General features: G+C 39.2%; 3 protein-coding genes and 1 long non-coding RNA gene across 6 annotated transcripts; 2 read left to right on the top strand and 2 right to left on the bottom strand.

Annotated features, from left to right (window-relative positions):
* Positions 1-12,063: 12,063 nt before the first annotated feature.
* LOC103474517 (zinc finger protein 36, C3H1 type-like 1) lies at positions 12,064-20,560 on the top strand. Its single transcript, XM_008425557.2, has 2 exons — positions 12,064-14,755; positions 17,746-20,560. The coding sequence occupies exons 1-2, from the start codon at positions 14,702-14,704 to the stop codon at positions 18,982-18,984; spliced, it is 1,293 nt and encodes a 430-aa protein (XP_008423779.1). The 5' UTR covers positions 12,064-14,701; the 3' UTR covers positions 18,985-20,560.
* A 6,118-nt stretch (positions 20,561-26,678) lies between these two features.
* Positions 26,679-30,720, bottom strand: trappc6bl (trafficking protein particle complex subunit 6B, like). Its single transcript, XM_008425555.1, has 7 exons — positions 30,510-30,720; positions 30,149-30,245; positions 29,745-29,812; positions 29,530-29,647; positions 29,013-29,096; positions 28,764-28,857; positions 26,679-27,876 (listed from the first exon to the last, which is right to left on the bottom strand). Exons 2-7 carry the CDS (start codon positions 30,242-30,244, stop codon positions 27,845-27,847), a joined length of 492 nt encoding a protein of 163 aa, XP_008423777.1. The 5' UTR covers position 30,245; positions 30,510-30,720; the 3' UTR covers positions 26,679-27,844.
* Positions 30,721-30,835: 115 nt separating this feature from the next.
* bloc1s3 (biogenesis of lysosomal organelles complex-1, subunit 3) lies at positions 30,836-33,361 on the top strand. 3 transcript variants are annotated; one of them, XM_017308414.1, is made up of 5 exons: positions 30,836-30,913; positions 31,054-31,172; positions 31,250-31,436; positions 32,204-32,307; positions 33,161-33,361. In XM_017308414.1, the coding sequence occupies exons 2-5, from the start codon at positions 31,056-31,058 to the stop codon at positions 33,341-33,343; spliced, it is 591 nt and encodes a 196-aa protein (XP_017163903.1). In that variant the 5' UTR covers positions 30,836-30,913; positions 31,054-31,055; the 3' UTR covers positions 33,344-33,361. The 3 variants fall into 3 exon arrangements, with proteins under 3 accessions (XP_017163903.1, XP_008423776.1, XP_008423775.1); XM_008425554.1 differs by lacking the exon at positions 30,836-30,913 and having other exon boundaries at positions 30,920-31,172; positions 32,207-32,307; XM_008425553.1 differs by lacking the exon at positions 30,836-30,913 and having other exon boundaries at positions 30,920-31,172.
* Positions 33,362-56,909: 23,548 nt separating this feature from the next.
* LOC103474514 (uncharacterized) lies at positions 56,910-68,586 on the bottom strand. The gene is made up of 2 exons (XR_535196.2): positions 66,959-68,586; positions 56,910-62,028 (listed from the first exon to the last, which is right to left on the bottom strand). It is a non-coding gene; the product is annotated as an uncharacterized LOC103474514 (long non-coding RNA).
* Between the last annotated feature and the right edge of the window lie 3,346 nt (positions 68,587-71,932).

Here is a 71,932-nt window from a genome sequence, read left to right as displayed (position 1 = left end):
AGAGATGGAAAGTGTGCATAGACATGTCACTGCTGCACTGTTAGTCCTTACCAAAATGTTTTCTCTTTGCAGTTTCCAGCATCTCTTTGACATTTTCCAGAGCCCGGACCATAATACATCAGCAGTTTCTTCCCATGTTGATTCTACCATTTATTAGCTGAATAGTGCTCTTATATGTGGTGTTTTGTTTTACTCAGATCTGTCAATACAATGGTGTGAGAATCCAGGATGAGTTGGCAGAAAACAGCAGGTAAAGAATATCTGAATGTTTAATCCTCAAGTGGAAGGCAAACCACAACATGGCTACAGAAACAGGAAAATCCACCATTAACCAAAAGGAAAAACTGCAAAGGCCTGTCCACAGCTTTGATAAATGATATAGACCTGAAAACCAGGAGTAACAGAGGTCTCACAAGCCCAAAGGCCTGGCACTGAGCAAAGGAAACTGGGCTTAATATTTACCAATTGAAATAAAACATTTACCATTTACCAAGGGAATAAAGGGAACACACAGCACAGGTATCGTTGTTGTCAAATCAAAACCAATATTTAAACGAGAGCATAAAGAAAATTTACAACACACAAAGTTACAGAGAGTAATACCTTAAAGATTAATTATTATGAAAGCATCTGTTACTGTTTAACACCCTGAAAGTCATTCCAGTTCTGCTTCCCCCCAACAGGTCAAAGTATCAGTTTTGACTACCTTGTTATGCTGTAGAATCTCACCAAGTTCACTGGATGTAAAAGTCTCACAAATATGCACCACTTGGCAACACATGCCAAGGTCACACTGTCATTTTTAATCTTGTTAAGCATGTCGGTGTATCTAAAAAGCAGCTCTTATATGACCTAAATATGAAGAAATATATTGCAGTCTGTGACACATTAAGTCTTGCCACTGCTGTGAAGCGTGATGTATATTGCTTCTGTGTCGGGATGAAGATTGTGCAGGTCAGAGGTTCAGAGGATTGTGCGGTGCCATCTAAGTGCAGCATATGTGGTGCCTTTGAGTTGGAACATTCCAGTTTGACAAGCCTGAAAAAGTCTGTTGGTGCTCTGAATCATCTTTTCTTAATTATCAGATGTATAAAGACGGTATTTAATTAAAGTAGTGTGCCATCATATCAGCACCATGCAGCTATTGATAATAGTCTTTGAAAAATTATCCAAAGACTGACAGAGTCAGTGACTGCTTACCATCAATAATGATCAATTTGTTAAAGCAAGACTTTCATTTGTAGAATGGAACGTTTGTTCCCTCCAATGGATTAAATTATTTAGTTTTTTTTTACAAACTTATTTCGGCTAAAAAGTGTGGCCCAGCTCAGTTGTAAATACTCACAACAAAGTCCAAATTGTTCATCGTGTTCCTATTCATCAGATTATTTACTTGAAACGTGTCTTGCTTTACACGTAAAAACGAGTGTCATGAAATCCTTTTTTGCACACGCATCTTTTACAGATTAATTGCAAGTTATTCAGCAATTTGTTTTACACGTAAGTGCCAGAAAGTGTCCCTAAGTGGCCACAAACATGATGAGATTATGAGTGCAAGATAAAATCCCATAGCACATAATGAGAAGCACTCTGCAGTCGCCTAATTAGTGCTTGCTGTTTCTTAAATTGATATGCGTATATATCTTAGGAACATCTAAAGCAGCACAGCTGTGAAATATCCACAAAGTATAATTGAGATAGTGGCATGTTTTCTGTGTAGCTGCTATCTATCAATGCATATTTGAAAAGAATTTTTTATTTTCTTTATTTTTGATTTCCAGTATTGTTTCAAACATCCGTCTGCACAACTTCTAAGAAGATCTGTATTGTAAGTCCTTTCTCTAAAAGACACAATGCTGATGGGGCAAAATTTTGACTCAGTTGCCTTTCTGTCCGTGCCTGTGTTATTTTAGGCCCGTATTCCATATTTAGGCTAAAATCAGCAAAGGGCTTGTGGCTGCCGAGTCAATTCATGACACAGCATGGACATCGAAGACCTGAGCACAATAGGCCTCTTTGTGAGCTTGCACGTGTATGAACATATACACAGTGGTGTTTGAACAGGTGGGCTGAAAAAAAAAAGCGAGCGGTGTGTGTATGCGTGTGCATGTGTGTTTCTGGTGGGTTTGGTTATTAAAAAGGAAAGGAATGGATACAGCATGTGTGTATTTAGCCTTGGCTGACCTCCCAGGAATACATACCACAGGGACACTAGCAGCGCCGACACCAGCAGAATTCCTTCCTATAAAAATAAGCATCGTCGAAACAGAGAAGAGAGGAGGGGGAAAAAAATCAGGAACGAATACAAACATAGGGGTTAATGGTGAGCAAACAAAGTAGGCCCGCTACAATGAGTTATTATGCATCTATGCAAAAGTAAAAAAAAAAAAAAAATGATTTACTCGTCTGGATCTCATTGTCATCTTTAGGCAGCAAAGCCACAGTCTGTATTTTTATGAAACCAATTTGCCATCTGATGCTATAAGATCATCACAGATTACTTGATAAGGCCAATTTAGTTAGTTAACAGTCTGCGCAAGACTCATAACTTTCTTCCGCCCCTTTTGTTATCACACTTCACTGATAAAATGCTGTTTCTATTGTTATTACAGTGCCAAACGCCTCACTTACGGCGTTATTGCGCAAGCCATAATGCCCTTCTTGTGAAAGTAAATCTGATAGATTAACTACTCTAATTGGTACACAGTCGGACAATACACGTAAAAGAAAAGTCAAAAAGAGAAAAAAGAAATTTGTTTTATGTGCCTGGTTGTCAATGGAGTGTGGCAGCGATTTCAGGGGCGTGGCTTCACTTTGGAGAGGGGTTGGCATGGGGCTGTGCTGTGCTGGGTGGTGTCAGGGTGGGTGCATTACAGGCATACTTGGATACCTGTGGGTCTGTTGTGTGGGATTGAAGCAGGGTCTGTGTGCGGACAATAATGCTGTGTTAATGTGTTCCCATCGTCTTTTTTGGGGGCAGAGCTCTCCTGTGGGGATGCCTCCTCGGTGGATGGGAGATTCATGGCGTCTGTGTTTGGGGGCATGTGTTCCCCAAACACATGGGGTGGTTCTGTGGGGCAATTCATGTCGAGGTTTGTGGATGGTGGGAGGTACATGGAGTTGAGGTTGGAGTTAAGTAGGGGCGATTGGGGCTGCGTTGGTAACTGCTTGGTAGGGCCTGGTTATGTTTGGCATAAGATTTAGTGATATCTGAGTTGGCCATGAAGTACAGTTGAGTTTGCATTTGGTGAACCGTTTCTGTCTTGAATTGGCCATTTGTTTTGGGTAAATCTAAACACATGACCCATTTTCAGTTTTCTGATAGAATCCAGCAGTTTTCTTACTTTAAAATCTTCTCGTATTTCAAATAGTCCATGATGTTTCACACGTTTCCCAGGACCTCTGGAAAGGATTCTGGCAAACAGCGTCACTTGACCTCCATCATGTCCAACATAAAATATGAGACACATTCATATTTATTAGTTGTTTTATATATTATGTTAGTGTTGGAATGACAAAAACAGTATTTTTGTCATGCCTACCAAACAGCTGGCTGGTATGTGGATTGTGTTGTAATTGTTATGGAAACTTGGACAGTCAGGCTACTCTTTTTTTTCCAGTCTTTATAGAAGTTTTTTTTTACTCATTTGCCATACCTAACTTGTGTTGAGGACAGATTACCAATTATTTGTTCCTGCACATGCTAAAGGGCATATATGTTTTTTTAAACAATGCTACATGCTTCAAAAACTGCAACATAATAAGTTTTTTTGTAGGTGTGACCATAAGTGTTGGACAGGAGATTTTATAAAAATGTTTTTTATAGAGATATTTCTCTCCACTAACAATTGAAATCCTATAACCCTATGTTATAATACAGTTTCATGCAAAACTTAAGTGGTTGTTGCCGGTGCTGACACGACTTGTTTGTGAGCAGTCACAGTCCACATCAGGAACTTTGCATCCACTACTAGACGCACATAGTGTGCACGCACAAATGGGCCGATCTATTGGGAAGTGACTGGCTGAGCGAGGTGGATCACAATTACAGGTAGTGACGGCTGTAAAAAGAGGAAACAAAGGATTTTATGACGCTGGGCAGGGCCCAACCACAATATGGCTGCGCTCTGTTTAACAGCTAAGAAAGCTGATGCCACGAATGGGGCTTTTCCTGCAGTTGTTCCCCGGGTGTACCCATCGTTCTGTTGCCTTTGCGATGGTCTTTGACTGCACATTTTGTCCAGCTTCACAGTTTCACAGCTGTGTGACAATTCATCATGGCTTTGCATTTACTGCTCTCCCTTATAGTTGTTCTAAAACTAACAGACAGACAGACACATCCCACATACAAACTCAGAAATAAGAAAGACGTTTAGTCACTCTGGTCAAAATAGATGTATAAATGACTGCAAGTGTTGCTAAAGAAGTAGGACCTCAGAATGAGCCATCACGCCTACAGTAAAAGAAAACACAAGCAAGTTTTGAAATAAAACATTGGGAAAATCTGATGACCCTTTTTTGTGACTGCATTCGTCATCAAAGCCAGCTAATGATTTTCTGAGTTATACTGTAAGGTTTTGTTGACCAGCGTCTTTGGTCTGGACCTTACTGAAAATAATTACTGATTCCAGAAATCAGACATACAATGGAGTAATTGGGGACAAATCCTGCGCTTAAAGCAGATCCTCTTGTGTGGTTGTGGTGAATGAATCACTTTTGGGATTTCGCATCTGACTTCAAATTACTGTAAGGCCAGTAAAAAAAAAATGTCTGCAAGGTGAAATGTTTTGGTCCAAGCAATATGTAAATTCTGGACGTCTAACATTATATTCAGACTACAAGCAAAAGTGATGATCTGTAAAGTATTAGCAGATTTCTTCTGTATGTTCTTTGGTATCATAATGAAATGTTTCAGATTTTTTTTTAAAAGTTAACAGCAAAGATAATTTTGTTAATACAGTAACCAATTTTCAAACAATGTTTTCATTTCATAAGTAAAGAGAAATGATCCAAACCAATTAACTGTGGTTAAGTTTTTGTTTCCTTTGGTTCAGCTTCATTAGCTTCACCCAGATCTGCTTCAGACCTGTAGAAACAATAAAATTACTCAAACAGCATCTGTCTGACTGCATGAAGTAGGTAAAAAGATTCCTAAAAGTAACACATCACTGAATCCTAATTGGTTAATCACCCAGCCATGTTTTTATTTTGGACAAGAATATAGTCAATATCTCTGAATCAGCTTTGTAGAAACAGGCAAGTTTCTACATTTGCAAGGCTTTAAGACTGACATGAAGAAACAAAGTCATTCCCATAATTTAGGCACACAGTGACAGATTCACAGGGTAGTACAAAGTATGGAAAGCACTGAGGGAGGTAACAGTGTTGCAGTAACACTTCCTATGACACATTCAACACATTCCTCATATAGATTCATTTCCAAGAGAGAGGTCAAGGAAGCTAGATACATTTTCCCCTTAACGCAGATGCAAAACCTGCACGGATGTACACAGCTAATGCATTTTTTGATAAGCTGTCTGGTTACCGGTATACAAAAACAAACAAGCAGATCGCAACCTTTTGCACATGAACCTACCAATATTCTATAACTTAAAAACATAATTTCATCAATATAATTAGTCACCTAGAGACAGCTGGAGGAGTATGAGTGAGAATATACATTCCAGGACTCATCTCTGAAGGGCATGTTTCATGTAGACACTTGAACCTGAAACATGCCCAGGATTACCTGACTTCTAGCATTGGAGACGCAGCATAAATAATCTCCTCACAGTTGACAGCTGTCTCCTCTGCATTTATGGTGCTCCCTTAAAAAACTTTCACAGTTAATAGTTCTAGGAAAACCCTTTGAGGACATTCAAAGAGAAAACTTCTTATCTAGTGAGGTACACCCAAATCCTCAAGTCTCTCTGACTTTAACATTTAGCTTCATAGATGTAAAATCTAAAAAGAGTGCTCTAGCATAACTTGCAGATGTTTAGCTACAGCATTTAAAAAAAGCCACAGTTGCGTCTTTTAACACCACAGTTAAGCATCAGGAAAATTACAAATATACAATAAGAGAATGCCAAATTGATAATTTTATAAAGTGAAAAAAAAGTAATAAACGTCACTTGAAAGCTTTGTTGTGCGTGCTAACTGTCTTCCATATTTGGCAATTTTTCATAACTGTTCTGATTCAGCTTTCGTTTTTTGGGGAGAAAAATATATATTGATGATGTGAGTTTGTGCTTTCCTCATCTCCACCAGTCCTGGCAGGAAGTCAGTAGTCTAGTGGTAAAACGTTTTGGGAAGTTTTCCACATAAAAATGATTGACAGTGCAGATTAGCACAGTGATGTTTTTTTTTTGTGTGTGTTTTTTTTCTCATCTGTGTTCCTCTTTTGCAAATACAAGTGTTGCAACATGTCTCCTCGTGACGCTTGTTCTACATTTGCCCGCCCATCGGAATGCAAACATCTTACATCACTTCTCACTCTTTATACGTTAGTGATCATTTCCTTTCTCAGTCTATGAAAGATGCAAACTACTGATAAAAAAAATGGATATTGGAATTTACAGGGGTGCATTTTGAAAGTCAGCAGCAGAAAGTTCAAGATGTTTCTATGTACATCTGCTAGGCGAGCATAGAGACAAACAGCTCATGCTACATTCCTTTTGTCTTTCATAACACCCTCAAGGTGCTGTCACGCACACAGCCTCATAGTTTTTAAGCTTCCTAACATACACAACTATAATTTAGGAAATTTGAAACCTTTCTCTGTCTTGCATCTCCCCTACCACATTTTCCCTAAATTGAGGACTTCCGCTGTTCTTACACAGATTTCTGATGTATCCCATTTTTATAGTAAAAGCCACTGAAAACAAGCTGAAATTTGAGTTTAGCTCTTTGGTTCCATTTTTTTCTGTCTCCTGAGCAGCATTTGTTACTACACCTTTGTACGCTGAACAGACGACCATGCAAAGTGATAAATCATATTATGTCTGTGTGTTTTGTTGTGGCTTTACTTGGATCACTAAGAACTGCAAACATTTACTGGCTGCCTTCCAGGTATTAAAGTTGCCAAAGGTCCCCCTATCTGTCAGAGTTTCCTCTGCAACTGTGGCTGTCAACCTGAGCCTTAGTTGTGTTGCTACACAAAGTGAGCTAATAAAAGTGTGTTCATTAGGTGGCAAATAGAAGAGTCTAAGTGTGAAAAAGTAATGCATGTGTAGATGGAAGATATTTCTAAAGGGAAAGCAAACTGACCTAATAAGTTTTACACTGTGGGACTCACTAAAGCACTAGAGCAGTCATGGAGCAGCACCTCCCTCTGCTGGAAATTCATTGGAGGAGAAGTTGTCATTTTTATACATATATGTATATGCAGGCGGATTGGGGCAGCGTCTACTGTGAAGCGGGCGCTGTACCGGTCCGTCGTGGTGAAGAGAGAGCTTAGCCAAAAAGCGAAGCTCTCGATTTACCGGTCGATCTACGTTCCCACCCTCATCTATGGTCATGAGCTTTGGGTCATGACCGAAAGAACGAGATCACGGGTACAAGCGGCCGAAATGGGTTTCCTCCGCAGGGTGGCTGGGCTCTCCCTTAGAGATAGGGTGAGAAGCTCGGTCATCCGGGAGGGACTCAGAGTAGAGCCGCTGCTCCTCCACGTCGAGAGGAGCCAGTTGAGGTGGCTCGGGCATCTGGTCAGGATGCCTCCTGGACGCCTCCCTGGTGAGGTGTTCCGGGCACGTCCCACCGGGAGGAGGCCTCGGGGAAGATTCAAGACACGCTGGAGGGATTACGTCTCTCGGCTGGCCTGGGAACGCCTTGGGATTCCCCCGGAGGAGCTGGAAGAAGTGGCTGGGGAGAGGGAAGTCTGGGCCTCCCTTCTGAAGCTGCTGCCCCCGCGACCCGACCCCGGATAAGCGGAAGAAAATGGATGGATGGATGGATGGATGGATATGTATATGCACTGCTCAAAAAAATAAAGGGAACACTTAAACAACACAATATAACTCCAAGTAAATCAAACTTCTGTGAAATCAAACTGTCCACTTAGGAAGCAACACTGATTGACTATGGGGACCCTCGTCGGGTCAATCAGTGTAGCTTCTTAAGTGGACAGTTTGATTTTACAGAAGTTTGATTTACTTGGAGTTATATTGTGTTGTTTAAGTGTTCCCTTTATTTTTTTGAGCAGTATATTTACATATAGCTAGATGTAGCTTTCCAACTCCAAAGATATGTGTATTTGTATTCAGCAGCCTTTACTTTCATACTCCTAAATAATACAAGGCCTTCAGATGTTATTAGTATATACAGTCTATAACAGCGTAATTAAAGGAACACAGCAGGCAGGTCATGAATAGGAGACAAGTTTAGACATCTAATGGAACACTGTTCAGTTCATCTTTCAAAACTTCAAAGTATTGGGCAGAATATCCAGATATGTAAAACAGGCCGAGACTGTAACTAGAATGAAAATTGGTCTTAACAGGTGTTGATGCTGAGGGGCTGAATATAAATGTGTGGCACACATCACAGATTATTCTCCCTGCTGCTGCTGCTGCTCATCTGTGCTGCCTGGATTTTGTGTATTGTTTGTTCATTAAAAGCCATAATTATTGCATCTTTACCTGGGTCCAACCGCGTCCACCCCACCACCTCAAACCACCACTCATGACAATAATCCTGCTTTAGTTTTATCAAACTAATACAATGCAGCCATTGTTTAACATTTCAGAGAAAATGTTTAACCATACGCATGGTTTGACATTAAAAAAATGCATGATTGATCATTAAGGTCTATATAGAAGAAAAGGAAAGTCTGACAACTTTGATAAGAATAATTGTTGCATTTTTATGTCTCATAAATTCCCCCCAAAAAACATACAGTAGTTTGCAGTGATGGCAAACCTTTTTTTACTATCGCTTAAATTGAATTCATGTCATGCTTTAAACATTTTTAGTCAGATCTGATTTGGTGAGTTGCAAATACACTTTAATCCAACAGAGGGCAGAAATACACAGTGAATACCACAGAGCTATTCCACTCCCAATATTCAAGGCAGACATCTTTGTTTTCTTACAAATTTTCAATTTGCATATTTCAACTTAATGACTAAAAACATTCATTCAAACGTATCTTATTGAAGCAACTTATTTCACATGCAATGCAAAATACTATATTTTGTTGCAACTGTTGTCAGACAGATGCAACAACAACAACCCCAGTGAAGAATCTGAAAAAGCAACTCTGCATGTCTTGATTTTAAGAAATTAATGAACTGAGAGATAAAGTAAATGACATGTATCGTTCTGGAAGGGGTTGCAAGCAAATTTCTCCAGCTTTTGGACTACAGTGAGAGTCATTATACACAAATGAAGAAAACAGTGGCAAACTCTCTAACCAGTATGCCAAAATTACTTCAAAAGTGTGCCAACAACTCACTCCAGATGTAAAAAAAAAAAAAAAACAGCCCAAAACAAAGTCGAAAGCATTGCAGGTATTAGTTAAGGTCAGTGATTCAGCAATGAGAAAGACGTTTGACAAACACGGCATTCACGGTTTCGAGGCCAGAAATACTACTGACCAAAAAGATTAAAAAGCCGATTTCATATTTGCAAAAACATTGTGATGATCTCTAAGACTTTGGGGAAATATTCTGTCAGCTAACGAGAGAAAAGTGGAACTTTGTGGAAGGTGCGTATCAGGTTTTATCTATACTCAAACTAGCGCAGCAGTTATTAAACTCTGTCTATGCACACTCAGTCTGCATCAAGTCCCTCATACAGAAAGCTAACTGTAATTGTCTGAGCAGAGTATCCAGAATCAACTGCTTTTCTCTTCTCTACACAAAACATCAACTTGGCCTCAATGGCCTCAGCAGCTTCTTCTTGCAGACATTTGTCACTGTTATCTTGCTTTCTAAGCTATTTGACTTCTCTTGCTTCTTAATTGAATCCACAGGACTGAATTCCAACAGCAGGAGACCAGGAGGGCGAGGAGGTTGTGTCAGAGGTCTAAGGTTGTTTTTTGACCTTCAACCTCTGAGAAGAGGCTTACTGTGTGGGGCTTTTAGAGGTTTGTGTGTATTTGGGTCCAAGTTTTTGACTTCACATACTTTTGAGACATACGTTTGGTGTAAAGGTGTCAGAAATCATTTATTATGCATTAGTTATGCATAGTAACATGCATTCATGTTGTCACACTATTTTTTTTTTATCTAAGTCAAACAGATTATGTCTTTTCCTCCCATGAAACCCACTGCCACTAAACAACCTGATGATCTACAAGACTTTTGGGAAAGGATTCTGTGACCTGAGACAACAAAATGGAAAGTTTATGCCCGGTTACATCTCCCGAAAAACTAACTAAAATCATCATGGTGGTGGGAGTCATGCGTTTCATTCAAACAACACATATCAAATGAAATCAGAAATTCTGTTGGACAAAGTCCAGCCACCATAAGGATAAAGTCAATGTCCGGACGTGTATTTGATTCAGGTGATCTGCTATGACTTTCAACAAGATGTTCATGTTACCACACCATCGAAAGGGGCTGAATTATTTAAAAGATGGGGTCAAAATTTCTCTGATTTCTCCCACTTATTGCAAACACTTGCATGCAGGTGTTCCACCCAGCGCAGCACAACCGGTTATTAGGTTTAGGAGATAATTACATTCCCACCCTGGGCCAGTTCCTTTTCCCTTAGCAATGAGAAAACATCTGAAAATTGTGTTTTCTTGTATTCACATGTGACATCTTCATGTGATATAAAAGTTTGTTAGATGATCTGAAGCATTTAAGTGTGGCAAAAAAAAAAAGTGAAAATGGAAGAAATGGAGACACAGCAACGAGTGAGAGAGCAGTGAAAACTAAATAAAGTAGTGAGGGGCGGGGAGCTAAAAAGCAGATGTTCAAGAGGTCCACCACCCCCTTCTTCATCCTCTTCATTATTTCACTGGTGCTAATAGCCACTTATCTGAAGATGGATGTGCTTGGCTGTGAAGGAATGACTTCACTTGATAAGTATTGTTCCTAAAGGTTCTGACTAATACTTAAGTCAAAACATAGGACATTTCTTCAGTATTATTAAGGTGGTCTAATGTGTTTTAGAAACATATATCTCCACAATGAAACACAGTTTCTTCAAGGTCTGTTTTTTTTTTTTTTTTTACTTTACCCTTGAGGCTTTCCAAACAACAAATAGATGTGTCAGCAAAATACCTTTTCTGATGACTTGGTCTGTTATTTCAGATAAGTAAGTTCATCTGTGCAAAAACTAAATGTGTTCCAGGATACAGAGTTATGCATTTAGTTCATTTATCTGACATAATAGTGGAAACTTTTGCACATCCAGTAAGAAAAAAACTCACTCCTTCCTATACTTTCAACAATCCTTTCTCTTTATCTTCCTCTCATTCTCTTAAATAACCCCAATTTACCCTTCTCTCCCCATGTCTGTTCTCCTAACAAGCCCCACTGTCCCACCCATCTACTGTTTTTTATGCTGTGTGTGTGTGTGTGGGGGTGCGTGGGTGTGTGTGTGTGTGTGTGTGTGTGTGTGTGTGTGCGTGTGTGTGTGTGTGTGTGTGCGTGTGCGTGGGTGTGTGTGTGTGTGTGTGTGCATGGAGAAGGAGTCTTAGAAGGCGGGCCATTGATTTGTTAGTTGATTCAGCAGCTCATGGAGCTCATTGTACTCAAAAGGCCCTACAGCCCAGCTGGACTCAACAAGAAGCAAGAACTCTCTTTCAAATCTCTCAACTCCTCTCTCGTCCCCTCCCCCCTTTTCGTTGCACTCCACTCCCCAACCCACTCACACATAATCCTCCAACTCTTACCCAGAGTAATCCCCAACTCACCAAACTTTATTTTTCTTTTACGAACATAAACCCACTTAGTTTGTTTACAGCCAAGACTTGTTGATTTACCAAATGAACGCATGGAACGGGGTTATTTTTTTAAGGCGCAAATGTCCTGTTGCCCTCGTTTCTAATGTTGGTAAGCCAACAAACATTACATGTGGTATTACTAATATACAGTGGGTATGGAAAGTATTCAGATCCCTTTAAAGTTTTCACTCAGTGTTTCATTGCAGGCATTTGCTAAAATAAAAAAAGTTTACATTATTCCCCCTGAATGTACACTCAGCATCCCATCTTGGCAGAAAAAAACAGAAATGTGAAAATGTTTGCAAATTTATTAAAAAAGAAAAACTGAAATATCACATGGTCACAAGTATTTTTGACCATGTGACATGCATGTTACACCAGGGGTCAGAAACAACCCAAGTAATTCACATATACAAGTAAAATTAAAGCAAATTAGTCCATAAGTGAAGTGTTGGGCATACTAAGATATTCTTTAATTTGTGACACTCTTTCCATTTCAAAAGGAAATCAGAGCAGAAAGATGGCTGACCACATACTTTAGGGTATATAGATCTGACCAATGGGACACACACTCATGTCTGGGACGGTTTAACACACACTTTCAGGCATTAACAAACACAAGTATGCCCACGCATATGCACACAGAGACACACACTCTTAATGGGGACCAGTTGGCTGGGGTAAAACAAAGCTTTTTGGATGGCTTTGTTCTCAGCTGATCACATCTTTTCGAGGCGGCTTAGAGGTCTGAGTTGAAGTATTAGAGACGTTTTTAGTAGAAAGAACATTTAAAGACACAGCAGAATGCTTTTCAAATGTTACATTCATTTTTCTTTGACAATTTTAATGTGCTGACTGAAAAAAAAAATATATTGAATAGCCTCATACTTTGAAATGTTGTCACAATCATAACATTGTTTATTTAATTGTAAAGTGAGTTCCCATTTTCTCCCATGATGCCTATGCTCCTTAGTATGAGTTGTTGCAAACTGAAATAGTCCTCACAACGTTTGAGACAACTGTTTGTGAGCATGAAGCTTGTGAGCACGCTCCTGTAAATTCCCTGTAATGCCAGAGATCTGATAGTTTCCCTCCTAGTGAACCTGTCTGGATGTGTCTGTTCTGCCTTTGTAAAAACAAGCCTTCTCGCCTCTGATGGTGGTGAGATTAGGTTTTCTGTGGCTTCTAGTTAGCCACAGGGCTAACTAGAAGTCCTGTGGTGTTTTTCCAAGTCTGGATTGCAGGTTTATAGCCAGTGGAAGCTCCTAGGTACACTGATGTCAAATTTTAACCTGTGATAATATGTATTTCCTTTGCCAAAGTTCCAAGACAGAAAAACAAACACGTCTGTGTGTGAAAGTGTGACTTATATTTTCATGGCTCTGCTCAGCTGCAGTGGAAATTTTCACACATCTGCCTTTGCCTTTGAAATCAAAGACGTTGCTTCCTTTCATCTGTCTCAGACTGTTAGGCTGTCTCCAGAGGCAGTCGTTCCTAACCATATGTCCAGGTGTCTTCTTATCTGCCTGTTTTCTTCTGTTTCTGTCTGGTGTGAGACTACACACTTCTACATTTCTTCAGTCTATTTAATGTAGCTCTTTGTTTTCAGGTTTCTTGGTGTGGCAATGCTGTTATATGCATGGGACACCTTCTTTGAGACAAAAAAGCTCAAAAATATACAGTCATATATTGGCTTATCTCAAAATCAGTAAAAAAAAAAGCATATGCAGTAATATTTTTTTTTTCTGTGGCTACAATGTAGCTTAACACCATCAGGGTGTAAATGTGGGAATGTATAGGATAATTAACTACAGACTTGATAAAGCACTATACAAATACAGGTCACCATTGTTTTGGCAACGCTATGCTAACTCAATTATAGGAAGAACTACTAACTTGGCAGTCGATGACACTCGAGAAAGACGGTAAGCTACAAATGATCATTAATAAAAAAAAAACATCTGGTTGTTTATGAATATTAATTGAAAGTTGGGTGGAAGGAAAAAGTGTGGCAGAAAAGGAACACTAGTAAAAGGGGAAATCAGGAGCCCTTTCGGTGATTTTGAAGCAAGAGCCCATCTGAGATATTCACAAATCAAACCTGTATTCACCACACTGAAATGTATATCGCACAACTGACTGCAACTTCTTCATTCACTGTGCTAAGCACACTTGTGGACGGGGATAATGAGAAAAAAGATATGTTTTGCCTTTTTGTTTTTTAAGATTAAATAAAATGTTGCATCTGGAAATTCAGAGATGATTTGAGTCATGTTCAATGCTGCTGTTAGTCCACTGTGTTTTGTGGCACTTCTTGCTTCCTCCTGCCATCTTCCAGTAGGACTCGGCTGTTTTCAGTTATTGGTGTCTAAACTAATAACCACAGTTTCAACGTGTTTGATTGCGCAGCAAAATGGGCTTAGAGAATCTATGGAGTTCTGTGAGATCCCAAATCTAACAATGCAGATGAGCTGAAAGTTCCTATTAAATCAACCTGGGTTTCCTCAATATCTCAACAGTCTCCTTCATATGAACTCCGGAAAAGTAAATAAACACATAATTTTGTCCAACAAGTTTTGCTTCTTGAATCAAAGCAGATCGCTGATTTGGTGTCCTGCATACGTTCAGACTCCAGTGGGAGGAGCCAAACGGCGCTGTTAGGTTTTAAATCCACACGTGGTCTCCGTCTCAGGGCTTGTTTAGCAGCAACGACGCACTGCTGAAAACTTCTGACGAAACTCATGCCAGCGCACTGCACACGTCCGCCGCAGCAGGGGTAAACTGGACCACACAGAGGCGAGAATGCCATCTCACCCTCTCAACCAGTTTTCCGAGCTGGAAGACATAATGAGCAAGGTAAACGAAACAGGGGGGCGGAAACGCGCAAAAGAAAAGTTGAGCGGAGGACAAGTTGGTTAGCTAAAACTCTGGAGGGTGCTAACATTAGCTTTTTAGCTGCTCCACGAACTCTACAAATAGTTTACTTGGTTGTGTCTTTGCGTTTTCCTGCCTTGCGTTGCAGAAAGGTTGTTTTCGGGGTCGAAGGCCGGTTTTAGTCCTATTGCTGTTGATTGTTTTGTCTGCTAACTATAAGCTAAGTAGTCGGAGCGTTGTGGCGCCTGTTCAGAAACTTCTTCATAACAGCGGCCTATCATCAAACTCTCTGAGCGACATTCTTCCAACTTTTCATGCTTAATATAGCGCTCAAACTATTCCCCGCCTTTTCAGACCGAATCTGAAGTAAAGTGGCCGACTTAAAGAAGTAACTCCCAAAAAAGAAAAGTTTATTCAAAACGGCAAACTTGGGATTTTTTCTCTTCGTATTGGGCTGCAGTCACTGTGCGCCTGTTCATATTTCGGCTTTGCTTTTATTGTAGCTCGTTTTAAGCTTCATAACCAAACTTCTGCGTTTCTTTAAGCTTATGTGCAGAACAGCAGCAAATACCTATGGTGATTTAAAAACTACTCTGAAAATGTTTGTTTTTCCTTTGGCTTTACAAACCATCCATTACATTCGACTTTGGCTTGTATTAATAACGTTTGTTGATTATTAAGACAACAACCTGGTTCTCCTGTGCACATTTCTTTTAGCAGAGGTGACTGTGATCAGCTTTTATAATCTTTGATTCTGATTTAAACGGCATAGTTTAAAAAAAAAAAAAAAATCAGATTTGTTGTCTTTTAACCACCCAGTCGCTGGTCAGGATGGAGCATCCACAAATCATCCAGTTCCAGATATAAGCTAATTTCTTGGTCCATCTCTGCTGAATGCACAATGTAAAACAAGAATATTTCTTTCTTTCTCAATTTCTGACCTCCTTTCGTACTGAAGTGGGGCAGTTATTAGTGTTTCCTTTATAGCAACTGGCACTAATAAACTGGTGAAGTTTTGGCTTCAACTCTGACCTGAGCCAGAGGAAAGAACTGGAGCTGGAGGTAGGCTCATGGAGTAAAGCAACCAATCAAAGTGATTTGATCACCGTGTTCGAAATTCTATCTAAGCACAGCCTCAATTGAGACAAAATGCAGTAAAAACACCAAACCTAACAAGGGGAAACATTTGGATCATCTCAGGCGCAGCATCAGCCCTCTGATCCCGCAGGAGATCAATTTAATTTTAAAGCTGCATCGAGCTGCACCTGGAGTGATTTTTCTCCAGGAAGACCCATTTGTAACTCCGTTCTTCCACATTGTTTGTCTTTTAATATCCTCGGATGACGTTAATAAATTTAGCTTCAGATGCTGTTTAAATGCTTCCCGCAGGTAGTGATCACAGCTGGTCACCTTTGGGTTCAGGACACCATTAACAGGTTGAGATACTCAATAAGAAGGATTAATGTGGATGTGTATGCATCATCTCTCTCTGCACTGTGGTTGTTCATAAAAATATTAAAATAACACAGAAAAAGCACAGATGTAGTGTCATGGATACAGAGTGACTGCTTTGTGGAAGGAAACCTTATTGGAGATCTGGTAGTGGAGCCTTTTCAGCTGACACCTATATATTGTTTACAGATGTTCTCCTTGCTCCGAGGCCTGTTGGTTGTAGGTTATTGATCACAAGGTTTCAGGGGATTTAACACTAGTTGTTAATTCAGCTGCACAGGGATACGTGCCCTGCTGCTAGAAGCTGTCGGGACAGTTGGCTGTGGTGCATTTCCTACATCTGCACAGCTACAGCAGCACTTCACTGCTCACTGCCTCACCTTCTTTACCAAGTAAACCAAGACAGGCTATTGGTTAATACTTAAAAAGTGCTTTACATCAACACTTTTATGGTGTTATTTTTCTAGTTGCTATAATGACTTGCCTCTTAACTGCCATGGAGTAGTAGCTGAATAACTTTAAAGAAAAAAAATCCAAAAGGTTTGCAAATATTTACTTTATAGAAATATTAATTAAAGCAGCGTGAAACTCTTCTAACTACAGCGATGAACTGGTTTCTGAATAAAAGTGTTTACCCTCTAAATGTCAAATGAGAACACTAACATTTTCACTAAGTTTTTATATTGAACTAAAGGTGCATACTGAGAAATCTCTGGTTTTAGTATTTCATTTTTTTTTTTTTTTTTTTATAATAATAAAAAGTCTAAATTTGGCAAAATTAGAAAATGCATTGCATTTATAATAGATTTTTATGATAGAAATTTGAGTCTAAAAAAAGTACGAAACGCGTTAAAAGGTCATTGCCATGCATCCTGGCTGTTGAGTGCTAGATGCAAGCATAGCAATGAAAAGCCGAGTGTTGGCAAAAGGTTGGATGCCTGTACATAATCAACCAAATCTAACATTTTGTCTATGACTTAATAAGCTAATGCACGCATCGATCAACCATTCCATGCTCTTCATTTTGATTAGCAGATGTACCCAGCTGGTCAAATGCATATTAAGAAGATACAGTAACATATCTGCTGTTGATGTTCAATGTAGAAAGAAAAACCTTCAGATTTTTTATGTTTTTGACCTGCTAATTTGTTTTAAAATTGGAAATGTACCAACTCTGATCTGTGGCTGAGTGAATTGAATTGTGCACATCAAGGATGTTTGCTGTTGAAACACAACAATGGGTTAAAACCCTACGTAATGATTTCCAAAGGCATTGAATGCAGCTGTAAAGTAAAGAACTGATTTTTAAGTTTAGGTCTGCTTCTTCTGTGCGAAATCATTTTGGGTGAAAGTAAACAAAAACAAAATTGTAAGGATTTTCAGCCCAGATCATTCAGACTGCCTCAAATCGGAAAACTTGATCTTAAACAGGGTCAAAGTAGGGGTAATGTTGTGGTTAAACATTTTAACATGTTTTCTTCCTCTTTTTTTTTTTTTTTTTTTTTTTTTTTTTTTTACAGCATTTTCTCAGTCTTGACCTTGGAGAGCAGAACAGACCGTCCCCCTCTGTGAACCTGGCCATGACTTCTCCAGGTTACGCCGGCGATCTGTGCAGAAGTTCCTCGTTCTCTCTGTCCAGCCTCCCCGCTGACTCATCAGACGGCCTGTTTCTGGCCTCCAGCCAATGGGGGCAGCCATCAGAAAGCCTGTCGCCCTCCCAGCTTGCTGCTAACTCCAACCAGTGGGGAAAGTTTGGTTTTCTCTCCCAACGCTCTGTCAGCCTGGTGGAGACGAGGAGCATGCCGGCGGCAAGCCTAGACTGGCCCAGCACTGAACTGAAGACGTCCCAAAGCGACCTGAGCCCCACCGCCTTGCAAGCCGCTGGCTCTTCGTCATCCAGCTCCTCGTCGCGCTACAAAACCGAACTTTGCAGATCTTTCACAGAGAACGGCCTGTGCAAGTACGGCGGGAAGTGCCAGTTCGCCCACGGCCCGGAAGAGCTACGCGATCTAAACAGACATCCTAAGTACAAGACTGAGCCTTGTCGCACCTTCCACACCATCGGCTTCTGCCCGTACGGGATCCGCTGTCACTTTATCCACAACAATGAGGAGGAGAAGAAGCCCACCTTTTCCCGCTCGTCCTCGTCGTTCTCCTCCACCCTTAACGTTTCTCAACAGCCAGCAGGCTCCTCCTCTTCCTCGTCCTTGCGCTCTCACCGGCCACCTCTGGTCAGGCAGAGTTTTAGCTTTGCCGGCTTTCCTTCCGCTCCTCAGCATGTCCTCCAGTCAGTCCTGACCGGCCACACGCCTCCCCCTGTTGCCCCCACTGCCACCTCGTTTACATGCGGCTCATCAGGCTCCCCTGCTTCCTGTGCCGACATCACCGACCTCCTCTCCAGCGCCTTTCTGGAGATGGACTCCGCCTTCGAGGCGTCCGGCATCCAGCAGTGCCAGCCCTCGGCGGGCCACGTTGCCCAAACCGACCTGCGCTCCCCCTTTCTGCCTTCCCCCGACTCAGGCTACTCCCCCAGTGGACTGTCGCCCACCAGCTCACCCTCCCTCCGACAGAGCCCCAGCAGCACCGACCATCTCCTGGGGTCGCTTGGCGCCCGCTCTCTGTCTTATACCTCCCTGTCAGATCAGGATCAGGACGGCGGCAGCTCCACCAGCTCCCTCAGCAGCTCCGAGTCGTGCGGGGGGAGCAACGACAGCAACGGGAAGCGCTTGGCGGTGTTCAGCCAGCTCTCTGTCCCATAGGATTGCTGCTGGCTTCTGCCTAAAAGCAGCAGAGGTCTTTGAAATGAAATGTTCTCACCTTTAACTTCAGTATATTTTCGCCTGACTGACACATAAGACGTTCTTTACAAACTGTGTGGCATTAAAGGAGACGAGGACTTGATGGCAGACTCAAAACACTTTATAGAGATTTCCCTGTCTAGATTTATGTGGCTAAATTATTACCCCAACATGCACAAGCCACACTGATGCGTAAACTAAAGCATACATATCACCGTAGTAGTTTTACATCAACAAATATGCTTTTATTCTTTACGTAAATAGTTTATATGTGCCATGAAGACAAACGGCCAAACAAAAAAACCAAATCAGTGTGATACGATTGATTTGCTAAACCGCACAATCATTCACTTGTCTAAATGTTTCATGAATGGTTTGCAGTATGTGACAAAGCCAAAGAGGACATGTTTTTGCAGCTCAGACTTCCTAATTACGGTCAAACAAATGGTGGCCAATGTTCAGGAGTTTGCTCCAATAACTGTACACAGTATTGTTTATAAGCTTGTGAAATAGTTTTGTTTTTTTTCTTTGTAAATGTGCAGTCTGAGGTTATGTTTAGATTACTGGCCTTAAACCTGTAAGTCAGAGGGTTGTCTGTTTTCTTTTTTTTTTTTTTTTTTCTTTTAAACTATGTGCCTGTAATGTTTTTATCGGGTCCTGTTACGTTGTTGAGCCAAGATTCTGATTTGTTTGGAGAGATGGAAATGGAGTCTCATCCTTTTTTCTTTTTTTTTTTTTCTTGGAAGCATTAATTCAAACTGTCTTGGTATGTGTTGCCAGCTTGTGGGCGCTAGTTGCAGGCCTAACCAGCAAGTCTAAGCTACAGTTTGAAGCATAAACGAGATGCCAGCTATTGGCATTTGGCTTTAACATATTTAAATCAAATCCTTCTTAACAGCTCTCGTCAAACACCTCCATTTTAGGTGCTAATGGTGTTTTTTGAATTGATCTTTGACACAGACGTTGCTATTAGTGAGTCTTTGTTTTTCTTTTTATGTTGTCTTTCTTGCTCTCGTCCACGGGTGCACCGTTACATCTTCATCAAATGTTTTAGTGATTCTCGTCTTGTTGCATCTCTCCATCATCCAGTGTTAATCCTTGCTGTTACGGCTTCATTCTGTTCTCCTGATAAGATCCACTTGAAATGTGTCCGTTGCCTTACTGAATTAGATCCGGCATACTGTAGAGGTTTAGAGTACGTATGCTTAGTGTTCTAGAAACATTACTCGGCTGTATTTTTTTTTTTGTTTTTGTGTGTGTGTGTGTGTGCGTGTGTGTTTACAGTAGTTGGTTAGACGAACAGGCGTCGTGACGTTCCTGGTCTATTTAAGAATCGCCTTTTTCGTCGACAAGTTTGAGACCTGTTTAGAGATAAAGGTGAACATCTTTAGTAAATTAATTTCTTTAATTTATTTTAACGTATTTATAGAGGACTTCTCAGTTAATGCTTGTATCGAGTTTAATATATTTGGGTTTCTTCTGCCTTTTTCTACTGAAAATAAAGTTTTTCTTTTTTTAAAAATAGCTTGTTTCTTTGTTTCTCACTTAACAGATATGCTAACAAGGCAGAACGTATGATTTCCGTTTGCTCCATCTTTTTGCATAATCTACATCTGTGTTGACTTTGTTGCAGAACTGCGTGCATCTGCAGCCATTCACACGTTTTTAGGTGCAGCAGGAAGGAAGGAAGGAAGGAAGCAGGAAATGACTTAACTGTCATATCTGGTTTTCACTGTTGACTGCATTTCTCCAGTGACCACGAATGGTTTAGGTTCAAATATAAAGATTAAGAGTAGAATGAAAATTTACATTGTCTTAAATTTTAGATCTATAATTGACTTACCACTATTGGTCACATTATAAAGTTGTCTGTGAGCATCAAGCACAAAATGTGTATTCATTGAACATTTAATTCTTAAATTAGAAGATTTTTCTTTTTAAATACATTTTGCTTAAATGTTGTCGTGAGACATGTTTTTACTTTTTTATACTACATCTCACTTTTAAAGGTGAGATATACAGCATGCAGTTAGTGCACATTATATTTTTTTTCTTGCCAAAGTGCATATTATGAAGTAAAAAGAGCACAAGTTAAAACAAACCTGGATAGCTGGTGAAGATGACTACCATGATGGTTTCAAACTGTTAATCTTGGCATTTTAAAACAACCAAATACTCACTTTGAATCCACTGTTAAGTTTTATATGTGTCTACAGATGCTTTCCTACTGAGCTTCTGTAGCAAAGGATTATGTGTGAGCAGGAAGGAAAATGGTGCATGGTGTCCCCCAATGTAAATGCAACTATATTAATTTGAATTTACTATATACACGAGTCGATATGTGGAAATCTTTTTTGCTCCAGTTAAATCTCTTAAGTTTTTGTCTCTGGTAGCTTCGCAAAATAAAAAAAACAAAACATTTTTGTCAGGGATTTCTGCATCTTCCTCAACATTAAATCTTTTGATGCAGGTTTTCTTTGAGGCTAACAGTGTAACTTTGTCATTTTTAGCTGAGCACCTTCTCCCACAGGCTTTCTGTGTTCCTTGCATGCAAAGACAAAAGCGTCATCTTGCAGGTTTCTTTCAGCATTGGCTTTCTTTATTCCATCTGTACAATTCGAAATCAAACAGCCAAAAAGATGGAATATGTGAAAGTGAAACAAGAAAAGGGTTTATTGTGAGATTCACCTCAGGTAACTCAAAAACTACAACTTGAAATGTTCTTATAGGCAAAAAAATAAACCAATGAATGAAGAATATTGCTAAGAATGATAAACTGTTATTCATACTATACAACAGAGCTGAATGTTACAATATACATTATATAAAACAGTCTATTAGAATGAGGGAATATTGCACACTGTTCACATAATAGTGGTATTGCACTCGTTACACTGCATGAGTATAAAGGTGTAGCAGCAGTAAGAGTGAAAAAGCATTTTACAGTAAGTAACCAAATTAACAAGAAGATAACAGTAAGTTAGAGTCATTTAAACCCATGTGTTCAAACAGTTCAAATGTGTAGTAACACTACTATGTGTAGTGCGAGTGAAATCTTTGATGGTCTCTTGGTAGATCTGCTGAGGCAATAGGGAGTTCTTGAAGAGTTGGGAGTTTAGTCCCGGTGATTTCCTATGCTGACCTCACGACTCTTGGTAATATGTAGTGGAATTGCCACTGAACTGAGACGCTGCAGTTCAGTGTAGAAAGTTCAGCAGATGGACGGGTTTCTCTTTTCAGCCTTCTGAAGTGTCATACAATTAAATTATAAAAAAGAGGTTTTCTATGTCTGCCTTGGTGATTGTGTGAATTTTTACTATGTCAAAAATTCTGCAAAACAGTTAAATAATGGTTATGATAGGTAGCTTCCTATTTAATATTACACTATGAGATGGATACATCCACAGTGGAGCTGTTAACCACAACACTAATGATTTTAATAATTTTGAAAATTTATGTGAAATAAAATGAAAATTATTTTTCCAGCTTTTATGTTTTTTCTATCAACACACCAAGAAAACCAGAAAATGAGACCGCCCATACCGAATAACTTCCAGTTTAGAGAGAAGAACTGGATGTACAGTTTAGATTTACAAAGATCAAGAGAAACGGATAAAACTTCACGTAGTTTCCAAATAAGCATTAGTTTAGTAATTATAACTGGGGAAATTTTTACAACTAAAACAAATTGCTATCATCAGTGAGACATACGGGAAACAAATGCACTGGATTAGACAAATCATTTTTATATTCAAGAAATAAGTGTTCCCAAAATGGATCTTTGTGGGATCCCAGGACTTACAAGAAATTGTTGATCAGGATAATTATAAAAGCCAGAGGAGTATTTTTCCTTCAGAAGTGTAAGGTGAGAGATTCTGCAAAACTTTGTGATTTACCGTATTAAATGCCTTTTTCTTCCCCACAATGAACTAAAACTCAATTTGCAGATTGTATGATTAATGGCTGTCATATCAACAATCTTTTCCAACTAAGCTGAGGATTTTCCTAGACTCTCCAGGGACCTCAAGGCTGTTCTTTGATTAATGCATTCTTTATCCAGCCAATTAGTTTACGTGCTTAGTTGTGCCATACTTTCATTTTCCAATGACTGCACTGCGCGTTAAGCCCGGGGATACGGTTTTACAACCTGCTTTTAACTTCTGCACAACTTTCCCAACCTCTCTGCTGTGTTCCTTGATCTTCATGATGTCGTTTGTTCATTAATGTTCTCCTGAGGTCTTCACAGAACAGCTGCTTATACTGAAGATCCATTACACACAGGTGGAATATATATCAATTAGTTAACTTCTGAATGCGATAGTTTTAAACAGGAGGATCGGATTAAAGAGCAGATATAGAGGTGGAGTAGATATGAAACAGATGAAAACCTTTCAGATTTTCACTTGTAAACATTTTGGAAATCCATGTAACACATCCGTTCCTACACACAATTATGCATTTGTCTCTGATGGTTTCTAACGTAGCATAACCCAATATAACATCTTGTGATTCTGTCATAACAGGATACAGAGAAGCTCAGGATGTGTAAGAATGTTTATTCTGGTATTACTGCCACTTACACCCCTTTCCACTTTCTTCCTGCTCAGCTGTGTGAGGTGTGACCTGGTTTAGTCTTCTCTAGTCTAATGACCAAAACATGATTGTGGATTTTTTTTTTAAGTTTTCAGTTTTCAAATATTTTTGGTTAGAACTTGGCAGAGGCTAACGCGGCACAAAATGTATAAAATGTACAGGTGCCTATCATTCAGATAATGGTCTTCTTAAGGATCCTCATTACTGACTCACAAGAAGTCTTTATTTTTTTCCTCATACATGCACACACTCGAGCTCTATTATCTAGTCTCTACAGCAGCAGATGGGTTGGCCTTCCTGGGAGTGATTGGTTAGCGGTGCAGGGTTTAGAGGCATGTGTGTGCTTGTATGGGTATGTGGCATTGTTTCCTAGAGACATTATCCCACACTCCTGCGCTGCGGGACAGAGGAAAGGCAGGCAGATGGCTGCATTCAGGTCCACCACAGGTCAACATATGGGCCATGGAGACAAAGTTTGTGTTTGTGTGTCTGTGAGCCTGAGCATCCCACCATGCATGAGTGGAAGAAGTTGAATGAAATAAGAAAGTGGGGGAAAAAAAGGTAAGGGTTGGGGGGAAGATAAAAACTGGTGAGAAAAGAGTTGTGGGAGAGTTGGAGAGGAAGAAACTTTGTGTCTTCCCATGAGATAATGCAAATTAAGCCCAGCAATATGGGTGCATGAGGACTTGTTACTATTAGCTCAGAGTGAGACTCATTTTCATTTCCCAAACTCAAACAGTTATCACATCTGGAGAGATTTTCTTCAGTGTTGTTCCAGCCAATCCCAACTCATATGATTAAATGGAAATCAGGTGTGGGGAAAAAAAGCAAACAAAAAACAAGGTAGGTGCACAAAAGCATGACAATCTGTTGCTATCTCATTACCATGTTGCTGCCATTAAATTTTTTGGAGCTCAGTCATTTCAATGTTCTAGGACTTTGTTTTAGTTAAAAATTGCAAAAATAAATAAATAAACTGTAGCAATCCGGTTGCATAAATGTACCCACCCTTAAAGTAATGCTTAGTATTCACACTTCTGTGGTAGGAAGATGTCAGCATCAAACATTTCCCTGCTTTGCCTTGGAAAGTTCCCCAAATCTCTCAAATTGTGAAGACAACTTAATTTTTTCTTCTGTTGATTTTTATGAATGTTTGGTTCACTGTGCAATATAAAAATCTGTCTTCATTTTTCAGCTTTCTAATCACCTGGATTATTATTTTTTTTTGTCAAAGCTTATTTGTGTCAGTTCCTCCTTTAGAAAAGTAATCATGATGCTGTCACCAACATAGTTCACTGTGTGGGCTGTGCTTTTGGCAACGTTGATAGTTGTGTCAAACTTGTGTTTTTGACAGTCGACGGTGGTGACAGCAGTAGCAGTTTATCCTAATCGGAGTGATAACCGAAATTCACACAAGGTTTTGGGAAACTTTAGCAAGATCTGGATGTTTTGTTTGAAATGCAAGACTGTACTCTAAAGTCCAGATATATGGGGAATATCAGAGATTGCTGACTTCTACTTCTTTTGTATCACTATTAATTGATGGCATACTCCAAAAGGTCTGATTGCTCAACATGATTTAAATAGGTGATTTAGCAAAGTAGTAGTCTCAGGGGGGGAACCACTTAATCAAGAAAATGCTAAACTTTTAAAGAGAGATACACGCTCCTTGTTGTCAGAAATAAACAGGTCAACGAGTAATTTTTCAGTCTGGACAGCATATTTCTTTGTACTTGTCTGGTGAACGTTAGTTACAGAAACATGAACGGTTCTGAGCGCAGCTCTTGAGCCCCCTACGTCCAGGCCTCCCTCTGTTCAGGCTCCTTGCTGAGTCTTTTGGGCGACACAGGGGAGGGGAGCAAAGACGTGTAGGAAAGGAGACAAAATGTCCCTGCTGAACTGTAACTATTGTCCCTCAGTTTCACAGGAAGAATCAGTCTCCATATAACCCTACTTCTCAGCAGAGGAATTTGTTTGCAGGTGAAAGGAAACACTCCCTGAAGACCACAATTACACCTCTGTCACCTTTTTCTGTTTCCTTCTCCTAACCCTCTGCTTCCAAGAACCTCCAATGAAAGTCTCTTTTCTTCCTTTCTTCTTCCTACAGCCTCCTTTCAGGCTCTCCGTTTTCTCCATCTATTTTTCTATTTAGCCCACTCTCCTAATCTCCTCCTCCACCAACTTTCTAAAACTCTACCCCCTCTCAGTCTTTCTCTAATCCCTCCTCCTGATTATTTCCCTCCTCTCAAGAGAGGATTTGGGCTGTTTAATGGGTTGCAACGAACAGAAAAAGACTGAGCTTAGCTGCATAGAAATACAGACGACTAACTGAGATTCCTAGCCTGTTTTTTTCCTCCTCCTCTGGATTCCTATGGTTGAATAAAAGTTTCATAAGGGTTACATTACACTGTGCAGATTTACAGGTGAAAAATAACTATTTATGGTTTATTCAGCAATTTTCCTTAACTTCTCTTGAAAACTTGAGATAGCTCAAGCACACTTGTTTTTGAGACGGGAACAAACCAGAGCTATGAGAGCAATTTGAGACGAGAGGTAGTCAAGTAATAAAATCTTTGTCATCCACACGTACAATTAAAAAATACAAATCGAGTGAAACAAGGTTTAAAATATTCTCAATTCACTAGATCATCTTTAAAACCCTGAATCGTGCATTGCTCATCTTACCTAAACCTATCAAGCAAAAATATTATTTTATGAGTTATAACAATAAAGAATGTTATTCTTCACTGAAACTGGGAATTTTTAAGTAGGTGTCCCATACGTGTCTTTCTCCATAAACCAAATCTCCTTTGAGGAATGTTTATGTTGCTCATGGAAAACCTAACAAGAGCACAACTGGTATCACTCTCCTTTAATTTAAAAAAAACTGCTGTCTCAGCAAGCATATGATAAAAAAAAGAACGTAAAACTGAGAAGTGAATAAATAATGCCTCAAACGTATAAAGATTGCGTCATGTGTCTCCATCTGGTGGCTTAAAGAGGTTACTGCTTTCAAAAGATTTTTGAATCGCTTTTCTCTACCAAACATGACAAGACTTCCATGGAGTGTAGCATTATTTATTACATCATAGTTTTATTAAGTTTACATAGAGAAGTCTTGTTTTAAGACCCTACGACTGAACAGAGAACAAACACATTGTTACTGAACATAACGCAGTTCAAGAAAAAAATTTTACGAACATGATTTACAGCCGACTGAGAAAAGATATAGACATGTGAAATCAGGTCGGTATTCTAAATGTAGTATTTGGTAGAAATAGGTCAATCATCTTAGAAGATCAGTGTCCCCCACAAACAAGATCTGATTCTAATTACACATTTTTAATGCACGCTTGACTTGGGAACACAAGATCTGCGTAACCTAATTCAATTTAAAACAACACGCCAGCAACATGAATCCAAATTACTACCAATTGATTGCAGAGAGGCAAAAATGACAGAAGGCAGCGCAAAACACCAGACCTTGATGCAGTTCTGCCGTCTGGTTTTTTTCATACCTGTTCTGCTCACAAACTTTACGACCACTGGCAGCATACACCACCAGCATCCGACATTTAGCAAACAGTTTGCCGTTTAAGCTTCATTCGAAATTCAAGTGATGTCCTAAACTTGCGTCAGGTTTACATTAACTTAGATAATCAGGGAACAAAATATAGGAGGAATTTATATTTCTAGTTGTAGAATTGGCTTTATTTTTGTGTTTGTTTTTTTTTTACTACACCTACTGATAAGCAACTCTTTACATTTAATATTTAGGTCCAGCAGTTTTGTTCCCACGCGAGGCTCCCCCAGTTAGTTCATTGAAGCAACCTTTTACCAATCATGAATGTTTAGACAGATTTAGTCAGAAGTTTGCTTTGGATAAATGGTTCTAACATTTAGCTGATCAGTCAGTGCACTGCCAGCCTCTCTCAAAAATACTTTACACAAGAACTCATAAGTTTTTATATTACACGGTTTAAATGGACAAGCATTTCAAAAATTAAAACAGAGGAGAAAAAAAAAAGCACAAAACCAAAAATGAACTAAAGAGCCTGGTTGAAGTCCAAACAGTGGTTTGGAGGATCTGAGTTGACCCATCCATCACCCACTTGACCCATTTGTGATAATATATGCAAATGTCCGTTATGATCAGTGGAAATGCAGGTACAACCCTCCCAACACCATGGCACCATTTATGTGTACCGGGGTAACCAAGGCAACCGGGTCACAGCTTCTGGATGACCACCTGAAACTTACCTGGGAGAACAAGAGGCAAAAAAAGGAAACCATTATTATAATCTACACAAAAGTAAAGTAACAAAAATGGACAGCATAGTTAATGAGATGTTCTGGGCGTACTGATCAGACAGAGCACATTTATCCTGCAGCAGTAGTTATTTTCCTCCCTCAATGAGACACACACTCAAACTCTAGTGGTCTCATTGAACACTGTTGTGTTAATCCTGGTTATGTAGGTTGCAAATTCTGAGTCTGATCAGTCAGGCCTGTTAAAGTAGGACTCCACGGAGACTTTTTAGGGGACAATGATTGGTTGATGGCTGTTGTTCCAAAATGCACCAGTTGATTTTAGCAAAGCATCAGACATGGTTGACCTTAAGGTTTCACTGAACAGGATGCACATTCTGGCTCTTAGGACTGTACAATAAATCCCAAATATGTTGCAATATTCATATCACAAAGGACTGTTTGGAGTGCAGTAATATTTTTCAAGTGTTGTGAAACTGTGTTTTCACACTAAAGTAATCACACTGCTGCTGTTAAAGTCTTACAGCAGCAGAGTCTGACACTGGACATTAATGACGTCCAAAATGCTGAAGGTCACAGACTTATGGAAGCACAAATGAGAAGGAGAGGAAAGAGAAAAATGGGGATATGGAAACTGATATTTTCATCATAATATTTACCAATTCTAGCACTGGTGCAAAATTTTCTAACATTGTGAAGCCCTTGCAGACAAAAAACACACTTATAATATTCACAAAAAGCGATAAAGTCGCTTTTTGTTCAAGTTCTATTCAAGTCATCTGTTAAAAAAAAATCACTTATTTCTTTCTCAATTTGCAGTTGGAGAAAAAAACCACAGTCCTGCACATAGGAATAGAAGTCATGTATTGGACACTTACATGACGGCATGATGGAGACCTCAGCTGTCACCACACTCTCCAGCCCGAGGTTAGACAGAGCTCCTCTCACCACACCGCAAGAAAACGCAAGATACTGGGAAAAAGAATGAATCGATCAGCTACAGCTTAGCTAAAACAAACTGACTTCATAAGCTGCGTGTCATAAACATTTTAACTACTTGTTTATGTTAGATTTAAAGTTAACAGCAGTGCACATCTATTCGAGTGTACTAGGTGATAATTCTGTACCTTGGGGGCCTGATCCAGATATTGTTTCCCACCAGAAAACTGACTCAGTAAAGAAAACTTGTTGTCCTGTAAAACATAGGTCCCCTGTGGTGCAAAATACATGGTTAGACTTCCCAACATGTCATTCTGGACATTTGCATTTACTATTGCTCTTCTGAAACACACACATTTTTAGAATTGTTAACATTTCCCTGAGTAGTTGGTTTTTTTTTATACCTCTTTTAAAATAAGAACTTTACAAGCTTTTGGTTTTAGTCATTTATAGGAACCTTGGGCAGAGTTGGAGGCTTTGCCTTAAAGTTGTGTCTATTTTCCAATTTTAATACAGAATGTTAAGTCTGTCGAAAATACATGAAAATACATACGTCCAATTAAGTCAAAATGTCATCAAAAATGTAGGCATTAATTTCTGTAAATCAATATTACAAAGCAGTGTCTTGTTTGACACCATCTTCAGCACAATAAATCAAATGAAATGTAATCATTGTGAACCAGATTCTTTTCAACAACATTTTACCTGATGGTTTGTTCGGAGGTTGTCCACTTGTCTCCTAAACACCTTAGTCCAGAAGTCTTTACAAATAAACTTCATAATATCCAGCTCATCCTTAAAGCTGGGGGTGTCCCGTGTCAGTCTGCAAGCAAACATCAAATCATATACATATTAGAAAGGAGATCAGTGGTCGGATATGCATCCACTGTTAAACGTCCCTTATTATGAACGTCACCTACCTCTCAATGAGACCTTGTCCCACCCTGAAACCCATCGCTTCTAAGAGAGAAATACATGCCGCTCTGTCCTTGGGTGCAATAATATATAGACATACAAAGGGATTGGTTAAAAAATGCAACAAACCATCTTGTAATGTGGTATTGTAAATGCTAATCTTGTGCTACATAGAATTAAGAGAGAAGAGAACACAGACTAAGCAATTACCTGTTAAGTAGTAGTATCCAATATGCCCAAAAGTCATTTAAGTATCAATTTTTTTTTGTATTTTGCCAACTTTGCAGCTTTAACTTTTGTCTAACAGTTTTTAATTTCGTATATATTAATGGATCAGGGAAATGCAGTTGCTTACAGGCTTTCTTTATGCCAGAAAAACAGTTTGACTTAAGTTTGTAAATGAACAGACCTTGTTGTCCAACTCTCCTTTACTCGACTGCTGCTCGTTGAAAATGTGCGAAACAATCTCCATATGGAGAAACTCAAACAAGGAGTCGTCTGCCATTCTGTAAAAACACTCAAAATTAACATAAAGCTCTATGAAAGGATGGGACATTAAGAAAATCAGCTGTAAACATTAAAATCTTGTTCCCTCTTTAGCATTAGCTAGCTAGATTTGATTAGCAACCGGTGATTAAACATTTCTAAGCATAACAGAATGGGCTATACGAAAACGGAGTAGAGAAAGAAAAAACAATAGAAGGATCACTTATAGAAATTAACCACCAAAAATATCGTATTAGATTCAAATTTTCACTATATTAGCTTACCTGTTAAACCTCCCTTACTCTGCTAGCCTACTTCTGCTTCTCAGGTTGCACTCGATATATTCACCAGGGCACCCCGTAAAATGTATGCAGGCGAAGTTAAAGGCACTTTAATTAATTTATATGGATTATCAACAGGAGAAGAACCCTGTTTGTGCTAGTAGAGACAAGGTAAGTAATACAAATAATCTAGTGATTGAACAGTCTCCCTGATACCAAATAAACAGCAGGTTCACATCTAGATTTAGCTTCCGAGTACGCCGGCGTAATACACAAACCACCGTAACATACCAGGGAACCAATCAAAATACAAAGCGTATTTTTCGTGCGCTTCCTGTATCCGATTTGATTGGATCTTAGAAAGCAAGCTACTTCCTCGCTCATGTGATTTGTTTTCGACAGAAAAGGTTGGACATTTTCTGCATTTGATTCTGCTCATACATCCATTGTATAAAGCAAAACCCCCCATACTTTGTTTACAATGTAGTGACAATTTCAAATCGAGTGCTTTCGCTGCCCATCCAGTGTTGTTTTGTTGCGTTTCCAGCCATGTCCAGCAGCAGATACCCGATAGTGGTGCAGGGGGAAGCGTCTGAAACGGACTCCGATGATGAAGTCTACATCACTTCTCTGACTTCTCACCAAACTACCGCAGGAGGAGCCAAGGTTAGCTAACAGAAATGCCAATACACTTTTGAGCATTTGAGCTCTGTTTTTCTTAATGCGTTTTTGGATGGTGTCAGGTTCCTGGGGAAGCCTCGGAGACGGACAGCGAAGATGATCCGCAGCAGGCGGTCAGATCCTCTGTAATGGCTCAGGAGAGCGCTCAGATACTCAAGAGAGAGCTGCCCCCTCTTATTGTGGTCAGAGACAACCCCGATGTGCAGTCCATAGTAGAAGACAGGCCGAGCCCTTCACACAGGCCTTATGGTGAGGACACATGTTGTATGTGAACAGTGTTAGAACATGCCATTGTGAAATAATGTATTGATGTTAAGCTTTCCATTTCTGTACTTCATCTGATGTTTTAAAACACCATTTTCATCCTGAAAGAAGGTAATTTTGAGTCTTTTTTCCCCCTCAATAATATCGATGTATGAGTGGAGTTATTGTTAGAATAACCTAGCAGTTCTTTTAGCATGGTGCTTTCAGTAGTGGGAATTTCCAGTTAATCTCAGATTAGGGTCGCTCAAGCTTAAAAATGTCCAATTCAGGTCATCAATGAAATTCTCAGGGCATTTCCAACTCCAGCATTTGAAATGCCTGACTACATTTGCAATAGTCATGTAATAAAGATGGATCCAGACACCGTCTCCTTCACTGAAACTAAGAGGAGTACATGATAAGTGTCCTGTCTGATATTTAAAAGTTCTTTACACAATGTGGTGTAATGGTGCTGATCCACAACTTTATTGGGATTTACCTTCTGCAATTATTTATTAAATAAGGTAAAATATTTTTTTTTACAGATACCACCATGCAAGTGGCATTGTATGGGGAAGGACAACTTAAAAAGACATTCATTTCATAAAACTTTATTTGTGACAAATAACAATGAAACTGCACATTTTTATGTTATCAACCTAACCATATCACACAAACGTAGGACATTTTCCACTAAAGTTTCTTGTTTGGTTGTTTTTATCTATTAGGTAGCTGTTCAGTCTGAGTCCCTGCTCTGTTTATAATTCTATTAGCAGGAGACACCCTTCTACAGCAGAAGCTGCAGGAGTCCAACAGCCGGCTGTATACCGATGTGGGGCAGAGGGTCCGACAGGTTTATGGCAGCGCCAGTAAGGAGGTATGCTGTGCTTCGACTTGAACCAATAATTTGTCAATGCGTGACTTAATAGTTATCTAAAGTCTTTCTTCTCCGTTGCATCTCTTCTGGCATAATCTGTCATCTAATTTAGATGAAACAATTCCACACAACAGTCTAAATTATTCATACCCCTGGCAGTTTCAGATGTGCAACATTTCTTATTTAGCTTGTTTTTGATAGGAAATGTAACGGGCATCTCTCAAAAGATGAGAAAGCAAAATAAGACGAATATGTATAAGAAAAAAATACGTTTTCACCTTACGTGTAAAAATTGCGCATCGGAAAATATTTATCACTGCAATAATTACTGGAAAAATCTATTTTTGGCATTATAACATTCAAATCATTCTTATATTTGCTGACCAGCTTTTTCTGCTTCCACTAGTATTTTAATGAATGTTCTTTAGTGATGAACTCTTGACAGTTTTTGAGGTTGGAAGGCCTCATTTCCATCACCCTAATCTTTAGCTGAGATCAGATTTGAGTCGGTACCCGGACTGGACCTCTCCAAAAACATTAATATTTCTTTCAGTTAGAAGAAACATGCTGGTCAAAAATAAAAGATTACTTCTAACGAAATTCTCCCAGAGATAGGAACTATTTTGTGTTTAATAAAGTAAAGGTTCTGACATGCAATGCAGACATGCATGTTAGAGCTGACAGAATTTCTTTGTGCAATCTGTTGCATGCACTCAAATGGTGGGCAGTAAAATATAGTTTAATTATGTGGCTACGGTCCACCAGGAACCAGGTTTGACCTCTACTGGAATCAAATCCATCCAGTAAGACGTATCTTCTCGATTTATTGGTTAACTTTGTGTTTGTAAATTAGGTCCACAGTGTGACATCTCAGCTGAATTCGTCCCAGAGCGCCATCATCAATGCTTCCCACAGTATCCGATTAATCCTGGACGATCTGAAGGCCGTGTCCGAGAAGATCGACATTATCACCAGCTGCCAAATACTTCCTGATATCAACATCAACCCTGGTTATTTAACTTCACCTACACCCTAATAAATGCTTTGCAACTGACTGAAATTGTGACATGTTTTTAAATGGCATCATACGCACATACATTTAGTAATTTCAGAGTAAGACACAAAGATGAACAGTATATTGTTTTACTTAAGTGGATGCAAATTTTCCCTGCATATCAAAGTAAAAAGTGTTTGCAAGTTGCCTTTTGTTGTATTTAACTGACAGTGACTGTATGTAGCTTTCTGTTAATAGAAATTTAATCGAATACGTTATTTTTTTTCCCTTCTTTTGAAGAAAAAAAAACCCATCTACTTTTTTAAAGAATAAATTGTATATTTAAAACCTGAATGATTATAAATAAAATGTTAGTCTCTGATTTCAATGGATGCTGTCTAGGTTTTCGATTTCTTTTTGTTTGTGGGTGGAACGTATCATGTATTTATTGTTGTTTTTCAGAAGGGACTTCTAGGAAAGATGGACATTGTTACTTAAAAGAAAATCACAAGCTAAAAATCTAACAAAATTGATAACCACAAAAACATCATAATGCAAAACTTAAGTAAATGACCAAGAAACATTCGCATAAGGAGACATTGAAATAAAATGTTTGTAGTTCAAATTAATCATTTTGTAGGGAAAAAAAGTAGGGGAAAAAAGCCAAATGCTGTTACATTATTAAATATCACCACAGTACAATGTCATGTTTATGACTTCTGAATCTTCACAATTCACTAAATACACATCAAATATATGTTTTAAACTGATATTTAAATAAGACACAGTAGATTAAAATGACCAGTCACAATTACAAACATCTGCCAAACAACTTATTAGTACAAGAAAATGTACAGCAAGCCATCAGTAGATCTCCTTGTACTCTTTAAACAGGGGTGTAGATATACACCAACACCACCACCAGCAGGTTGAGAATGGTGCCTACAATACCCACAATGCCGAGTAAATGATCAGGGTCAACTCTGCACCTCTCCAGTTTTTGGCGCAGACTCTGAGCAACAGCTGCCTGAAATAGAAAGTAGAACATAGATGCACATTTTAAACGTCTTGCAGAATTGATGGCCCCATGTAAATAGCGTTCTGTATCACCAGAGCCTTAATGAAGTTGTGCACCGTATTTCCAAATATACAGTGGAAATATGAGAAACTTAATAATTGTTTTTCTAACAGATACTGAGGGTTTCTGAAAACTTTTAATACGTCTTTGGCAAATCTAGTTTTTGATAACGTTTGACAAAAGGTAAAAACTGAATGCAGATGTTAATTTTTGATACCATAACCTCCCTAAAATGTACAATGTGTTAAATTTGAGCAATCAGGTAGTAAATCCTCAGAATAATTCCTCCATATCCCTTTTTTTTCTGAGTCATTTCTCTTCTTCAGACTCTGTGAAGAAGGTTATTTGTTATTCTTGGTAAAGAACAACTAGGTAAAAATATAAGCACTGATGCATGATATCCACTTTAATGGAAATATGATTAACTGGAATTTCCAGCTCATGAAAAATCAATTAAAGCAGTGTATTGGGATTTCTGGTTCGATATGGGATGGAAGTTTATTGTGCACTTACACTAGTTATCCAGCAGATGGTGGTGTGTAATGTTTCATACCTGAGGCCACTGAAATGGCTCTGTACAAGTAAACCATTCACACGAGCAAAAAATGGTTTTGATTGTAGTGACCTGTAAGAAAACTTTATCCCTCTTTTTCCTCCTTCCACATATATTTTTGTGATGCAAACCATATCTTCTATTTATAGTGATCCAAAGCTGATCTTTGGAGACTTTGTTACAACAGGAATGACAGTTTGTGCTTATGTATAGTTAATTGACAGAAAAATTTGGAAAACACAGCTTACGTAAAAAATTTAGTAATTTAGCAAAATATAGTGATTTTCAACAGACACTGAAAATCACAAAGTCTTGTGTCAGTTTTTTTATAATTTGTAAAAGGAACAACTTTTAAATAGAGTTCACTTGCGTTAGATTGCCGTTTCAGACCTGACCTCTCTAGTTGTACTTATTGACTTTCCCCTTCTTTTCAGTCAATCTACATTATTATCTAGGCTGCCATATTTATGTAGATGGGCTGTAAAATGAGTAAAAAAAAAACAAAAGCTAAATCTGGAACAAACTTTCAGAAAACTGCAAAGCAGCCGAAACACTGAGTTTCTTTAAATCTAGACTAAAAATCCACCTGTTTAGAGTTGCTTTTGAAACATAATCATGAAACGTTAATCAGTAATCTGATGTGTTATGATGGCAAAAGGTAATGTTGCTGACTACCTGTTCTGACTTTTGACTTTTGTGTTTGTAACGTAAGATGTCAAGCACTTTGAAATGCCTTGTTGCTGAAACGTGCTATACAAATAAAATTTGATTTATTGATTGATTGAAAGATGTTTACAAAACCTGGAGAACAACCAATTTAAGAGCTCCGCTTAAAAAAAGCGCAAGAAATTCTATTACTTGGGGGAAATAAAAGAATAAATAATTTAGTTTAGCATTTTTCTGGCCAATTAAATTATTTGAAACCTTAGATTTTAGATAATGTATCTTAGATCTAGTTCTTTATCTAAAAACTATCCATGTTAAATGTAACATTCTGAGTTTACCTCAGTAGTGCTCCTCCGTCGTCTGTCTTCTCTCTGCACCGCTGTGGGCTCCATGTCTCCGCCTGGAAACCTTTTCAAATTGAAAGTAGTAGAAAGCAAGACTTCAGCAACTCCCAATAAAAAAACGGTCTGATCGTTTATGCAGATTATGATGAGCAAGAGTGAGCGCCGCTTTCGTAGCTGTTGGAGTTTAATTCTTGTGTTTTCACTACCCCAGGCTGAAGAGGCTCACAGGTCTGTGATAAATGAGGGTTACGAAGGGATGCAGGTCGGACTTATTGTGCAGCTAACTGCACAGAGTGCTGCTGGGTGCAAAGGGACTTCTCAGCTGTCCTCCAACAGCTTTGGCATAAAGTCACATTAAAGTTGGCTCATAAGTTCAGGCGTAACGATGACATACCGTACAGTTCTCTCAAGGGGGATAAGGCCCCTGGGAGACTGACTGGTTGCATCAATCTGGAGACATTCGCAGAGGAACTATGCAAAAAGAACAGTTTTCCTGCACCACTCACCTTCGGGTGCGCACATGAAATCATTATCCAGGACAGGAAGGATCCGCACAAGGCCCTTGTTGCAGGCTTCCAGGCCCATGGATTAAGATTTCTGCCAGCTGTGAAGTTCCGGGACTTTCACAGGGCACAAAAGCTCTTTTGGAACTGCCGGGACTTCACAGTCATCGAAGGTGAGGGGATCAATGTTGAACTGTCAATGTTGAACTGCGACAGCCACTCTCCAGGTATGTACAGAGGTGGAGAGGCGGTCCCTCAGCTACTCTTGGAACCTCGAGAAGTAACGCGACCATGGCATGCCATGGTTGGGTAAGGTACTTCAACATGTTGCGGAGAAGGTTGGTACCGCCCTCCGCCTCAAGGTACACACCTTCGCTTCGGCTATCGAGATGATCATGAATGGGGACTATGTAAATTATAAGGGTCTACAGAGTCTACTTCATGAGATGACTCCCGCTAGTCAAGCGGTACTTAAGCTGTGGAAAATACTGTCGCAGTTTAATCTTCCTAAAGTGTTCAACTTTATGGTGTGGAAACTCCATGAAGACATACCATACAGGCTGCAGGTACCTGCCAAGCCAAAGTTCCTGCAGCCTAAGGAAGTCCCTGAAGAGCAGCCATATGAAGATGTACAGCAGATTGAGGACCAAGACGAGATCCCACCTGTCGAACGTTCTAAACCAAAGACAGTTCACGGATTGGAGCAGTGTCTGCCGTGAAGCAGGCGCTGTACCGGTCCGTCGTGGTGAAAAGAGAGCCCATCAAAAAGCGAAGCTCTCAATTTACCGGTCGATCTATGTTCCCACCCTCATCTATGGTCATGAGGTGGCCATAGATGAGGGTCACCTCATGAAAGAACGAAACGTTCTTTCATGACCGAAAGAACGAGAACACGGATACAAGCGGCCGGAATGCATTTCCTCCGCAGGGTGGCTGGGCTCTCCCTTAGAGATAGGGTGAGAAGCTCGGTCATCCGGGAGGGACTCAAAGTAGAGCCGCTGCTCCTCCACATCGAGAGGAGCCAGTTGAGGTGGCTCGGGCATCTGGTCAGGATGCCTCCTGGACGCCTCCCTGATGAGGTGTTCCGGGCACATCCCACCGGGAGGAGGCCTCGGGGAAGATCCAAGACACGCTGGAGGGACTATGACTCTCGGCTGGCCTAGGAACGCCTTGGTGTTCCCCCGGAGGAGCTGGAAAAAGTGGCTGGGGAGAAAGAAGTCTGGGCCTCCCTTTTGAAGCTGCTGCCCCCGCGACCCGACCCCGGATAAGCGGAAGAAAATGGATGGATGGATAGAATATTCTAGTAAGAGCAAAACTTCAACTGATACAACAAAACAGAAAGTATTAAAAGGTATATTTAAAAATATAAATTATGCAAAAAAATATCAAACAGATAATAAAATATTTACAATCAATCAGAAATTTGATCCCCAATCAAAAAATTGCATGAACATAATAATTTGCTCAAAATATGGAAAATATATTGGTGAAACAAAAAACACATTAGCAGCACGAATTTGGCAGCACAAATATATTACACAAAGAAAGGAAACGGAGACAGAATTGGTCAAGCATTTTATTAATCACAATTGGAATTGACTCACAATTTCGGGACTTCCTTTGACCTTTCCCTAACCCTAACCACCTTTTCCCCCGCTACCCACTTAACCTCAAAACTTTTTCTAACACTAACCTTTTCTCCTATTTTTTATTATTTTATTTTATTTTATAAAATTAAAATCTTAATTTAAAAAGTTTTTTCTAGAATAAAATTGATATACAACCAAATTAAAACAACAATAAAAATCATAAATAGATACAAAACTATGGCTAAAGCTTTAGAAGAACACGAAGAGGAACGTAGTGGGAGGAGCCTTCTCTCTCACTCATTCTGATCATTTAAAATAAATGCTTAAAATAACTAAATAAAGTGAAATAATTTAGTTTTCAAATAAATGCATAACTCAATATATTTCTCAAATTCAACAACAGCTTATTTCAAGCAGAGAATACGCAAAAAGCTGTTGACGGTTCCAGGCAAATGAGAACCCCCCACCCCCCTGTAAACACAGAAACATAATCAGACTGTGTTCCTCCTCAGAAATCTCTTTGGAGTGCCTGGACACTGAAAACAGCATAATTGCTTTTTTGACTGTAAGCCATTATTTTAATCCAGTAATCCAAAAGTTGCAGTTTAATTGCTATACAGCATGCTCTTCATTCATTGCCACTGCTGGTAAAGTTGTGTGAGAAACATTAATATAAATTAATCTTTTATTAAAGTACCATAGTCTCATACTGAAAAGAAATTACTTTCACTCTCCACCAATGAGCTTTAGAGATTTGCTTCAACTTCCCTTACAAACGCCTCACTGTGTGTTGTGTCGAGACCAATTTGGGTCTTCGTCTGTCCATGTTTGCTCAAGTTTTTTGAAACTCTTTAAAGGAAAGAGGAAAAGAAACTCAATGTCATCCTAACCCTATTGTGTATGTTAACCAAATCCTAGTGTGTGAAGTGAAATCCTAAAACCCTATTGTGTGAAGTGTTTCCCAAAAAATTATTTGTTTCAAGTCTAGTGGACAGGCCAGTCTGGGAGCTGGAACGTGGAGGACATGGTGGAGAGTGCACTGTGCCGGAGGAGATTCATAGTTCCTTGGGCATTTCAGTTCCCAAACCTAACTCTAACCCATTCCAGCTCTGGATATAGGCAAGGGACAAAAAAATCCAACTGTTGCAACTGCAAATGCAACATCTCTTCCTCACGCCCAGACCTCCAATTCTACACAGGTAGAAACACGGAATGCGCCGAGACCTAGAATGGCTCCCCTGCAGCGCAGACTGGAAATCAGCACACAGAGACGTCTCACCTTCAACACTGGACTGAGGACATCTGCTCCAACCTCGGTTCCCTCCACTAGTGTATCCACGACTCCATCACCGACTAAGGTAAATGTTGCAGTCAGACAAATAGGAACTCTTAACAAAACACACCACTAGTCCCTCAACCTAAATGAAAAAATTGTTATTCTGGGGGACTCTAATGTGGCTAAGTTTCCAGACTGGACCAATCCAGATTTACAGATGGACAGTTTTTCTGGTGCAAAATGGAGGCACCCGACTCACCTGTTTGACAGAGCACCGGTGACAGAGAACATCGAGCAGCTGATCCTCTCCATAGGCATCAACCACAGGCCCCAGAGGGACAAACAGGCAGCTGTCAAAGAGAGGAGAGCGACACTGGGGGCAGCTAGGGTGAAATGCCCTAATGCAGAGGTTTTTGTCCTGCGATAAATTTCTCGCTGACGTTACCCCTCCAACAACATATGAGTGAGGTGACTCTCACTCATATAAACATTCATATTGCACAGCTGAGCCGCTATATACCAACATTAGAGAGACGAGTCTTCATGGTAACCAGTGATAACATCCACTGGTCCAAAGCTACTGCGGCTCGCATGTTCAGCCACTGGAGCCAGTGGTTAAAATAGATGGCCCCAAAAGCCTGCCTAGGCCGGAGGGGCACTCCCAGATTGTAAATAATAATATATGTAATCTTTCAAAAACATTCATTCTTAGTGATGCACAGTGCTCCATTTTAAACAGGGGTTTGACCTTCATTCAATCTAAGGGCAATAATAAATTGAAGGAAATTAAGATGCAGATGAGGTTTGATCTACAAAAATACCATAGAAGGATCAAACTAACCATTTATTATAAAGATGAGAATGGGGATAATAATAATAACTTACCTTTTATGCCAGAGTCAGACTGGTCTCCTCCAATCACTTCTCTTCCTCCTGAGGTGGATGAATTAATTTCCAGGGATCTCAACTATTTTGACACAGAATTCAAATTTATTAAAATTATGCCTAACCTAAATATAGAAGAATTAAAAGCACTTAAATAATTAATGACAAACAACAATATTATTATTAAACTGGTCAATAAGGGCAGCTCCATAGTCATCTTGGACAGGGAGAAATACCTGTGGGAAGGATACAAACAATTATATAACCAAACATATTATAAAAAATTGGACATTCCTATTCATTTGAATAAAATCCCTCTAGTAGCTAAAATTTTAGATGATTTGCACAAAAAGAAATGTTTCAATACAATACAAAACAGAAATCTTGCCTGCGAGGCCCCCCAGAACCCAGAATTAGAAGGTTCTATTTACTTCCAAAAATGCATACAGACCCTAATCAGTGGTCTTAAAAAAAACGAAATTCCACCGGGGAGGCCGATCATCTCTGACTGTGGGAGCGAAACCTACCACACAGCAGAGTTTATTGATTATTATTTATACCCATCTATTTTGCATAAAAGCTATATAAAAGACACCTAAGATTTTGTTGAAAAGATAAAATTAATTTCTCTACCTCAGGAATTCTATTTTATTTACCATTGACATCGACAGTTTTTACACTAATATTGATATAGAAGAAGGAATTAGATGCATTAAAAATATTTCTTGAAATATCCAGATTCGAGGAGGCCAGATCGTGAACTCATACAATTATTAGAAATAAATTTGAAGAGGAACGACTTTGTTTTTGATGGGCAGTTCTTCCTCCAGATTAAAGGAACAGTCATGGGCAAAAAATTTGTACATGCCTATGCCAATATTTTCATGGCTAATTGGGAGGAAGGTGCTCTCAATACATGCAGAAAAGCACCTCTGCACCTTTTACGGTATCTGGACGATATCTGGGGCGTCTGGCCACACTCTGAGGAAGACTTTCAGGAATTCCTCCAACACCTCAATACACACAATCCATCCATTAAAGTCAACCCCACTACCAGCGTTAAAGCGGTTGACTTCTTGGACACCACCACCTACAAGTCAGAAAATTTTGACAACACACAAATTAGATATAAAAGTTTTTTTCAAACCTACGGATACACATTCTCTCTTATTCAAAACTAGCCACCACCCAAAACACACATATGCTGGCCTAATCAAATCTCAGATTTTGAGATTTCACAGAACCTGCACAAAGAAAACAGATTTTGAGGAGGCCACCAGAACTCTTTTTTCAGCTGTCACCAAAAGAGGTTATTCCAGAACCTTCCTGAGAGCATGCAGGAGGAGCTTCTTGGAGTCCAGACCCCCAGATTCGTCACCGATGATCCCGCTAATAACAACATTCTCCTCCTCAGCCGGAAAATTCATTCACAACATCAAAAAGAATTTTACTAAATTCCAATCCGAAACTTCTTTGCTTCCAAATTATAAAATAATTGCGGCTTATAAAAGAAGCAAAAACCTTAAGGATTTCCTTGTCCGCGCTGAGGTGAGACCTTTGAAGACACCTAAGGTCAAAGGTCAAAGCGGGTTCTTCAAGCAGCTTCACTGGGTGCAGAAAGGTTTAATAACATAATTTTCAAATTAGATCAATCAAATTGTATTTATTTAATAACCTGCCTAATTTGCAAGATCAATTATGTGGGTGAAACGGGTAATAGCATTCTGACCCGTTTCACCCAAAACAGACACAACATTCAAAAACAAAAAAACAGCCTGCGCCTCCTTCCTCACGTTCCACTACTACTACTTCTTTCCGACCTCAAACCAGAACATACGCATCTGTGGTTCGAGGAAATACCAACCGACCACGCAGGGTTTTTCCCAATCAAGACAACAGGACAAGACAATGCCAGGTCTGTCAGAAACCTGCTGACCAAAAATTTGGTCAGACGATTCAAAAGTCACATGCTCTGATAAAAACAGTCCATCATTTACAGAGCGTGGCTCCGGTTCCTGGAAAAGAAGATCCAATAATGATTGCACGAATGGTAGCCACACTATCTTCTATGATAAAACCAGCTTTCCCTACAGAATACACTAAGGAAATGATGGTGGGTAATGCCAAAAACTGGGGTTGCACGACCTTGATGACCTTGGAAGATCACTACACAGCTACTGTGAAGAAAATCCTTAAGAACTTAAGACAGACCTTCCAGGAGATTGGAAAGCGGCATTTGAGGTGGCCACAAGATGGGCCAAGAAAAATCTTCCCCGAATTAGCCAAGATTCCATTGATTATGCAGAAGCCTTGGTTACGTCACGGGACTATCAAGGATTGTGTAACCTAGACTCTTTGGAACAAACTGACATTGAAGTCACACAAGCACCAGAACAGAGAAGTGCAGAAAACACACACAGAGCGGTACAGACACAAAACATGGAACAGAGACAAACAGTTCAAGCAGGAACAGGTCTACACCATACGGTTATGGTAGAAGCCATCTCAGAGAGGGCCCAATGTAGGACTTCGGTGGCCACAATGACACAGGGGGAATTAATCAACCGGGAATAGAGGACCAGACTGAGGGGACTCCAAATAAGAGCCCACGTGAAGAACTCCCTAGGGATCAAAGACAAAGATTTCGGGTTCTAGTACACAACCCATGTACAGTACAAGAAGATGATCCTCTTCTTAACATCGAAGCGGTACAATCTTCTCAGCCACATCCACAGACAGATTTCTTTTCCCTGATATCTTTTGATTTGGAAATGTCAGAGATACAGCAAGATGTGACACCTCCTCCTTCTCCAGTTCAGACTCAAGATGACGCTTCATTGAGACCAGGGAGCCAAGAACGACTACAGTTCTCACCAGTAATACCTGGACATGACAAAGAGGGGGATCCAAAACAAAGACCTTCCTCCCAACAAAGAGAGATGTTTAGTTTGAAGAAACACAAACATACAGATCGCAAGATGACAGAATGGGAGTTAGAGGTGACAAAAAAAATGGCTGATTATCGGGGATTCAAACATTGCAAGAATGCCAGATCATTCAGTACAAGATCTACAAATAGAGAGCTATCCAGGGGCCAATTTCCGCCATGCACAAGCTATCTTGGAGAAGGCGGTAGTAAAAATCAGGAATATGGAGAAAGTAATCCTTTCATTTGGCATAAATAGTAGGGACCAAAGGGCGAAAGAGACAGCTGTAAAGCAAATGCAAGTATCACTAAGAACAACAAAAGCTGCTTTTCCATTTGCAGAGCTTTGGATTCCGCTTATCAACTTCTCTTCTGATTTGTCAAGAAAACAACAGGGAACTTAACAGATTTTGAATGGCCACATTACAAGGAACATGCTATTTATTACACTTTTGGATCGGCATAAATTCAAAACTGAAAATGACAACAGTCATTCGACGAAGGATACGGCTACAGATATGTTAAAACATTGGGGAAGGGTGTTAAACTGCACAGCCCTGTAAACCTGGGAAAGGAGGGGTATGGGTTAACTCAACCCTTTTCTTTTCAAAATGTGATGGTTTTGGCTAAGAATTTCACGTCGACCATACCCCAAATGCAAGTTTTGAACCGTGGCTTGACCTTCGTCCCTACAATTAACAAAGAAAAATATTATAAAACCAAACTCCAATTGGATATACAAAATTATCCTCGAAAAATAAAATTGGCTTTCTATTACAAAGATACAGATTTTAAAGAAAAAACTCCATTTGTGGGCCCTTCCAGTTGGTCTCCACCTCAAGAAAAACTACCACCTATTGTGAATGAATTAATAAAAAAAGACAATGACGTTACAAAATTATTGAGACCTTATAAAGAAAAATATAATTTATCAAAAGAAGTCAAAGCAATTAGAGAATTAATTAGTAATAAACATATAATTATAAAACCGGCGGATAAAGGAAGTGTAGTAATTTTAAGTAAAGAGCAATATATTAAAGAAGTATATAGACAATTTAATGATACAACTTATTATAAAAAACGTGAACAACCCATATATTTAAAAACGCTCCCTATGATACACCAAATTTTAGAAAAATTACATAAAGAAAAATGTATTAATGCTAATCAGAAAAATACACTAAAAGGAGAGAAACAAGACCAAGACGATTCTATATTCTGCAACAAAAATTCATAAAGTTCCACAGAAATGAACAATACCACACGAACTACCACCAGGACGACCAATTGTTTCGGATTGTGGAAGCAAATCATACCAAACGCAGAATTTATTGATTACTTTTTGAATCCTCTTTCCATAAAACATCCATCATATATTAAAGATACATATCATTTTATGAATTTAATTAAAATTCCCAAAAAATCATTTTTATTTTCAATGGATATTGAGAATCTTTATACAAATATAGATATTGAGACAGGGATAACTTGCGTAAAAAAAACATACTAAAACAATAACCCGGACTCTGAAAGATCAGACAAAGCGATTTTGGAATTATTGGAAATTAATCTAAAAAGGAATGATTTTGAATTTAATGAAGAATACTTTTTACAAATTAAGGGGACGGCAATGGGTAAAAAATTTGCTTCTGCCTACGCCAATATCTTTATGACAAATTGGGAACAACAGGCACTCCTAAAATGTTTGAAAAACTGTTCCATTAAGTATTAAAGTATTAAAAGTCATATTTAAAAATATAAATTTTGTAAAAAATCAAACGTAAAATAAAATATTTACAATCAATCAGAAATTTGATCCCCAATCAAAAAATTACGTGTACATAATAATTTACTCAAAATGTGGAAAACAATATATTGGTGAAACAAAAAATACATTAGCAACACAAATTTGGCAGCACAAATATATTACACATAGAAAGGAAACATAGACGGAATTGGTTGAGCATTTTATTAATCATAATTGTAATTCACTCACAATTTTGGGACTTCAAAGCAGCATTTTATGGACAGACATAGAAAAAAGAAAATGGGAAAGACGTTGGATATTTTGGTTAAACACTTAGAGCTGTTAAAATGTTCAGAAGAGGAATAATTAAAAACCTTTTGACTCGTTTTATTTTCTCTTCTGCCCGGATTCATTGAAGTTGTCATTGTATCAGCTGAACCATAAAGACAAGACAAAACGGTTCTCCAATTCCAAAACATAACATTTATTAGACAAACAACTAATGAAACTGACAGAACTGAATAAAACCAACAGTACTTACCTCACACGACAGACCTCCACACATGACGAAACATGAGGAAGCATCTCACCGCTATGGATGCTTCCTGAAGACCACGTCTCAAGGGAACCCACGGAACGATCTGAGGCTAAGTTCCGCGTTGGCTACTTTTATAGGGAGGGCGTGTTTTCTTTCTCTGCTGTATTCAAATTAGGGGACTGTCCTTAGCTAGTTTCATTTTTAAATCTAGTTAACTTCTAAGAACAAAGAAGTCTTATTTTCTTTTGAATAAAGACAGAGATGTTTTTTATGACCCTGTCTAGAGAAAGTTCTACCCTGTTGAGAGCCATATTGTTTTACACCAGCTATTAAATTTCATCAAGTGGTCAAACAGACACAGAGAAACTAGCTGTGTTCTAAATTATAGAGAACTACAAGCTAAGTTATTTTAATTCAACTTAGTGTATTTCAATAGAGATATCCTAGAAAAGAGATTATGCTAATTGAACCATGGATATAATTTGAAGTGAATTTCCTTATTTTAAACACCATCAATTTTACCTAATTATTGAACCTAAGGTTAAGTTTTCACAACTAGCTTATTTTAAATTCATTTCTTAACAGAGCCCAAATGGTTTAAACAAACACTAAAGACATAAAACAAAAACTTGAAAATAGTTTGTGGCAGAAGACATTGAAGCCCAATTAAACAACGCCTTCCCTTTTTTCTTTAATCCTAACTTTCCTTTTTCACTAGCCCTGACCTTTGGCCTCTACCTAATGCTAACCCCCACTTTTTTCTAACCTTAACCTTTGACCTTTTCCTAACCCTAACCATTTTTCCTCTCTTTACCCACTTAACCGCTAATCTCCTAACTTTCCTCTTTTACTAGCCCTGACCTTTGACCTCTACCTAATGCTAAACCCCACTTTTTTCTAACCTTAACCTCTGACCTTTCCCTAACCCTAACCATCTTTCCCCCTCTACCCACTTAACCGCAAATATTTTTTAACACTAACCTTTTCACCTATTTTTTTATTTTTTTATTATTATTTTATTTTATTTTATAAACTTAAAATCTTATTTAGAAATTTTTTTCTAGAATAAAATTGATATACAACCAAATTAAAATAACAATAATAAATAGCTACAAGACTATGGCGAACACGAAGAGGAATGTAGAATGGAGCTCAAAAGGGAAGGAGATTATAAATAGAAGGGAGCACCCTTCTCCCTCAATCATTCTGAGCAATTCAGCTGAAGCCAATTGTCAATTGTTTCTATTGTCAATAGAAACAATTGACAAATCTTGTGCCTAACGCCTGAGGAAGACTCAGTAGTTGAAACGTTGCCAATTAGGCACACATTTATTCAAAGTATTTCCATTTTCTTAATAAAAATATTTTAAAAAATTTCATTCATTTTATTTTTTATTTTATTTTTCATTTCCCTAAAAAGTAAAAAAAAAAAAATACACAAAAAAATTACAAAAACTAAAAACAACATAAAAAAATAAATAAGTTTATATACACATATTTTATAGAACATAACTAAAAAAAACACATTTATTGTTTAAGTAATAAAGCTGACCGAGGAGATTAAAAAAAGAGATGTGGCCAGAAAAAAACTGGCAGGTGGCGAGATATGGGAGAAGACGGAGAGAACGTCCCCCAACATACTCCAATACATGGGACGGTGGAGCTTGGGGAAGGAAGGACCGAGCAGCTCCCGTCTTCCCTAGAGGGCAGGCTCTACCTTTTTTTCCTAACCCATTCCAGCTCTGAATATATGCAAGGGACAAAAAATCCAACTAGAATTTATCATCACAAAATCAAATTGTCCTCATTTTTAAAAAATTCGGGTAAGCGTCTATTTACACCATTTATAGGTCCGTCTACTTGGGTTCCCACTCTTGATAAATTACCACAAGAAGTTTCTACTCTCATTGAAAAGGATAAAACTGATCCTAGAAATCAATATTCACAAAAGCAAAAGAAGGAAAATCTGACACAAATGGAGGTGAAAACCCTCAGGGATTTACAACATATGAAGCATATAGTAATGAAGCCAGGTGACAAAGGCTCGGCTGTCGTGGTGATGGATCAAGAACAATACAAATTTGAAGTTGAAAGACAATTAAAGGACACCAATTATAAGAAATTGAATAAATTATTATATAGGGAAACTATTCCAATGATTGAGGAAATCATAAACTTAAAAAATAAAAATATATTAAAGAAATAGAAAGACAATACAACATAAAAAAAAGTTTCCATCCAAAACATACATTTAGAGCAGTGGTTCTTAACCTTTCTTGAGGTACCGAACCCACCAGTTGCATATGCGCATTCACCAAACCCCAAATATTAGATTCCCAATTTAAAATTTTTTAATTCATTAAAAATTTAAGGGACAAAACAATAGTAAACATTTCTCAAAGGTTCTCACCAAAATCAAAAAATTGCATCTGTTATTGAATGGAAACATTGTGCTAAAAAATATGTGGGAGAAACAAAAAATACATTATCTGTCTGCATGACCCAATATTATTATAACATTAAAAATCTTAAGGAATGGGGTAACACACCACGAGAGGTGGTGACGTATTTCCGTTTGAATTTATGCCACATAGATTGGTTCCGGGTCCTGCTTTTACCCAAAGCTGCAAGATCTGTACCATTAAAAAGACACAAAACTTAAAACATCTGCGAGCTACTGGAGCTACTGGTACAACAATCGAGTTTTGTGGTGTGCCTTTGTGTCCAGTAATTAGCCGGTACCATCCAGTGCTTAGTTTTTTCATTTGCCTACTGATATCAAGGCGACAGCGGACTGTAGCCAAAACTTAGCCACTACAGCTAACACACGATTTGTAGCTGCCTGCTAAATGGGAAGACGGAGGCTAAAAGGGAGCAGAACGCGCTTCGTTCAGTGGAATAATTTGTTGGAGGAAAATAATGCGGGAGAAAATCCACTGCAACGGGAACAGGCTGAGAACAGAGGCAGCGATTCGGCACAAGGTAAGTCAATAGTGTGTTGATGTTTGCGTTTGTGTTATACAGAGTATGAAATTATTTTTAGGCAACTCCTTAGGTTTTTTGTTAATGTGACAATTATATAAAATACATTTAACATGTAGTCGAAGAGACAGGCCGCTGCGATACAGAGCACGGTAATTTAAGAACAACCGAGGACAGCAACGCTTCAGCCAGATCCAAACCACACATGTATGTAGTCAGTCAGATTAAGGTCCAAAACCTTCGCTTACAGCCGTTTAAGTGGGACCGATCCACGTAAAAAACCCACAGAACAAATGGCACAAATCACGTATTTCCAGAATCCCGAAAATATGACATCTACCTTTACTGTTTCAGAATTATAATCCACGTTAGAGTGAATTTTTCCACTTGGCTGCTATAATCTGTTCTTGCGTTATACAACGTAATTTCTCTTATTTTTCCTCTGAGATTCTGCTTAGAAAATTAGGTTATAAAGTTACATCCTCCTGCTGCTTTTTGTTTTTAAAATGGTAAATTTAGGTTTGCCTCGACTTTTATAAACTAATGCCTCTTATATGCAGAATTTTTTGTATTACTGTTTGTGCAGATGTTAGGCAAACACTGTGCTTTGTCTGCTAGTTGTTTAAATTAATTTCAGCTGCACACTTTCAAAAGAGTATTCAGATTTTAACTTGCATTTTCTAAGTAGTAAATATTTCAGTTCACTCTTACTCAGTAACTTCAGTAATGTTGCACCTCTGAAACATTTTTTGCAGTTTCTTTGTGATACCAGAACTATTTCACTTAAACATTTAATTTCCTGAGATATTGTCAATTTATTTTCAAGCAAAACTCTCAAAAAGAGCTGAGGATTTATTAGTTTTGATTACGTTGTGCAGCTAAATATTTGTATACTTTTTAGTTTTTTTGTTTTTTAATTTTTCAGGTTTGCATCGCAACACCTCGTGATGTGTTTCTGAGCCATGATTGAGCCTCTGTGCCGATTACCTTTCCATGGACCTTACCAAGCTCCACGCCCCTCGAAAGTCCCACGTCGCTGCATGTCTCACAAACAAAGCCTCGCGGTGCTTAGTTTCTATGTGTAAACATGGCGTCTTTCATTTCGACTGACTCTCTGCAGAGTATTTCTGAGTTGATTAGTTTAGTATGTCTGCCGGATTTACACAAAATATCAGCCACAACAATGGACAGGGGAACCAACAAGTTCATTTCATCTTTTTTGGACGACATCAAGGTGTTTGAGCCATGCAATGCCTCCAACATTGTGTGCGACACAGCGAAATGCTACCGGTCGATCAGGAAAACAGCAGATCCTCACACCCTCAGCATAAATATAGCTGTGGACCAGATAACTGATGCCTATCGTTCTTGCAAGGCTGGGTAAGTCGGGCCTTCATGGTTTTGAGGGTTCGAATGTGCCTATGACTTATACACGGTACTCTGTGCTAGTGTGGCTAACACAATTWCAGTTTAGTAAAAAGCCTTTTCAGGTAAAATAAAATCTTTAATGTATGYCAGATACGGTACACATTGCATATTGATCTGTTCAGCTAACRTAAGACTGTAACAGACAGGCTTCAAGGTGTAGAAGTTGTATCGGTACTGCCATTATGCTGTACTTGGCTAAAAGGTTTTCATAATGGATGTGTTTATTATTGACTTTCTTTTTTTCATTCACTAAACACAAAGAAAGCAATAATACTTACCAGCAGACAATCCTTTGTTCTTATTGATCCTGCAACGGTTGAGCTGCAAACGCGGTCGTGCACAAGCTTTAATCCAAGCAAGGCATTCTGTTTCAGATTTTGGAAATCTGTGAATTTTAGTTCCACAAATACAATCAGGATACCTGACATCGCCTGTACTGATACCCCACTGACAGTGGAGAACCATTCTTTTTCGAGTCCTGACGCTAAAACTTTCTGCCGGTCTGCTAGTCCACAATGTACATTAGCATGTGTTAACTTATGTAACTTGTGTTTGTGAGGCGGTCACGCACGTGGTAGCTGCTCTGTGACGTGAAATGGGCATTGGCCAATGAAATGCGGCCCCTGTGGTAAGGTCCATTGGATCCAAGCACCTGGACCTGCTGACGGCATCCATCAGTCCACGGTCTGCCAGATCATCACAACGTGGACCAACTTTTTAGTTACAGCACTTGGTTAAACTATGATCTTGTAACCGGAGCACCAGATATGCAAAAATTTACCTGCAGACTTTGTTGGCTACCCTGACTGCAGTCATCCTGGACGGGGTTGAGCCGGTCTTCCTCTCCTCCAGAGTGATGAGTTTTCATCACCGGTAAAGACAAACAAGTCTGATGTCTGATTAGCTGCTAGGAAGTATATTATATATTCACTGTTCATTTTGCTATCCTGTTTGTACCTACAATAAAATTGAATACTCTACATTTTACAAACCTTTGTTTCCCATTTTGCAGTGTTTACGTTCTATAAAGTATTTGCATGTAGATCAGGAATTCAAGTGAGATGTTAAAATGCAACACTTTTAGGTAATACCAGCAAGGAAATGTGAATATTAAGTAATGCATAGTTAGTCATATAATTTAATATACTGAATAAGGCTGGATGATACAAGATTTTTTTTCATACCAGGTTTGATTTTAATCGATTCTTCCCATCCTCAATTTCTATTAATAAAATCACAGAAAATATTTTTAAAAAGTGCCTTTATCTCAATCATCTGTTCTGTGAGATGTATAAGGGAGCATTACGGTCAGGATATAAGAATTTTTAATTGCAAGAATGCAGTCATCGTTACAGCAGAATAAAGATGCAATTTAATAACAATGTCTTAAAATTACAAGAAGTCGTTTTAATGAGAAATAAAGATTCAGATTGATCTGATGTAACCAGCTCAGTCTATGTGGTTCTGACATTTGTCAGTAATCAAGAGGATGTACATTTCCACCTCAACTGACCAGGTAAGCATTAAGGTAAAAATAAAAAAAATACTTTATACAATAAACGGAAAAAGAGCAACTGATAGAAATACTTTCTATATAAAGAAAAGCAAAAAAGTTCATAGCAGGAGAAAAGTTGTTGGCAACATTAGCTCAGCCAATCTCTCCTTCCAGGAAGCCATCAAACAGAACTGTTCAACTCCAACAATAATACATATTTTTAAAAAAAGGAAAGTTAAAATAACAAATAATAATACATTTTATTTGTAGGTGCCTTTCTGGACACCCAAGGTCACCTTGACATAAAAGCAAGCAAATTATAAAATACCTACCGATAATAAAACACAAAAACATAATGCCAATTTAATAATTCAGATCTAATGCGTTCTGGAATCTATTATTGACATTTCACAAATCAATTGGAAGGTTTCACAAATTTTTAATTTTTCTGTTGTTAGTACAGAATAATCTAGTTAGGTTTGAAATGTCTATACCAGTGGTTCTTAACCTGGGTTCGATCGAACCCCAGGGGTTCGGTGAGTCGGTCTCAGGGGTTCAGCGGAGCCTCTGCCACGGAGGTAAAGACACACTTGTGTAAAGTTGTGATGACGTCCTGCTTTGAGATCGATCAAAATCCCTAGGAGGAGTTCGATCAAATGCGACGTCTGTAAACGGCGTCAAAATCGGAACTTCAATCCAAAATGACCTACTTCCTGTCATACTTGCACTATGACATTAATTGTAAATTCTGAGTGTCTTGGGGAGCTCTACAAGTGTACCAAATTTCAAGTCTCTACAATAAAGTAAGTGAATAGGAAAGGGTCTTTTGAAAGTTGCTAGGTGGCGCCCTTGAGCCGTTTCTTGGACGATTTTTGCGACGACCTTAAAATACGTAAATTTTACACGAGCTCTATGCACCTGCCAAGTTTGGTGAGTTTTTGAATATGATAAAGCCCCCAATTCATTTGGGACAAGAATCGTAATAATAAACAGCACGATTACAATAGGCCTTCGCAGCGCTTAGCTGCTCAGGCCTAATTAGACATTTTTTTTAACCTTTTTACCCTTCAACTTGACAGCCGGGTCAAATTGACCCGAACAGTATCTATATGTAGCAAATAGATGCGGGGGGCCTGCAAATGTGTAAAATGAACCATTTTCATTTTTAGACAAGTAGAAAAAGTTTAATGCAGAAAAATACTTCTATTTTTTAAAAAAATTTAAACTTTAAAACGGGTCAATTTGACCCGCAACTTAACAGGAGGGTTAATTATTGTTCTGACTACAGATAAGGGAAAGTTTAGACAGTTTTCTTGCAGCCATTTCCTTACTTGTCAAGATCACAATACCTGCAGCTCACTTGAAGAGTGACAAAAGACCCTCTGCAGCATATTTACATTTCAAAGAAAAACAAAATCATAGTATTTAATGTTCACTGACTCTCTGATTAGAGTTGGGATATTCTTCACTTGTCCCCCGAATTTATTGAACCTGTTTAACCACCAGGTTACAGAGTCTGGCTACTGTTTCTTTTTTCAGATCCACACACAAACTCCTTTCCTTGTCCTTTGAGAGTGACAGAGAACAGGCCTGGATTCTGCTTCAATCACATTTCATCCTCATTAGCGCCAATTACCAAGTCAGCATCACTGCTGAACATTGTGTTTGTTTTAAATCAGGCAATTGTATTTAATTAGTCAGTTCTTTATAATTTAAATGCAAGTTAAGTGTAAACTACTACAGCAGAAAGTTCAGTCTTCTCAAAGTTAGAAATGTGAACAAAGAAAGTGTTGGTTTGTTCCTTTAAGGCTGGCTGCACTTCCGGGGTAAATTCTCACGCTCAACAGGCAAGTAGGACATAATATCTTACCGTTTATATAAAACATCTTCTCTTGTTCTGTTGACAGTTGCTTTAGGCTCACATATAAGGGATGGGGTTCATGCTTGAAATGGCAATCTAACCAACGTCTAAAATAGTAACAGAGCAAACAATTCACCAGGGCACAGAGGAGGGAACATAAATGTTAGCAGTACGTAGCGGAGGCCAGCGCTGAGCAGACAGGGAGGACACTAGGTTGTCAAATCAGACTGGATTATGAACTTTAGCAGGATTCAGGTCCTTTCTTAATAGCCTACTATGATGCGTAAAGGTCTGTGTGTGTTTGTGGTGCTCAGAGGGCAGCCTCCATATTAGCCAGGTCAGTGGGTCTCTCATGGGGAGCCGCGGGACACACTGTTAGTTTATATGGCTGGCTGAACATGGCTGCACACAACAAATAAGGTTTGCCAAAGCAACTGCTTGAAGCTAAGCCTCCACTTTGGGTGATAATCTTGTTTTCTGCTGTATTCGAGACAGCTTTGGTAAAACAAGGGATTAACAAACCAGAGGAGCAAGGAAGCAGGGATCAACCCGGATGAGTTAAGAGAACATTTAAAAAACAAAAAAAATCAAAACGACGACTGTTTTTGGTGTTTGTCGACATCCCTTCTGCTTTTACCCAGAGTTTGCAGCATATCTGTCACTTCAGTTTCTTGCTTTTAAGCAGCTAAACATGTAAAACGGCCCATCATATTTTCTCTGACTGAGCAGCTGTGCAGCCTGCAGGGCTGTGCGGCGTATGTAAAGAGGTGTGGAGACTGCTCCTCTACACCTTTTTACATGCACCACTGCTGCTCTATCTAATAATCTAGTTTGCTAGCAGATATTCTGTGACGGACTATATTTCAAAGGAAAAAGGAGCTTTGCTTCGACAATCCAAGTGATGAAATGCCTCTGCACGGCTCCCCAGCAGAGAAAATAATCGGTTTCAGTCCTCTCTCCCTCAAGGAGACTGAAGATTCCTTCATCCAAAATTCATCTCATGTTGGAAACGTTCAGCTGGTGGCCCTGGACGGTACCGCCGTTATATCAAATAAAAATCAGACAGACTGAGATATATTCAACGTGCCAGTATTATTTGTAAAAAATACAAAAAATTATAAATGCAAAATAAAAGGCAAACGTCATAAAAAACAAACAAACAGAACCTTCAACAATAAATGTGAACTATAAAAACAAGATGTATAGGTTGCTTTGAATAAAGTTTTGTCACAGTTATACTCAGAAAATTAAAACAAAGAAAAATGATGACTGTAAGAGCTTGGCAGCTCCAAACAAGAAAAATGACCCTCCTTTCATTCAGACAAGATTCAGGTCCGTTTCAGACAGACCTGAATCCTGTCGGCTTGTGGTTAGTTGGTTTAAGCAGGCAAACGTCTGCCTTCGGTTTTGGTTTGGTTTCGTCTCAACTGGCAGGAGTCTGTTTCATTCCACTCATCTGTTTTTTTGCTTTAGAGACTCTATTTTCACATTTTGGAAAGTCATTGTTAAACAGAGCAGCAGTGGCTTTTGGTTTGGCTCCATACCCAGGGCTGCCTGGCCACAAGCACACAGTGATGGTTTTCTAGTAAAAACCATCACTGGTTTTTACTAGAAAAATATATTGTTTAGCCGTCTAAACAATATATTTTATATTGTTTAGACGGCTAACTTGCTTCCACTTTGTTGTACTACTAGAAGATTGAATATGTAATTGTAGGAAACTTTACAAACTGGATTTATTACCAGTCACGGTGCCTTCCTGGAAGCCACTGAGCTCCTAAGAATGTCCCATTTTGTCACAAGTCGGGCAGCAGCAGTCTGTATGCTCAGTAGTTGAATTTAAAAAAATACAAAAACTAACACAATTTTATTTTCCGAAAAACGCTTTGTATAATTTGCATAGCAAAACATTAACGTTTGTTGTGCGTTGATCAAGGGGCACGGGGGAACTTAGAGAGAGATCATAAAACAGCCGTGGGGTGGGGGTGGGCATTGTTTTCGTAAATGGATTCAGCGCTCTTTCTTCACATTTGTCACAGCAATCTCTCTATCTCCACAGATCACTTCACAGCTGTATAGAGCTCACAGCTGGGGTTCTATGTGCAGGGTTTTTCTACACAGACATGGAGATGATCTAGGTCAGGGGTGTCAAACTCCAGTCCTCGAGGGCCGGTGTCCTGCAACTTTTAGAAGTGCCTCTGCTGCACCACACCTGAATAGAATAATTAGGTCATTAGCAAGGTTCTGGAGAACTGAGGAGGTAATTAAGCCATTTGATTCAGGTGTTTTGTACCTGTGGCACATCTAAAAACTGCAGGACAGCGGCCCTTCAGGACTGGAGTTTGACACCCCTGATCTAGGTTTTGATCTAAATCTCCCAGAGATGAAAGAGTTAATGCCATAAGTGATGAAACTGTTTTTTATTGTGGCACATGTCATACTGTGTGAGTGTGGGAGGAAGAGACGCACGACTGCAGTCTCCAGAGGAAACATTGGAGGGCCTGAAGGTGTTTATGTCTGCAGCTTGCTTGTGATAGAATGGAGGAAATCAAAGGCCATGCCACAGGAACGTGGTGACGAGTTGTTACAGAGTTTAATTATCTTAAAACGAATTCACCTGGTCTCTGTTTCAACTTGAAGTTGAAACAGAAACATATCTAAAACCTGCAGGACATAGGCGCACAATGCCTGGATTGGGGGCCTCTGTTTAGACTCCAATACTCAAATTACAACAAAGTCCAAATCCAGTCTTACCTTTTTGAGATGTAAGCTCAAATTAAGTCTCCCATGGAAAAGGAGAACATGCAAACTCCGTGCAGAAAGACCCCAGGTCAGGATTCAAAGCCCGACACTTCATATTGTCAACTTCTTTAAAAAAATATTACACTAAATAGGATTTGGAGGGTTTTCTTCTCCTCATTCTAAGAGAACACGATGCTGGAGGCAAGCTAAGTTTATATTGTTCTAACCAAACAACCTGAAGTCATTTAATGTTAAACTGACCTTAATATTATCAATTGTGAATAAATAAAGTGTACTCTTTCGCAGAAGAAAATGCATGTCAAACCTGTCATAGCTGAGGTCAATAGCTGTGATACAGGAGAGCAACCTTCTCAGGCCGCATCTCCGAGAAAGCTGAGGTCCTTTCTCAGAGGACAGCAACTGAGAAAGCCCGGTCTGCCACACACCAGACTTCAATAAGTGGGTGATTAATAGGCTTCTGCAGCACTTGATGGCACGATGGCGGAGGAGGTCATTCAGTCACTTGAATCAGGGGTTCTGGAACAGAGACACATCTAAAACATGCAGCGTAGTTCTTCTTGAGGAACGGAGTTGGCTCTCAGCCAAGACTCTAGAGTGAGTCGAGTCTTAAGTCTTTGGTTTTGCAACACCACTCCAACTCTTAAACCAAAGTCACGATTTCTGCCACTTCCCAAACAGTATAACACCGATTACTAGCATATACAATGAATCAATTAACTTCCATGAGTTGTCTCAAGGTCATCTGTGGGTGGTGTGAAATGACAACAATGCCAACAGGCCTAAAAAGACAACTTACATGTAAGTGTAATGAGTAGCTCAAAAGGTTGACATCCTACTAGATTTGCAAAGGTTTCAGTGTCACTGAGCACCAAATACATGGTTCATCATTCAAGTTGTCACAATAGCTGAATATTGTCAGAGAAATAGCCAACAACTAAATGAAAAAACAATAAATTAGGTGTATTGAAACAGGCTGTTTTGACAGAATAACTTTTATTTTTATGGACATCTCTGTAACTATACATGTACATATTTACACCTTTACATATGAAAGTACATCAAATCTCAAAACATTTGTTCTTTGTCAGCTTAGTGAAAAAACAGCGTCATGTTGTCAAGTCATCTGATAAATTCCCCTTTTTGCTGATTAGTTTTTATCACTTGCTCACGAAAGCAAACGTGAACAATCGGGTAGTTATTGCAGACATATTTCATCTTTACCAGAAAAACACTTTAAAAATCGGATTGTTATATAAAACTTTGGCAAATGGATAATATTATCTACCTCTTTTTTTCCCATTTCTGATAAACTAATAAAATAGTTTGCATTTAAATGAAAAATGACAAGATGACAAAAACTTGTCATGCATATCAAGGCTTTTCCTCTGGGTGGAGATGTGAGGCTGAATGCAGAAAATAGTATTCACTTTAAAAAGGAATCTGTTATGGCCAAATTTTCCCCACCAGGCACTTGTTTTTGCCAGATTTCAACATTAATGAATATTATACAACTTGGTTGTCTGAATTCGCTCATGCAGTCAGTGTCAAAATGTTTTGAAAATGAAAATCATGTCATGCATCAAGAGAAGGCTTTGCTTAGTTTGGTTACATCCTTTTTACTTTGACTTCTTTCTAGGTTTTCCGATAAATTTCAGGTACATAAGAAAAAGGTTTCATGCATAGTAAAAAAAAATAAAAATAGTGACAAGTGAGGATTTCAGTTGGGTAAAAAAGAAACCCATGCTGTGTGTGTGTGTGTCTGTGTGCACATGGTGTCTGTCTATTTGGGCAGCAGATGGTCAGGATTCGCCCTCAGGGCTCTCTCCTCTTATTGGTCCACAGAGCACACATTGAAACTGGTCCCGAGGGGAAACTTGAACTGCATTTTGATACAGCGTGGATGCAGCCATGGTAATAGATCAGCTTTTAAAAGTGATCAATATGCAGATATGTATCCAATATCAGTCAACACTATAAAGGTGCAATTATTAATTTTTGCTACATCATTTTTTAGAGTGGAGTGCTTCACTTTGTTACATACTGCATGTCAGTTTTAGGCTGAATTTCCCATCTCTTTTGATAATTCAAGTACTGAAAGTTCAAAGTGCTCAAGGTGAAACATGAGTATTGATATAAAAATTAAGCAGACGTTGTTTTTTAAGTCTATTGAAAGATCCTTTTAAGTAGGTAGATTGGTTGCTATTGCTTTACGCTAATTATTGGAAGCGTAAATGTTTTTGGAAGCATGTTGTTCCAACGTTATGTTGTCATTTAGAAAAGAAGAACTTTATTACAAAGTGATCTAAAAAGATGAACAGTTGATCAAAGTTATACTGATGGTCTAATTGATCTCTGAAACATTAGTGAGTAGTGGAGAACTTTTAGCTTATTTTTAAAGGCAGTATATTGACCAAGCAAAACTGGTAATCTCAGTGTGAATCGGTTTAGCCACAGTTATCCTAGTGTATAAGACAAAACTTAAATCCATATTGTAAAGCAATCTCAACATAAACATATCTATAGCTATCATTTCAAAGGACTGATTTCAAAGCATTATGATTTTTAATTCCCTAATCAGCAGTTTATATCCACATCATCAGCATGAACGTGATGCTCGTTTTGTTGATTTTCCTAGAGTATTATTTTCTGTTTATTTCAATAGGAAACCAAGGATTAACAGCTCAAGTCTGACTTTGGGGTTGACGTTCAATAATCCACATTGAGTTGAAATTATACATAGAAGTTTAAATGTTTCTACGTACATCCACACTAATATTTGGGTAAATGTCCATTAGTACGTTGTTTTTTGAATTCTGAAACAAACGTCTGGCATAATTCTGGTTATTTGAGCATTTAACTTTGAAAAAGAATTTGAATAAAATGTTTTCTTTGAACATAGTCCACTAACTGTTAACAGTATTCAAAACTGGGCACTTCAAAATGGTTAATGTTGGCTGGCTTTAACAATAAAGAACCTTGTGATTGCACATTTGGGACTGTCATCCCGTGTTAGTTTCAATCATCTTTGTGAAGATTTGAGCTAAAATCAAGGAATGCATCAGTACCACTGTCAGCTACACCGTCAGTTTGAAGCTTGAGAGGTGGTACGTTGTTTTAGGGTTTGAAACTCTTTGATCATTCTACACATTTAGTCTCTCAAGCTTTTCTCAAATAGGCCTCTGGCTCATCCATGTGGGCAGATGCAAATTGCTTTTATGCTTTAAGGTATTTTGCAGACGAGGCTTCTTTCTTGCTCAGCACTACATCTTTGATTGGCGTAAGTCTCATTTGTTCCTGATTTCCTCATGAACAAAGATTGACACAAATTCTGCCAGAGGCCGCATCCGGATGTTTTACTGAAGTACATTTATGAATTCAATCTAGTGCATGCGCACCCAAACTTTATTTTTAGAAATCACTAAAATTACATGTAAGATTACAGGTTGGTTAAGTAACTGTTCAAATAAAATCAGTGAAAGCCCTAAATTAATTGGGCATTCATGCCGATTATTATGTAAAGATCTAACTGCATGATGTCAGGTTTTTTAGGCATTGTTCACCCTTAAATGCTTACAAGTGAAATGAAAAATTTAGTTTTTCTGTCATTTATGTTTGTTACTCTGCTGCTGCAAATTTAACATTGAGCAGAGCAGCAAACAGCAGTAATTATACAAGTAATCAACCAACCACAAGTTCATAGAAGTAAATCCAAGTGAGGCACAGGCAGTTTATGAGGATCTTCCAGACTTCTTTTGAAATTTACCTCTGAATATTATGAAAATTCAAATGTATAAAATAGATGCATCAGTTTTTTGGGGGGGACTAAAGTTAGCTATATGTTCTAAACATTCACATGAATATCTGTAATGTTCTTTGTCTATGGTGTTCCCATATGAACCTTCAACACCTTATAAAAATATATTGTTGTCACTTTCAGTCCAAACTTCGTTCAACGCTGGGATTCTGGTCTCTGGATTTGTAAACCAGAGAAACTCAAAAGGGGAAATTGCAGAGAGACGGTACACTGCGTGCCAACAATTTAACAGAATTACTCAAAAATCTTAACACTTTTCCACATGAGCCAACATGTTAAATTGCACATAGATACATGGGCAGTTGGTTTTTTTTTTTTTAGTGTATCTGTTTCCTTAACAACAATTTGTAAAGTAGCAGCAGGGATGGATGAGTTTTTATGTTTTCTCAGGCGTTAGTTTGTTGGTGGAGAAAAGAACGACCAAGATGAAGTGCAGATTCAGCCCGGTCTGTGCTGCTCTCCTGTCAGCTGTGTTTGGGTCCACTTCCACATTAGATATGCTTTGCTTAAACCTAAATTCACATCTGTTTAGGTACGTCGCTCCGGCATAGTGAAATGGGTTCTTAACCCCCTCGTTGGTTTTGCAACAGATAGTGGACTCCTTCACAGCGTTTTTCTGTCCTCCTTTTGTCCGCCGCTCCACTTTGACTTTGTTATAGTAGCTGTTTGAGGTCAGCCATAACTGTCTGCTGTCTAAATCCAAGTAGCTTTGCCTCAAGTTCAGGGCCTGTTCTCTCCGATGCCGCTCCTCCATGTCTGGGTCTCTAATCCAATCAAAGAAACGTGACAGCATAAAAATACCCGTCACTCTGTGGCACCCGACATTAGCAGAGTGATCTTCAATGATATGCAGGTTTTCTGCATGGATCAAGTCACCAACAGAATTTTGTTCCATTTTTTTTTTTCTGATTTCAGTGTAAGTAAGCATGTAGAAGAAATAGAAAGCTAGTGTTTATACCAATTTTGGTCCAATTTTGTGAAAAAATATTTCACTGAGGCAATGCAAACATAGGTAGACAGTTTACTGAGCACACATGAAGTTCTGGATCATAAAAACACAAACTGTAGAGAATAGGTCGAAACTGTAGAGAAGTCCAAACAAAGAAAGTTGTCTCCCTGTTAAAACTCACTAATATCATTGCTTTTTCATTAAAATACCCAACACTTTCATATTAGCTCAGTTCCACTTAAAATTCACCTGATATTACTTATGAACCAAGCAATTTTTTTATTTTTTTATTTTTTACAATTGTGGTTGCAATATGAAAATGTTAATGATCTGAAGATGTGCAAGTAATCTCATAAGCCGCCATAAGAAGAAGACGACTTGAAATACATATTTACAAAGCTCCATCAAAAGGAGGTGTAAATATACACAAAGATAAGCAGTAGCAGGTTTAAGATAATCCCAATGACTCCCAGCAGAGCCAGGAATCTCTCCTCAGGTGTGCTCAGGTGCGGACACATCAGTTCCATGTACAACTAAATTCTTGAACTCCACAAAATGAAAAGGAATGGATATTTTGGAATGGCTATGCTTTCTTAAATTACACAAATGTACAGTTTGAGGAGATGTTTAGGTGCCATTTGACTCAAAGCGTTCTGCTACTGGTTTAGTTTTTGGTCAGAAGTAATGGTGTTATCTTATAATTTTCTCCAGTTAGTAAAAAGCTCTCCTGTTGCTCATATGGGATTGTAACATTGGCTGGCAGTTCCAGTGGCAGTGATGACCTCAACTCTTTCAAAAATAAAGAAAAAAGCTCAAAGCTTAGCATTTCCACAGCAAGGATTAGGCCTCACAGTCAAATTTCAGAACAAAAACCTGTTTTTCCGCCTTGATTACTAGGGTATTACAGATGTGAATAGTTATAAAATGTGAGAACACAGTTTTGGTTTAACGCCCCATCGTTGCCCTACATGCTGCAATGGAGTTAGACTTCCTGCAGATGTCTAAACTTTGCATGTCAACAGCCAGTGAAGAAAACCCTCTAAAAGTACGTGACTACTTCCAGAGGGGGGGATGCAGCGGCAGGAGGAGGCTTTGGCACCAGCATCTTTCGTCGAGGTCCTGTGGGAACCCTCAGGTGACGGAGGTGTAGATGTAGACGAATATAACCACCAGCAGATTTAGGATGGTCCCAATGATGCCGAGCACAGCTAAAATTCGCTCTTCGCGGTCATTAGTTGAGTCATCCTCTCTGGTGTGAGCGCTGCAGACATAGTGGCTGCCGGGTATCATGGTTACCATCACAGAACCCCACCACCAGAGGGCACAGTGCCTGTTGGGGATGATGATGATGGTTGTGGGGAGGAGTGGGGTTGGTAAAAAAAAATAAAATAAAAAACAAAATATGTAGGAAGATACAGATGAAAGAAAATCGATGCGGAAGAGAGAGAAGGAGAACTCAGGTTAAATATTTCTGAGAAAGAATGACTTTCATTAACAAACATGTCCGTCTGACTGTAGGTAGAAACTTCTGATCTGGAAAAAATAAAAAGATTTAATAAACATTTCTTCTTGCCACACTTCTCTCGGGTTGTCAGACCATTAAAAGCCCCCATAACCACTGAATTCTGTTGTTTTCATTCAATATTTCCAACCCTCCAACTTCTCTGACAAAGACAGCATAGTTTTGTCAAAGAAGTTTTAGATACTTTATATTAAAGTTTCTTAAAAAGTACATGTCATTTAAAAAAAAACTGAAGTATTGCACTCTAAATAAGTTCTTGAAGGTTCTGTTCATGTCGCTGCCCTGCAGATGAGATCATAGACGCCTGACCAATGGAGCAGGTGGGGTAGGAAAGTGGGGGTGCAAAATTGCTCCCTCATTTTTTGACACTAAGAAATCTGATCACTCCCCGCAGTCGGAGAAACTGACAGTCTTGCTCATTCTCATTACGCTTGCAAAAAAACTAATAAAAATAACGGCTAAATGTTAGTCCCACCCTTTTTCACCTGTAAGTTATGGTGAATCTGGAACGTATTCACAGCATTTCACTTTTTTTCCCACATTTTATGTTGTGGCCTTATTTGAAAATGTATTAAATGAGTCTCTGCTCCCCAACCCTGGTCCTCAAGGTACCCTGCCTCTGCATGTTGTTGTTGTTGTTCTTTTTATAGGCAGTTGGCATAAAATGTTAATCAGCATTACTGCCACCTGATTCAGATGATTGCAGTTCAGCAATTACTTCTTAATCTGCCATAAAGCAAAGAAACACCTAAAACGTGCAGGGCAGTGTGCCTCAAGGACCAGCGTTGGGGAAACAGTGTCCTGGATTATTTGTCAGGCTTTTTCCCTTTTAGTTCTAGATCAGTGGTCTCAAATTCCAGTCCTTGAGACCAGAGTCCTGCAACTTTAAATTATTTTCTTTCCCCCACTTGTCCTACACGCTTGAATTAAATGGCTAAACTGCATCACTAGCATGCGGTCAAGCTTTTCAGAGCTAATGAGCTAATATTGGATCCAGGTGTCCTGAAGCACAGAGACACCTAAAAGTTGTCCTCAAGAGCCCGATTCTTGAGGACTGGAGTTTGAAGTCGCTGTTCTGGATGAAATTGCTTGTCAACGTTATTTTCAAAATTATGTCCTTCAATCACCTTCACCTGCTGTGTTTTTTTTAATCAGTTGTTTTTGCTTTAGTTATGTCCTTCTTGTGTAAAGATTTCTTTATATTCTTAAGAATGCATAGATTTCCGGACACATACAGACTGTACTCTATACATGTATCTTGACTTCTACGCTCCCCTCTGGGCGCAGGCTTCATCACTGGACCGCTGCTGCATCAAATATGCATCAAGATATTGGACCAACACACTGTCTCTCCTCTCCTATTCTCTCCCCTCTGCCTTCTTTTCAGAAACACATCATAATGAATTGCAGCAACTCGAGCGTTAAGTCAGTTCTAATTAATATTTCAAGACAACCCGTATAGTCAAGCCTCTACGACTCGTCTTCATTACTGTAATTAGGAGCAGTCACATGTTATAATTCTGCTGCAGCCTATTTCCCTTTTATGTTTTTAACTATTAGAAATCTACTGTAAGGCAGAAGATGCAAGACATTTTTTAACAGATTCTTGTTAATGACCCTCCATGAATATGAAAACTATGTCTATAATTTTAAATGACATTTACAAAACACCACAGGACGTCTTTGTTAATCTTTCACCATCAAAAAACAGGAAGTGGCTGTTTGTAGCATTTGTAAGCAGTTATTGGATATGCTTTTTGGTTTACACAAGTTTCTTGCAGTATGACTACAGACAGATTGTGCTCTAAGTTGGTCCAACCTATTTTATTTTTTTTCAGAAATAATAAGATTTAAGCAACATTGCTTGTTAGGATCAAGTCCTGCATAATTTTGCCTATTTATGACAAACTGGGAGTATGCTTAACCAGTTTTGAATTAAGCAAGAAGAGTAGTTACTGTGCAGAGCAGTAGAAACTGGGGAATTCCTCATTAGCTTCCCCACTGACTATGCAAAGGGAAGCATTCTGCCCCATGAAACTCATGCATATTATTCATCATGGTTGGAGCAGATAGCCACTCTGCCTCTTCTTCCTGTCAGATCACATTATACCCAATATGATTTCTATGAACATCATCTATTTGCAATGTGTGCTACAGGAACTGTAAGAGAGAAGTCACATGGGAAGCAACAAACCACAGTGAATGTAAATCTCGCCGCTTGTCAAATGCATATCTAATATTGCAATATTATTGTTTAATTTATGATCATAGTTACAACATCAGGGGGTTTTTTTAATCACTTTTTTGCAGGTGCAATCAGCCATCTAAAGTTATGAAATGATCTCGGCAAGCTTTATAAATAAAACAGTTTGCTTTATGTATTATGAGTGATGGTGTACTGAGTTCTAAGTTTATGGATCTAGTCGGAATGTGATTCAAATTTACAGTAGTAAGCAAGGGATAAAAAGTTTGCCTCGGGGCAAAGAAAACGCCACGGTCTTGAATATGTTTCTGTAGAAACACAATTTTTTTTGGTTGGGAGTTTGAGGTTTCTCTGAGAATTTAACTGAGCCATAAGTTGCGGTCTTGTTAATATTTAATAAAAGTTTCCCATCTTTGATGTTTTGTTTTTCAGGTTTTTCAAAGTGCTTTGAAAGCAAATCAAACATTTTAAGGAGCACCACTGCTGTTGGGGAACACACAGGCAGATTTGAAGAGATTCGTCCTAAAAGTTAGTTTTGCCTGCAGCAGGAAACTGTTCTTAATAGCCGTCATTACTAGAGTATCCATAAAAACCAAAGAACTAGTTGTTGTCATCACAGTGAAAGGCTCAAGTATTGAATTACAGGACTTGAGAGGGAGAGAATATTGTTTACCAAGAAAATGATTAAGTGTCTTTCATATTCCTTCCTCTAGTTTATTGAAACTGCAGGGAGTTTTATTAGAACGTGTGCTGTACCCTGCCATAAGACCTTTTCCCAGCTGCAGCCTTTCATAGCATGTTGGGTTTGTTATATGTACAACTTTTTTTTTTTTACAAAAACATTGTGGAAGTATTTAAAGAAATTATTGGAGGACGCATTTTCTAGTGCCCTGTATACACTCCTTAGGAAGAGAACAATTTGTTTTGGTTACATGAGGTTATAATAGTGAGAGCAAAGATCTTACTGGTCACCTTTCCCACTGCAGCAGACCCACTCCATAAGTCTTGGACATCACACAGGATATTCATCAGAACATGCTGAAATAATTCTCAATCAAGAGCTGACATAACAATTTTGTTCCTCTTGCTCAAGGAGAGCAAAGAAGTTTCTATTCTTGCAGAGTATTTTTGGGGGGCTTTAAAGTCTGAATTTCTGAATGCAAAAAGAAAACTTTGTAAAACAGGTTTGCTCTGTAAAATGGTTTCAGATTTGCCCAGAGCCTAGATTTCTACTTGCACAAATAGCTTCACATCTGCACATCTGGTTACATAAAAAGGGACACAAACAATGACAGCAAATAAAGATAAATCTGAATTTACCTTACAAAATGTACACCTTTCACACTAAATTTTGCTTTACTTTGTGTTGGTCTGTCACATCAAATTGTAATGAAACATACAGAAGTTTGTGGTTGTAACAAAACAAAAAAAAGAAACATAAAGAAGAAAAAGCTCAGAGTGTGAATTCTTTTGCAAGGGAATGTATGTCCAACCTCTCTGTTCGACTTTTTAAATTAAGACCAGTGACCTCGTTAACCCTGGCCACGTTCCAAGGTACACGGCACCACTATCGCTCTGCCAGACGGCAGAATGAGAAGGTCAAACATAAACAGTCTATCTGGGCTGTATTATTAAGCTGCTCATCAGGCAATGATCCAGGAGAGGACGTACTGTCTGGAGTCGTTGGTTGCTGCTGCTATTGACTTTACAGAAAGTCTCGACATTGGAGCGGAGTCTTCACAGGGATCACTGAGAGACACAGGCACAGAACCAGCTGCTTCAAGACACTTCTAAGATGCAATAACCTTCAGCATCTATAGCAGAGAGACACCAGCTTTTCTGCCCCCCTTCCTCAAGCTCACACTCACACACACACACACGCACACACACTCCACTGATTTAGATATTGTGTGGGAGTGGGATCGTTGTGACACTAGAATGTTCTACGGTCTCATTACGAGCTCGGCTGGCCTGCTCTACGAGCATTTAGAGCCAGCGGCCATCAAGCAACTGTCACTTCTCTTCAGCCGCTGCTCTGCTTGGTCCATGTGAGCCCATGACTTGGAAAGGGGCAACAAAGGGTGGAAAATGTGTCTTGTGTAAGATTGAGTGATTTCATGATGGGCTGAGAAAAGGGAGAGAGTACAACTTTGTGTCAAAGCCTGGAATTTTAGGGAAGTGCAGTCGCCTTGCTACGTATCCCTTCATTAATTAGTGAACACCTTCAGGAATCCCCCCCACTCTGACTCGCTAATGTTTGGTCTTCATTTTGCTCCCAGGCATGAGTGTCATGTGACCCATGGATACCACCGTCATGTGACCTAGATTAAACAGTTTGAATCACAGTGTGGAAGCATAAAGTGTCCCACTCCAGACCCTGACATCCTGTGGGTTTCTACAGTATTACATGACCTCCATCCAATAAATCCCCTGAGCTCTGTCGTCTGTATCGGACCTGAGGAGAAATGACTCACTGACACCTATGCAAGGACACTGATATGAAAATGTGGCACAAAGAGAGTGATGCGTACTCACCACACATCGCACCAGAGTGGCAGCCAAAGACTCCTTTGTTTCTTCTCTTTATTTGAGCATCCTCGTTGCGTTTCCCCACTCTCCGTCCTTTGTGTTTTTGTCACCTCCTCTTGCTCCTTCTCCTTTTCCTTCGCCTCCCTTTCCCCCTTCCACCCGCTGCTGTTCTGGTCCAGGTCTGTCACTGGCGAGGAGAATCCATGCAGACGCTCACACAGTCTGACACAGCCGTCTTCAACGCTCAGTGTGAGCACACGCTAATCGATAGTCACACCCACATATGTGCAAAAGGAAACGGTTAATCCATAACGTGTGCCCCACATTAACACACAGCCGGTTTGTCCACAGCTGAACAGAGTCGCCTTGAGATGCAAGTGATTCCAGTCAGAGACTGGGCAGTTTCTAACTTAACACCCTGGTGACATTAACTGCCTTAGAGACAAAAGCAAAGAGCACAAGTTCGCCACCCGTCCAATGATCCTTTGCACCGAGGCTGATTGAAGAATCTCCTCACGTGTGTGCTCAAGAGGTCCTCCACCTGCCAAATCTCTGTAACGAGGCCATTTTCTGAGATCAGGAATTGCTCCAATCAGTCCAGGACAAGATAATTATAACATAAGCCTCAGGGATGTCAGCTAATCTCACCTGACAGAGATTCAGAGTAGCATTTCAGTCCAGCATGTTCATCTCTATTGTCCTCAAGGGAAAGGAGGAAGGCGATCACATTGTTTCGTGGAAATGGATTCTTCCTTTCGATGTGGCCGTTCCACATCAACATCCAGCTTTTCTCCTTTTAGTCATTCCAGTGTCTCCGAGGGGCTTCATAGCTGGCCAAATGTCCTCCAAGAAGTCAACTCTGGCTACTTTGTTGGGATCTTGTGTCAACGTGAGGCAGCAGCATTCTTTATGGCCATCGTGTGACGCAGGTTGTCTGAGCTTTAAAAATCCAGTAGAATAAAAAAAAAGCAGTTGCACAAGTTCTTTCCAGATTGGCTTGTCAAAAATCTTTAGCAGGTACCTTGTGACATATTTGTATCACAGTTGAGATTTCCGGTCTTCATGATGAATAATCCTCCTTTTTTTTCAACTGTTTCTGCATTTTTTTTTATTAAATCGTTAAGTTTGGTGTGGCTTATGTCACTTTTTCTCCACCTTTGTCTCCCGTGGTCAGTCTTAAAAAAGCTTTCTGTCTCATTTGCAGACCTCTGGTTTGCCTTCTCCCTTAAGCTGGGAGATAGTTACTCTGGACTTCTCCAGTGGGAAATGAAGCAATCGTTCATTAACACAGCCCTCTTGACCTTTGAAGCTCCCCATCCACAGTCCTTGCTGCAAACCTTCACTCAACCTTCCCTCAGCCACCTTCAGTCATACTAAACACTTAAGTTCCTAAACTCACCCTCCAGCAAGCTGATTCACTTGGCCTATTCCTCACTGCCTGCCAGCACGGCAGCCTCCATCCTCACGCCGTCCTTTGCCTGTCCGGTGACAGCTTACTTCTGCTCCAGCCCCTTCTGTGTTTGCTCCATATTCCTCCTTAGCGATCCTTTAGCACTGCCTCTGCTGCTCCTCTTGCATGCAGAATACAGTGTCTCCTCGCTGCTGAGCTCTGAGTCATGCAGCTCACTCTCTCCTCCCTTTTCCTTCCAGAAGCTTGCAATGCCCCCCTCCCCTACCACCACCACCATCACACCCCCTTTTTTTTGTCTTTTTTTTATGGTGGTGCCTCATCTCTCTAAGAACCCATCAGGATTCGTTCAGCATGTCTTTACATCCTTGACACCAGAGGAAAGTGTTTGCATCATTCAGCCAAGAGTTGCCTATGGACAGACAAAAATACAAATATTGTAAGCCAGGAGACACAGGAGTTTGACTGAACATTTGTGATGTTGTTTTGTCTGCGATTTTACTAATTGTCTTACTTTGAATTCATTTCTTGCTGAAGAAATGTCTTGTGTGTGTGTGTGTGTGTGTGTGTGTGTTGTAGTTTCTGGCTTTGTTTTCTCTCCCTATCTGTTTAAAGCTTGCTGTTGGTTCTTCAAGTGGCTGTCAGGGGGAAACAAAAAAACACAATACGGAAAATGTTGCCTGAATACACAACAAAATAACAGAGAGGTGCTCTGAGAAGAAAACCGAAGAACCGGAGAAGAAGCATGTGCATGAAAAATAAAAAGGCCCTCAGGAAGTGTGGAAGTGACAGCAAAGGAGATACAAATGGAGAGAGGAAAGGGGAGGATGAAGAGGGGGAGGAGGAAGGAGATGAGGAAAAGAGTGGAAGAGGAGGAGGGAGATTTTGTGTGGGTGGAAAGGAGACCAGATTGTGGATGGATGGAGAATTAAGGGAACATGGGAGTTTGCAGGGTAATGAGGAGATGAGAGGGTTTGTTGACAGAGGCGCATAACCAAATGAAAGCATGGAAACAAACGCATATGCATGAGTTGGCTGGTGGGTCGCCCCTCAACTAGGACATTTTTCATTCACCTATTCGGAAGAGACCCCTCTGACATTATATTCATCGATAATGTAACTGTAGAAAAGATCCTCAGAGAGGTGGTTTGTGGCCTGCTGGTTGGTGTTTTACCTGTGTGGAACCACTGTCCGCTCTTTGACAGCATACTGCTCCTCCTTTTTTAAAATTTCCTCCTGTCTCACCGCTCTCTTGTCTGCTGCTGCAGCCTCCGCTGCCAGCGCTGTATAACTGAAACGCAGCATCTCTCTTCCCTCTCTCCACCTCCTCTCCGTCGCTCTCATTTCCCTCCCTTCTTTCCCCTCCATGCTTCTCTCTATATTTGTCCTCCTCCGCCTGTACCTCTGTCTCCACATCTCATATGTTCACTCTTCCCATCTCCTGTCTCCACCCCCTCCTCCCCATATTCCATCAGTTCCTCTCCACCTCCCTCTCATCTAGTCCTCCATCCTACGCTTACATCCCCCCTCTCTGAGGGAAGCTTCGAGAACGCAGTGGACAGACTTGGGGAGAGGAGAGCTCTATAGACACGTGGAGCAGCATTCATTACTCTGCCTTATGAATAAAACACATATGAACACATGCATTTCCTCTCGTATGCATGCATGTCTTCATCGGGTTGAACAACCTGACAAATGAAGCAAGGGCTTTGTGATGCATACACACCTGAGCAATATCTATGACACAGCCTCATGCGCTCAGATTTTTTTTCCCCACTGAATCTGAATGGAATATTTAATAGAAATATATTTAGATAACATTCGCGTGACAGCAGAAATTAATTTTATAGACATTTTGAAAAAGGACATTGTAAATCCTGTGAATTTCCAGGGTTTCCTGTAATTTTTTTTGTTCACAGACAAGTTAAGCCAACGAAGCTCACAGTTTCCCAGTTTTTATCAAACACTTTCTGTGAACACCCAGGTTTGATCAAGGCTGATAATTACAACGTGGCTCGGTCACAGCACATTTGGAAACCTCATTTCAGGTTGAATGGGTCTCATGGTGGAGCAGAACTGTCCTCTAGTGCAGAGAAATTCAACGCTGGTTGAAGCATTTCAGCATGGGGTACTTCTTGTTTCCCAAACATTCATTTTAAGTGAATTATTCTCTGCAAATTGCAGTAGTCTTCACAACTTCCTCTAAATTGTTGTCACACACACATTTATACCCCTTAATAACGTTTTAATGACAAGATAATTGAGATCAGTGCACAAAGTGATCTGCAGCCACTCAGACAACATTTCCCCATAGCTTTTGCTTTCAGCACCTGAAAACGTATGCAGTTTACTAAGCACATAAAACAATCTGGGCATTTCGTGAGAGATAACATTACATAAAGAGTTTTTTTTTTACTTTACTGGAAAATGAAATCAATATATCCTTCTGCTTTTCTTCAAATAAAAGTTGAGAAACCAATTTTAGCCACACCATGGCTGCCTCTGGCTAGTGAGCCCAGTCTTTAACTGAACTTTATAAGAGTCAACTCAAAAGCCAGAATAGCAAGCATGCCTTTCTACATGCAAATAGCCTCAGGTAGGCAGTTTTATTTTTATTTTAGTTAGAAAAATCTCTCCAGACCTTAATGTGATCTGTGCTAATCTAAATATATTCTAGCGTGACACAATCAAAAAGGCTGGTGCTTTTTCTGAGTTAACCGTTTTGGTATTTGCTAAAAATAACATGGAAAGGGTGATGAATCAAATCTCCCTCGCCGTCGAGCAATGTTTTTTAGCTTGTCTTAACCTTGGAAGGACATTATTAATGTATGAGTGAACATATACAGTAGAACGCAGCCCGGGAGCTTACAACTTCACAACACCAAGCTGTAAAAAATATATATATATTCAGGACTTCTTTTTTCATTGGCTTCATTTCTCTTATCAGGAGTTTGTTTACCTGTTGTAGGCCACGGGCCCCCCAGCCAGGAACAAAAGAACGAGTCAGAATATAATTAAAGTGATAATTAGTATAATATTTTGCCGCCTCATAATTGGATTTTTTTTTCTTAGAATAGGAAGTTTGCTAAACAAATTTTTCAAACATAATTGTGCAATAATGACCAGTACAGAGTCCTATCCGACAGAACATCTTTAGGATGATTTACCTTGTCTTTCTCTTTAATAAATAAGAATGAAAAGCTTTTCTTTTTCATTGTTATATATTTATAATGTAAATATCTTCATTGAGAGCTTTGTGTTTGTGTGCACAAAAAGAAGCTGATTTGTGTTCTGAAACACAGAGGACACTGTGAGTTGAGCTTTTTGTCCAACATCACTGTCTGACCTCACAAATCCTCTTGAAGAATAGTAAAAATCTTGCAAAATGTGTTCCTACTAATCCTATAAATACTTTAAAATATGGGTGGATTAGGAATCAAACAGACCAGGAAATGTATGCACCCATGTGCATCTGCATTTTGCATGTGCAGAAGCTTGGTTTTTCCACTTCGGTCCTCCAAACTCATTTTTCTCTTGTTTTCGTTCTGAATTTTTCTGGGAGCTTTTGGAGA

The sequence above is a fragment of the Poecilia reticulata genome, linkage group LG13, assembly GCF_000633615.1.
Source record: "Poecilia reticulata strain Guanapo linkage group LG13, Guppy_female_1.0+MT, whole genome shotgun sequence".
NCBI classification, from domain to species: Eukaryota; Metazoa; Chordata; class Actinopteri; order Cyprinodontiformes; family Poeciliidae; genus Poecilia; species Poecilia reticulata.
Note: the sequence above shows the minus strand (reverse complement) of the source record. Positions and strands in the feature narration are given on the sequence as shown.

What these genes read in the sequence shown, in the direction of transcription:
- LOC103474517 (XM_008425557.2), top strand. Translation starts at nt 14,702, where the DNA reads ATGCCATCTCACCCTCTCAACCAGTTTTCCGAGCTGGAAGACATAATG. An exon ending in TGGAAGACATAATGAGCAAG is followed by an intron (nt 14,756 to 17,745) that starts GTAAACGAAACA and finishes TTTTTTTTACAG; the next exon opens with CATTTTCTCAGTCTTGACCT.
- trappc6bl (XM_008425555.1), bottom strand. Translation starts at nt 30,244, where the DNA reads ATGGCAGACGACTCCTTGTTTGAGTTTCTCCATATGGAGATTGTTTCG. An exon ending in AAGGAGAGTTGGACAACAAG is followed by an intron (nt 29,813 to 30,148) that starts GTCTGTTCATTT and finishes ATTGCACCCAAG; the next exon opens with GACAGAGCGGCATGTATTTC. An exon ending in ACCTCCGAACAAACCATCAG is followed by an intron (nt 29,097 to 29,529) that starts GTAAAATGTTGT and finishes TTTGCACCACAG; the next exon opens with GGGACCTATGTTTTACAGGA.
- bloc1s3 (XM_017308414.1), top strand. Translation starts at nt 31,056, where the DNA reads ATGTCCAGCAGCAGATACCCGATAGTGGTGCAGGGGGAAGCGTCTGAA. An exon ending in CTACCGCAGGAGGAGCCAAG is followed by an intron (nt 31,173 to 31,249) that starts GTTAGCTAACAG and finishes GGATGGTGTCAG; the next exon opens with GTTCCTGGGGAAGCCTCGGA. An exon ending in ATGGCAGCGCCAGTAAGGAG is followed by an intron (nt 32,308 to 33,160) that starts GTATGCTGTGCT and finishes TTTGTAAATTAG; the next exon opens with GTCCACAGTGTGACATCTCA.